This window comes from Triticum aestivum, chromosome 3D, assembly GCF_018294505.1.
Source record: "Triticum aestivum cultivar Chinese Spring chromosome 3D, IWGSC CS RefSeq v2.1, whole genome shotgun sequence".
Classification (NCBI taxonomy): Eukaryota; Viridiplantae; Streptophyta; class Magnoliopsida; order Poales; family Poaceae; genus Triticum; species Triticum aestivum.
In genome coordinates this window covers 482,968,979-483,041,067 of record NC_057802.1, presented here as the reverse complement: position 1 = coordinate 483,041,067, position 72,089 = coordinate 482,968,979, and the positions used below count along the sequence as shown (strand labels likewise).

The 72,089-nt window shown below is 43.2% G+C and overlaps 4 protein-coding genes across 5 annotated transcripts in view; 3 read left to right on the top strand and 1 right to left on the bottom strand.

Moving 5' to 3' along the window:
* Positions 1-37,807: 37,807 nt before the first annotated feature.
* LOC123079861 (putative UDP-rhamnose:rhamnosyltransferase 1) lies at positions 37,808-39,465 on the top strand. The gene has a single exon (XM_044502683.1). It carries the CDS (start codon positions 38,032-38,034, stop codon positions 39,463-39,465), a length of 1,434 nt encoding a protein of 477 aa, XP_044358618.1. The 5' UTR covers positions 37,808-38,031.
* On the bottom strand, positions 39,456-43,471 carry LOC123079862 (uncharacterized). Of its 2 annotated transcripts, none has more exons than XM_044502686.1 (5): positions 43,140-43,471; positions 41,084-41,375; positions 40,216-40,665; positions 39,778-40,036; positions 39,456-39,679 (listed from the first exon to the last, which is right to left on the bottom strand). In XM_044502686.1, the coding sequence occupies exons 3-5, from the start codon at positions 40,432-40,434 to the stop codon at positions 39,675-39,677; spliced, it is 483 nt and encodes a 160-aa protein (XP_044358621.1). In that variant the 5' UTR covers positions 40,435-40,665; positions 41,084-41,375; positions 43,140-43,471; the 3' UTR covers positions 39,456-39,674. The 2 variants fall into 2 exon arrangements, with proteins under 2 accessions (XP_044358621.1, XP_044358619.1); XM_044502684.1 differs by having other exon boundaries at positions 41,122-41,375.
* Positions 43,472-47,193: 3,722 nt separating this feature from the next.
* LOC123075028 (uncharacterized) lies at positions 47,194-50,953 on the top strand. The gene is made up of 9 exons (XM_044497721.1): positions 47,194-47,747; positions 47,888-47,998; positions 48,074-48,223; positions 48,319-48,417; positions 48,862-49,412; positions 49,652-49,708; positions 50,079-50,134; positions 50,518-50,548; positions 50,680-50,953. Exons 4-9 carry the CDS (start codon positions 48,382-48,384, stop codon positions 50,717-50,719), a joined length of 771 nt encoding a protein of 256 aa, XP_044353656.1. The 5' UTR covers positions 47,194-47,747; positions 47,888-47,998; positions 48,074-48,223; positions 48,319-48,381; the 3' UTR covers positions 50,720-50,953.
* An 18,149-nt stretch (positions 50,954-69,102) lies between these two features.
* LOC123079860 (uricase) overlaps positions 69,103-72,089 on the top strand; it is a 3,850-nt gene continuing 863 nt past the window's right edge. The window contains exons 1-5 of the mRNA XM_044502682.1: positions 69,103-69,449; positions 69,557-69,649; positions 69,733-69,808; positions 71,127-71,236; positions 71,653-71,744. Of these exons, the coding sequence (XP_044358617.1) occupies positions 69,249-69,449; positions 69,557-69,649; positions 69,733-69,808; positions 71,127-71,236; positions 71,653-71,744 (572 nt within the window). The 5' untranslated portion in view covers positions 69,103-69,248. The remainder of the gene's footprint in view (positions 69,450-69,556; positions 69,650-69,732; positions 69,809-71,126; positions 71,237-71,652; positions 71,745-72,089) is intronic.

The window sequence follows — 72,089 nt, the reverse complement described above, 5'->3', positions numbered from 1 at the left end:
TTGAAGCTAAACACTGCAATGACTTACAAAATTGGCACCAAGGCATTGAGTGCCATTCTAGATGCAATGAAACTCATACGCTCCCCACCTGTTGATTCTTGTTCAGAATATGATCCTAATGACTATTCTAACCTCTAGGAGTCAAAGGCAGATGGCATGTCCTGTTCACCCATCAAGGTGCCTGTTCTAATTTGGAAATGTTTTATTGATTGCGGGTATCTTGCATATGTTGTCTTGCATTTCTTCTACTTTGTTGCACCGCCATCTGCTTAGTTTACTCATCATATATGTCGAGATGCCATGCCCATCCATTATCAATACATATTCCATCTGTCATCATACCATGTTTTTCCACTCAAATGTTGTTCTTGTGCATCAGACATCAAAAAGGAAGAGGGTGATTGCCGAACCTGAAGGAGCACCAACAAAGTCCTTGAAAAACATGGTGGTGCCGGAGAAATCAGACAGCACCCCACTTATATTGGCTGTACAACCAGTGACACAAAACGTAGGACCGACTCCAGGAGACTGTACCCATACTTCACTGGCCACACCACTAGCCCCACCACACAGGACCTGCACTCCAGCAAAAGGTATACCGATTTCATTTGCCATAGCACCAGCTGTACCACAGAAAAATCCCACTCCAGCAAAAAGTACAGCAAGTCCACCGGCCGAAGACCTATCCCAACTGCAGAGACGGCCAATTCCTGTAGATTGGAACCCCATTCCATTTATTCCCAGTTTAAAAGACAATGCTTTCAATGTTGTTAGGGACTACGTGCATAGATTCCCATCATGGGAAGATTATTGTGAAGACAAACACCATTTTCACATCTTCCTGTCCAACTTACGTGTAAGTGCTATTATTCATGGTTATTATTTTCCTGTTTTCTGCTGATTGAACACATCAATGATTTACATTACATTGTTGTAACTAGGCGAGGGTCAATCTGGATAGTCATGACGAGCAAAGCTTGCTTGTGCTTTTCAAGGAAGCATTGCAGCAGTATCGGTGTTACCTGAGGAAATCACACTTTGATGGCAAGTCTATAAGCGAATTTCCGGTGAAGTCTCCTGTGCTAAATTTAGAAGACATTGAATGGAAAAACCTTGTTATGCACTGGTCTCGTTCCCAGGATGAGGTACTGTCTATGAAATCACATGACAATTTGAACTTCTACTTTTCCGCATGTGCCTTACGGAACTTTTTTGCAGGAAATCTGCTCGAAGAAGAATTCCGGTTTGACAAGAACGACAGGATATCGCAAATATGCTGCCCACTGCTTTGCTCTTGTTAGTACCTGTTGTCCTGTATCACTGTACTTGCATACATACCTGGTTCATTATGTGACAGCAGTATGCATGATAGCTTGCTTATCAATTGTTCGCTCCAAATTATCTGATCTGTATGAATGGTTACATTAGTGTAGAATATATCCAATGCCAATGTTTTTTTAGCTCTGCATTGTTCTTGTAAGTACATGCTGTCCTTTATCAGTGTACTTATAATGACAGGTAGTTGTTCATGTACCATCACTCTGCAGCTTATTTTCCTTTGCCCTCCATTTTCTACACATCAGATCTATATTTACTCTTACCATAAGGTTGGTACTGAAGAAGTTTAGCTGTGCATTGCTCTTGGCTGTACCTTTTGCCTGTATCGCTACACTTACATTTATAGCTGCTTGGTTATGTAGCATCACTCTTCATCTTATCTTAAATATTCTCCATTTTTCGTATATTATCACATCTATATTTACTCTTAACAAAATGTAGAATAAAGGCAATGCTTTTGAAGAAGATTATGTGGTAAACTTCTTGAATTGCCCCCCCCCCATCAGCATGGACAAGGCCTTTATAGAGCATGTCTTCACCAATAATGTAAGTTTGTCCATCTCAAGCCTTCAAACTTTGTTGTATATATTTGGTTAGGCATGATTGCAACAGCTGTTTATTTTTGGTGTTTGCATCAAATTGCTTGTTTAAAGTTTATTATGGAGTAGTTCATAAACAAAAGTTTGTCCTTTCTCAATTTAAGTTTTCAGTTGTACAACCAAGTTCCTTCTTCATACCATGTAAATTAAACTATACAGAGCAAGTGATCTTCTTTTGCACTGCATGTATGCTTCTGTTCTTCATCCGTAATCCAGTGGTGTGGTGAACCTACCCACTACAGCACAATGTCATATTCTGCAATGTCTTAACTATGAACAATGTCATATCATTCTACTATTATTTAAACCGTCTCTTTATTTGCCAATCTGAAATGGTATAAATTGACAGCACACTAACCATTGATACTTATGAGTTCTTGATCTGTAATCCAGTGGTGTCGTGAAGCTGCCAACTCCTTCACAATGTCATTTCCTGCCATGTCTTGACCTGAACAATACCATATTGTGTTAATGCAATTTTAAACTGTGTCACTTTATTCGTCAGTAAGAAATGTGATGAATTGTCAGCACTGATACTTTTATGTGCAAAACCTGTCATATGTCTGCTTGTTTATCTTTCAGAGTGAGGAAGATATAAGTGTTGAACAAGTGCAGTCTCATCATCTTGCTCAGCTGCTTGCGCTGCAGCTCCCCAGCAGGGCTAACCTTTCTTGAACTCTATTGAAGCGCTGTCGGTTTTGTATATTATTTTGTCGGCGTGTTTATTTGCACTGGTGGCGATCTTTGATGCCCAGTGTATGTAATCTGCTGTCTGCTTGTGCTTTATTATCATAGTGGCGAACTTTGATGCCCAGTGGATGTAATATGCCGTAATTTCTTTATTGTATAGTCTAGGTTTTTTCTTATTCACGAAGCTGCAGTTATTTTACTGTATATATATATATATATATATCCTATCTTCGCAGTAAACCGGCCAAACCGTAAAATTACGGTACATAATCGGGCCGTCATGCAATCACGATGTAGGTTGGGCCTGAAACGTGCCGAACAGCTCACGGGCCGGCAGCAGCCCGAAATGAACCCCGGCCCATGATTGTGCGAATCAAATCACGGGCTTTTAACAGGCCCAAATTGTCTCGGTCCGTGTTTGGCCCAATCAGATATCGGCTACGAGCAGGCCGGATGCAAACCGGGCCGTAGTTAGGCCCAACTATATGACGGGCTTTTAACAGGCCAAAATTAATATAGGGCCGAAATGTTAAATGGGCCCTTAACAGGCCAAAACTAATATCAGGCCGAATTACTAAGTGGGCCTTTAGCAAGTGGGCCCAAAAGCATAGTGTCCCGTTGACGGGCCGAATCTGATATGGGCCATAATTGAGCCCAAAGCCTCTTAAAGGGCCGGACCTGATCTGGGCCGTAATTTGGCCCAGAACGTGGTAGGCTTTTAACGGGCCGGATCTCATATGGGCCACTATTAGGCCCGGAGCGTGGCAGGCCATTAATGGACCGGATCAAATATGGGCCGGCATTTGGCCCAAAACATGGCAGCCAGTTAATGGGCCGGCCTACTAGGGTCCTCAAAATCATGTGGGCCTACAGCTGGGCCGGCCCATTAATGTCGGCGAAATCTCATGGGCCTTTAGCTGGGCCGGCCCATTATGATCCGCAAGAATCTTGTGGGCCTTTACCTGGGACGGCCCATTATGGCACACAAAAATCTTGTGGGCCTTTACCTGGGCCGGCCCATTATGGCCCGTAAAATCTTGTGGGCCTTTAGCTGGGCCAGCCCATTATGGTCCGCAAAATCTCGTGGGCCTTTAGCTGGGCAGGCCCATTATGGTCCGCAAAATCTTGTGGGCCTTCAGTTGGGCCGGCCCATTTAAACTTGATGGGCCGGTCCACGTGTCAACATATCATAGGCGCGTCTCGCACTACTAGAAAAAGCCCTATTAGTGGCGCACCTGTTTTCGTTAGTAATGCCATTCAGGATGCATAGTTCCCTGTCAGAAGAACTTAATTATTCAGTAAACACAGTCCTAAGCTTTTTACATGAGACAAAACATAAGGTACATGCTTGACGTAAGCTACGGCCACGCTAATCCTGCTAACAACACACATGCAACTAGCTAATCAAGATTACTACTAACATAATTCACCGAAAAGAGTAACAGGTGATGCATCAAAAGGAATCTGGCCAGATCCGATCACATTAGGCGAGCCTAGGTGTGTGGATCCAAAACAAAGTGTGCAGATCTTTGATAAATGAAAGTTAAGGTTAATAATCTAAACTTTAATATTCTGAACTTTGTTACAGTTTAGCCCAAGGAGACATGCTCTATTCCTAAGAAATTAACTATTTAGTGAAATAAACGTTGTGATTGATGTGACGATGAAGGAGTTTAAGTTCTGTACCTCATGCATTGCGCCACCATCCAGTGCGGCTCGCTGTGCCGTAGGGTCCTCATCTCGACAGTGTGTGCGTTTTGAAATGAGAATGTGATCTATTCTAGAACCATAACTGAATTCTTCAGCTCCAACGGTTTGATTAAAGCAAGTATAAGCTCCCTCCCTGCACAAAACAAATGAAGGAAGCATACGGTACATCGTTAAAATGTGATTATCATGAAGTACACTATAGTTGTAATAATCCTATATAACTATAAAGTCAATCCCCACTGAACATTTTTCCTGCCCTCACAGCCTACCACATCAGCAAATTACTAACTTCTTTTAGTTGTTCAAAGATGGAAACCAGCACTGATACGTGCAAAGTTCTGAGGACATTGTTTAACCAATAGTAAAATATGTACTTACATTGTTGGTTCTGAGGACATGGAGTAATAAGCTATAACAAAGTTGCAAAATTATGAGAAGAATAAGAGTAGCAAGTAAAAAACAGGAGCCGCGATACCTTTCAGGGTATTTTGATCTGAAAGCATCCAATAAGGGACCTCCATGTTCTCTCAACATGTATCTCAGCCACTCACGAAACCTTGAATCAGAAGTAAAATTCAGTAAAACACCTACACATGTTCTACTGCAACTAGGACATCCTAAGCACTACATAGATTCCTATATACCTAAGCAACTACTAAATCGATCTAAACATCTAAAAATTCAGAGCTTGAACCCTAGGCTAGTGACAGTTCAGTACAGAATGCAGAAGCAGAGCAGAGAGAGAAGAAGGAGGATTACCTAGAGATCTCGATGCAGAAGGAGCGTCGATGCAGTGAAGAGGCGAGGCAGTGAAGGCGTAGCACCATAGTACCATCCATGGCGGAACCCTCTGCTGCACCAGCAGATGACACCAGCCACGGTGGGCACCACAGCGCCGAACGGCGGCACCAGAGACGCCAGCACCACCAGTGTATACAAAAAAATGTTAGGGCTTGAGCAGCATGTCGGAGAGGTAACTGAAGATAAAATGGAGCTTATGGAAACAATATTCAGAGAGTAGGAGAATAGATCCTAAATTAAAAGGATCCACTAACAGCATATTATTTTTCGCAGATTAGCATGTAAAATTTTTTTGGCAGAACACAGAATGCACATCTGAATCAATCAAGACGGTCAGATCAAAGATTAATTATGATTGTGAAATTCCAAACAATATTAAGTCAATCACGGGCATCATTTAGCAAACAACTACGTAATGAAGCTTAGCAGAAAATAAGAAATGGGAACCAATTATTATGCTCCCTTGAGGCAGTCGATATACAATATATCAGTAGAAGTGTAGAACTACAAGCTTCAGGTTCAATATTATGCAAGGAAGTGCTTTAAAGTGTTACAGAAGAAAAATAATTGCTTTAGCATTAGCTTTATGGAAGCAAACAAATATCATCCCAGGTAGTAATTTCTTTAGCTAGTCAATCACAATCTCATCAGAAAATCGATTAGGAAAGTGCATGCACTGGGACTGTTGCATCTATAGAGCTGATTTCCATCGATGCACAGCAAAACGTGACAAGAAACTGCATTTCTTCTCCCCTAAAAAAATCCTGCAGCTACAAATCAATGCAGCAGATCGACGAATTCGTCTCACCTACGTCGTGCTACCACTGCATCCCGCGGGGGGAGAAGAGGATTGGGGGCTGCCTGTTGGGGTACGACTCATACCTTGACCAGAAGCTACGGTGGTCGACATCACGGCGCCGGTGACGCCGCTGGACGCCTCCACCAGCACGGACACGGCATCCAGATGCGAGGTCCCGGCTGGCCTAGGGTTTCGTGGCGGAACGCTTGAGGCTCGATTGGAGGCGTGTCCACGAGGGAATCTGCAGGGGGGCGGCGTCAGAGCTTCCCCAGACGATGGCGAGGTTCGGGAGGGATGGTAGGCAGCGGGGCGGAGGTGGGGCGAGGCTGGGTCTCGCGCGAGCTCGGGGACAAAGGGGGATTTGGGAGAGGACTGGGAGGCGGATGGGGTAGGAGAGGTCTAGGGCCGGCAGCGGAAGGAGTGCTGCGGTGGCCGGCCGGCGGCTGTTGGTGGAAGTGAGGAATCGTGAGATGGAGCTCGAGCTATGCGGTGGATAGGTGAGAGGAGAAAAGAAAAGAAAAAGGCGGGCCGGTCGGTGCAGCACATAGCAATGGTGCACCAGGGGCTGGTGCGCCATTGCTAGTCAAAAATGCCCACCTCCCCTGGCTTACCAATGGCGCCAGGTGCGCCATTGCTACCTAAAATAGCAATGGCGCACCTGGCAAAGGTGCGCCACTGGTAAGCCTGGGGAAGGGGGTGGACCCGGGGAAAAAATAGCAATGGCGCATTGGACTAAAGGTGCGCCACTACTAAAAAATAACAATGGCGCACCTTCTTCTGGTGCGCCACTGCTATATAGCAGTGGCGCACCACCACCATGGTGCGCCACTAATAGGGATATTGTCTATAGCCATTTTTCTAGTAGTGTCGCCCATTGGATGAGTGACACCTGTGCCAACGCGGTCCTGACACGTGTCTCCTCCAGCCAATGATGATTTTACACGTGGAAAATCCCCATTGGTCGGGGCTGTTAACGGGTTATCGGATCCAAAACCCGACCCGATAGCTTAACGGCGTTCCGTTACGGTGGATGCCACGTGTCGGTCACCCTTGATGAAAGCACTTCTGTGACGCGCGATTTATCGTCATGGAAGTGGACACTTCCGTGATGATAATTTTGGTAATGTCATGGAACACTTCTACGACAGCACAGGTATGACTATCTTGATTCTGTCATAAATTTGTCATGCATGTACATGCATGACAAAAAATGCGACCTACTGTGACAAACACGTATCATCACGGAAGTGTATTTTTTTTGTAGTGAAGCTTGTTGTGAAACGTAACATGCAATTTCAAAAAAATTCCTACACTCACACAAGATCTATCTAGGAGATGCATAGCAACGAGAGGGGGGGAGTGTGTCCACGTACCCTTGTAGAATGAAAGCGGAAGTGTTTGACAACGCGGTTGATGTAGTCGAACTTCTTCTCAATCTGACTAATCAAGCACCGAACGTACGACACCTCCGAGTTCTGCACACGTTCAGCTCGATGACGTCCCTCGGACTCTTGATCCAGCAAAGTGTCGAGGGAGAGCTCCGTTAGCATAGGGCGTGGTGACGGTGATGGTGAAGTGATGCGTGCACGACTTCGCCTAAGCACTACGTGAATATGAACGGAGGCGTAAACTATGGAGGGCGGCGCCGCACACGGCTAACAATGTTTGTTGTGTGTTCTAGCGGTGCCCCCCACTTATATATCGGTGGGATAGGGAGGGGAGCAGCAAGGGGCGCCCCAAGTAGGAGTAATCCTACTTGGGCGCCTCCCACAAGTCGGCCTCCCCCTTCCATAAGTGTCGGAGGGGGAAGGAAAGAGAGGGGGAGAGAAGGGAAGGGGGAGGCCGAATCCTCCCCTCTCCTTTCTCCCTTCCCCTCCTTCCTTTTCCTCCTATTCGTCCTATATGGGGGCACACCAGCCCACTATGGGCTGGTTGTCTCGCCCTTGTCCCAATAAGGCCCATATCTTTGTCGGGGTGGGGGTGCCCGGAACCCCTTCCGGTGACCCGATACGTACCCGGTACCCCCAGAACACTTCCGGTGTGCGAATACTATCGTCCTATATATAAATCTTTACCTCTCGACCATTTCGAGACTCCTCGTCATGTCTGTGATCTCATCCGGGACTCCGAACAACATTCGGTCACCAAATCGCATAACTCATATAATACAAAATCGTCATCGAACGTTAAGCGTGCGGACCCTATGGGTTCGAGAACTATGTAGACATGATCGAGACACCTCTCCGGTCAATAACCAATAGCGAAACCTGGATGCTCATATTTTTCCCACATATTCTATGAAGATCGTTATCGGTCGTACCGTAATGACAACATACATTATTCCCTTTGCCATTGGTATGTTACTTGTCCGAGATTCGATCGTCGATATCTTCAAACCTAATTCAATCTCGTTATCGGCAAGTCTCTTTACTCGTTCTGTAATACATCATCCCGTAACTAACTAATTAATCACACTGCTTGCAAGGCTTCTTATGATGTGTATTAGCGAGAGGGCCCAGAGATACCTCTCCGATACTCGGAGTGACAAATCCTAATCTCGATCTATGCCAACCCAACAAACACCTTTCGGAGATACCTGTTGAGCATCTTTATAATCACCCAGTTACGTTGTGACGTTTGATAGCACACAAGGTATTCCTCCGGTATTTGGGAGTTGCATAATCTCATAGTCAAAGTAATATGTATATGACATGAAGAAAGCTATAGAAATAAAACTGAACGGTCAATATGCTAAGCTAACGGATGGGTCATGTCCATCACATCATTCTCCTAATGATGTGATCCCGTTCATCAAATGACAACACACTACTGCAGGTTGCAGCTAACGCGACACTACAATCAGAGACCCTTCGACGAAACTGTGTGCGATGCATTAATCGCAAACGGTGGTGTAAAAACCCATCAAAAAAGGTGCAAAACAATTGCGATGGAGGATGCATCAAACATGGTTCAGATTATAGTTGTGTGTGCGATGCTGGGCATACGGTTCAGTTCAATTAACTGTTTGCGATGTGGCAACACAAAAGAAACGGGCAGCCAGATGAAGGCGTGTGCGATATACGGCTTACGGTTCACTCGGATGAACTGTTTGTGATTAGGCAACACAAAAAAAGGTCAGCCAGATCAAGGTGTGTGCGATATACGGCATGCGGTTCACTCGGATGAACTGTTTGCATTGAGACAAGAGAACAGAAACGGTTCAATATATCAAGATGTGTGTGATACGCGGCAAACAGGTCTGTAATCAGAAATATGTGCGAAGACCGATAATAACATAGACGATTGCTTCTAATAAGACGTATGTGATATGCTCTGTCTACACAACATCTATTGGCCATTGGGCAACGGGCGGTCATCCGGGTACGCTATAAGGATGCGAAGAGGGCATCCTATATCAGGAAGGACTAGTTGTTCCACCAATAGCTCATCTAAGAGAACTCTCAAGTTAAGTGTGCTTAGGCTAGAGCAGCGATCAGATGGGTGACTGGATAGGAAGTTGTCTTGATGTTAATTTAACTGATGGGATGGGTCATCCCGGTCAAATTAAATTACCTTTGTCCTGGATGATCCATCCCATGAGTTAATTTAGCCTCGAGGTCCTTGTTCTATATTTTTTATATTTTTTAACACATGTTAAAGAAGGTCTACCGCATTACTTTTTGACAATGTGTGATATGTGGCATACAGTTGATCCATCCGACCTGTTTGTGATGGAATAAGCCATGTGTGTTGTGGGCAAACGCTTGCTAGTATTCAACCGTTTGCGATGGATGAATTCATCACCGATGGGTTCCCTGGTGTGGTCCGTGTTCATCTGATCATCATTTACTTTTTGTGCTAGCTTGATGTTCCTTCTGTGCTAAGTTTCCATTAATTGATTGCATTTTATGAACACGCCACCGTTTCCCGCCATTTCCTCACCTGTTTCCCGCCACCCAGCGATATTGCGCATAAACCTAGGTGGCGCGCGACGCACGGAGGCGACAAGCACAGCCTGTAGCACATCCACCTTTTCCAAGCATGCCAACCCACCAAACTGCCGCCTCTGCCATCAACCTCATCCACGAGGAAAACGAGCAGGCGCCACGGCCAGTCGAGGCCGAGGCGCTCCCCTGCAACGCGATGGACGATGCCATGATGCGCGTCCGCGCCAATAGGCTGCGGCTCGCCGCACGACGAGACCGTTGGAGCGCCACAGAGCGAGAGGCGCGGCGCGGCGCACAGCAAGAGCGGATCCATCGGCGCTTGCCTGCTGTCGACACGGCGTCGCAGCTGGGTACATGTCCCGTCAGTACCCCCATTCCTCGCCAGGAGTGGTCAGAGATCCTCAGCGCCGTACATGCACCAGAGGCCGGCCGCGCCGTACTTGCACCGGACACCCACCACGCCATTCGCATGGGTGGCACCGTTCGCCTTGTCCGCGGCCCGTTGGATGCCAACGCGCTGGTTCGTAGGCTCGACCGCCTCCTTGGCCCAGGTGTCCACCTGGGCGTAGTAGAGGAACATGGCCGTCGCATCCTCAAGCTGGTGATCTCTGATGAAATAGCCAACTTGGAGCTCGAGATCGCGCTCCAGATGTACCGTGAGCGTGTCGACCACTTGGACGAACGCCTGCACGAGTTCAGGCAGAGCCAAGAGCTATCATAGGCAAGGGGTGCTGGTCATGGTCTCATGGACGCATTTTATTTTGTCGAGTCGTTTCGAAGTGGATAGCTATGTATTCACAACAATCATAGTATTGTTCTGTTTATTCCTCTGTTTCAATGTGTGTACTCTGTTTTCCGTTCTTATATGTTCTGTTTCAATGTGTGTATATACGCTTTCCATTTTGTATATGTGGATGATAACAGCTAGATTCAAATTAGTATACAAAAACAGATAGAAAATGGAATTCATAATATATATATATATATTAATTGTTCATTAGTTCATCACAGAATATAAATATATATATAATATCATCACATATGCGCGATGATACTTAACTACTAGGTACAATGCATAAAATTGAAAATGAACAATACTAAAACTAATAATCCCTCCTGGGGCCAGTATTCCGGCAGCCCCTCGCCAGCAGCTCCCTGGTGCGCGGCGTCTTCCCTGTGCGGAGGCAGTACTCCGCCTCCTCCGCCTCGCAGCGCTTGACGTACCGATCTGCCACTTGCTGGCGGACGCGCGAGAACGATCTTGCCATTTCGTTGGGCACCCACCAGAGCTCCTCGTCGGTGGCACGCTGGAGCTTATCGGCCCACCTCCACGCAGCGACGAGGCGCCCAGCACCTATGACCTTCCTCGCGAAGTACCCGTCTTCGTACACCTCCTCGGCACGACGACGCGCCCGCCCCCAAAGCTCCGCCACCTCCTTTTTCCAGGCGGCATCACAGGCTTCACAGGCCGCCTGGTACCTGGCTTCCTCCTCTACCATCTCCTTCTTGAACGCCACTTGCCTGGCTTTCTCAGCCGGCGGCAGCGACTTCCACAGACAAAGATTGTACTGGCCCCAAAACCAATCCAAAGTTGGGGGGTCCGGCACAACCTCGTCCGGCGGCGCGTAGGGGTCCTCGTCGCTGCTATTCGAGTGAGCGTCCTCGGGGGGCGGCGACTCCTCGTCGGCGTGTGCACAGACCGGCGGCGCCATGGCAGAGATTTGAGAGAGAGAGGGCGAGCGAGGGGAGGATGTAGATGAGAATGCACGCGGGACGACGTGAGCATGGTGTGGAGAGAGAGTGCCAATCGTGTGGGGGCCGGTTATCTTGCCAGATCTTTACATTTTCTTTTTTGAACACCAGATATTTACATCGTCTGATGATTTTTTATTTCGCACACAAGTACACAAAAATATGATTTTTCAAACCGTTATGGTTAGGCGTTGCATGTAGATGTAGTTCAAATTTGAATTACGGTCATTAACTGGCTAGAAAATCACTTAAATGCCTTTAAAAGGCCAAATGACCCCTGAAATTTTCCAAATTTTCAAATGACAGTTGTATTAGTGCATGTTAAACGTAGAAAAAAATTGAAGGCCGTAAGAGGAAGCTATCTCCCGTTGGTCATCAAACATGCATTGTTCCCTCTCAGAACCACGAACCTTCTAGTGAGTTGCTCCGGTTTGTCAGGGGTGTGTGTCCAAATTTTTGTCAAACAGGCCAATTTTTTAACCACATCATCTTGGTGGCATGACATTAAATCAAGCAAGGTTTCATGTTTTTCTGATCATTTTTTAATTTTTTGGAATTAAAATGCCATGGCACTCCATGCATGTGCCCATGCCGTGAGACCAATATGTTTGAAAATTCCTTCTAATTTATTGCACATGGAATTATCTTGCACACAAGTACACAAATATGATGTTTCAAACCGTCATGGTTAGGCGTTGCATGTAGATGTAGTTAAAATTTGAATTACGGTCATTAAATGGCTAGAAAATCACTTAAATGTCTTTAAAAGGTCAAATAATGGCTAGAATTTTCCAAATTTTCACAGTACAGTTGTCGTACTGCACGTTAAATGTAGAATAAATTTTGAAGGCCGTAAGAGGAAGCTATCTCCTGTTCGTCATCAAACATGCATTGTTCCCTCTCGGAACCACGAGCCTTCTAGTGAGTTGCTCCGGTTTGTGAGGGGTGTGTGTCCAAACTTTCGTCACACATACCAATTTTTTACCACATCATCTTGGTGGCATGACATTACATCAAGCAAGGTTTCATATTTTTCTGATCATTTTTTAATTTTTTTGGAATTAAAATGCCATGGCACTCAATGCATACGTATGCATGTATCCATGTCGTGAGACCAATATGTTTGAAAATTCCTTCTAATTTACTGCACATGGAATTAACTCACACACAAGTACACAAATATGATTTTTCAAACCGTTATGGTTAGGCGTTGCATGTAAATGTAGTTCAAATATGAATTCGGTCATTAAATGGCTACAAAATCACTTAAATGACTTTAAAAGGTCAAATGACCCCTAGAAATTTCCAAATTTTCACATTATAGTTGTAGTAGTGCACGTTAGACATAGAAAAAAATTGAAGGCCGTAAGAGGAAGCTATCTCCCGTTCGTCATCAAACATGCATTGTTCCCTCTCGGAACCACGAGCCTTCTAGTGAGTTGCTCCGGTTTGTGAGGGGTGTGTGTCCAAACTTTCGTCAATCATGCCAATTTTTTTACCACATCATCTTGGTGGCATGACATTACATCAAGCAAGGTTTCATGTGTTTCTGATTTTTTTTTAATTTTTTGGAATTAAAATGCCATGTCACCCCATGCATACATATGCATGTGTCCATGTCGTGAGACAAATATGTTTGAAAATTCCTTCTAATTTACTGCACATGAAATTAACTTGCACATAAGTACACAAATATAATTTTTCAAACCGTTATGGTTAGGCATTGCATGTAGATGTAGTTCAAATTTGAATTAGGGTCATTAAATGGCTAAAAAATCACTTAAATGTCTTTAAAAGGTCAAATGATCCCTTGAATTTTCCAGATTTTCACATTACAGTGTAGTAGTGCATGTTAAACGTAGAAAAAAATTGAAGGCTGTAAGAGAAGCTATCTCCCGTTCTTCATCAAACATGCATTGTTCCCTCTCGGAACCACGAGCCTTCTAGTGAGTTGCTCTGGTTTGTGAGGGGTGTGTGTCCAAACTTTTGTCAAACATGCTAATTTTTTTACCACGTCATCTTGGTGGCATGACATTATATCAACCAAGCTTTCATGTATTTCAGATATTTTTTTATTTTTTTGGAATTAAAATGCCATGTCACTCCACGCATACATATGCATGTGTCCATGTCGTGAGACAAATATGTTTGAAAATTCCTTCTAATTTACTGCACATGGAATTATCTCGCACACAAGTACACAAATATGATTTTTCAAACCGTTATGGTTAGCCGTTGCATGTAGATGTAGTTCAAATTTGAATTACGGTCATTAAATGGCTAGAAAATCACTTAAATGTCTTTAAAAGGTCAAATGACCCCTAGAATTTTCCAAAAATTCACATTATAGTTGTAGTAGTGCACGTTAAACATAGAAAAAATTGAAGGCCGTAAGAGGAAGTTATCTCTCGTTCGTCATCAAACATGCATTGTTCCCTCTCGGAACCACGAGCCTTCTAGTGAGTTGCTCTGGTTTGTGAGGGGTGTGTGTCCAAACTTTTGTCAAACATGCTAATTTTTTTACCACGTCATCTTGGTGGCATGACATTACATCAACCAAGCTTTCATGTATTTCAGATATTTTTTTATTATTTTGAAATTAAAATGCCATGTCACTCCACGCATACATATGCATGTGTCCATGTCGTGAGACAAATATGTTTGAAAATTCCTTCTAATTTACTGCACATGGAATTATCTCGCACACAAGTACACAAATATGATTTTTCAAACCGTTATGGTTAGCCGTTGCATGTAGATGTAGTTCAAATTTGAATTACGGTCATTAAATGGCTAGAAAATCACTTAAATGTCTTTAAAAGGTCAAATGACCCCTAGAATTTTCCAAAATTTCACATTATAGTTGTAGTAGTGCACGTTAAACGTAGAAAAAAATTGAAGGCCGTAAGAGGAAGTTATCTCTCGTTCGTCATCAAACATGCATTGTTCCCTCTCGGAACCACGAGACTTCTAGTGAGTTGCTCCGGTTTGTGAGGAGTGTGTGTCCAAACTTTCGTCAAACATGCCAAATTTTTGACCACATCATCTTCGTGGCATGACATGACATCAAGCAAGGTTTCATGTGTTTCTGATATTTTTTAAATTTTTTGGAATTAAAATGCCATGTCACTCCATGCATACATATGCATGTGTCCATGTCGTGAGACAAATATGTTCGAAAATTCCTTCTAATTTACTGCACATGGAATTAACTCACACACAAGTACACAAATATGATTTTTCAAACCGTTATGGTGAGGCGTTGCATGTAGATGTAGTTCAAATTTGAATTACGGTTATTAAGTGGCTCGAAAATCACTTAAATGTCTTTAAAAGGTCAAATGACCCCTAGAATTTTCCAAAATTTCACATTACAGTTGTAGTAATGCACGTTAAACGTAGAAAAAAATTGAAGCCCGTAAGAGGAAGCTATCTCCCGTTCGTCATCAAACATGCATTGTTCCCTCTCGTAAACCACGAGCCTTCTAGTGAGTTGCTCCGGTTTGTGAGGGGTGTGTGTCCAAACTTTCGTCAAACATGCAAATTTGTTTACCACATCATCTTGGTGGCATGACATTACATCAACCAAGTTTCATGTGTTTCTGATTTTTTTTAATTTTTTGGAATTAAAATGCCATGTCACTCCATGCTTAATTGTGTCATAGCCGTTAGACCAATATGTTTGAAAATCCCTTCCAATTTACTGCACATGGAATTAAATCACACACAAGTACACAAAATATGAGTTTTCAAACTGTTATGGTTAGCTGTTGCATGTACATGTAGTTCAAATTTCAGTTACGGTCATTAAATGGCTAGAAAATCACTTAAATGTCTTAAAAGGTCAAATGACCCCTGAAATTTTCCAAATTTTGGCATGACAATTTTATTAGTACTACAAAATTTCTCGTACATTTAAAATACCATCTGTTGCCACTTTACTCCAAATTTGTCTTTCACAGCTAATAAAAAATATCTACAGCATCACACACAATTGTTTTCTAGGAACCGTTTGCGATGAAAATATCTGGGTCTATTTAAGTGTCCCTCCTTAAGCTTCGCCGGCTCGTCAGCTCCAGTGCCGGCAACCCTCGAATCCACGAATCCCGATCCCCATTCCCGCACCCCCTTCTTGCAAAGATGACGCCGTGGAAACGCTTCGTGAAGGCCCGTACAATGCCCCCCCCTGAGCGCGGCCGCCTATGCCGAGAGTGCCACCGCATCCGCATTGAGCGCGTCCGCTTCCGCCGAGAGGGCGTCTGCGGCAGTCGACAGGGCAGCTGCTGCAACCGAGACGGCTGCAGCTACTGCTGCGACGGCGGCTGCAAACGCCGAGAGCGCTCGAGCTGCCATCCGTGCCACCGATGTCGCCCTGGCCCCGGTCGAGGCCATCCACGCCAAGATCGAGGATGCACATGCTAAGATATTCCAGGCCACCTCGGACTCCAGCATGCAACCCACGTCCAAAAAGGCGGCGGTGGCCATGGAGCACCTGCTTCCTCATGAGGTCGCCGAGCAGGAGCTGGAGATGCAGGAGGCGGCGGAGATCGAGGAGCGCCAGGAGGAGGAGTTGCGCGTGGCCGAGGTCGAGGTAGAGAAGAGTCTGGGCGTCGAGGAATCGGTGATGGAGTACCAACGCGAGCTCTGGCACAGCCACTACTACGAGTACTAAAACCTTGAGGGCGGCGTCGAGGATGAGGACGCGGTCGACTTCAGCAGGGGGGACGCGGAGTCCACCAACGGTGGCATGTCGCCAGGACAAGTCATCGACGTCTCATCTCACACCGGCGATGCATAGGCCGGCGCGGCGGCTGATTTGTTAAAATTATGCGTACTTAGGCTTTGTTTTTAATGCTGGTCTTTTGTTAGAGCAATGTTTAGGTCAACTGGCTCTGTTTAATTACTAAAATTGCTCGATTCAGTAAGTGTGGTTTGTCTGCTGTACGCTCTTTTGTGTGCCCAAATTAGCAAGCGATGTTAAATTATGAATGACGTACCCGGGGAAATTTCCACCAAAATTTGAATTATCAAACTCATCCCATGCGCGTAAAGCAGAAGAATCGTTTGCGATGCACACAATCGTTCAAAGTGAATGGTCCGGCGGCACCGCGCGCAAAGTTTCCCTCCACATTTCCAAAATTTTGGCCTACCGCCAAAATATCTACCCCACCCCATTTTCTCCCTGACCACAAGTCACATTCCCCTGTTTCCTCCTTCCTAAGCTATAGCCGCTTCCTCGCTCTCGCCGTCTCCAGTGGTTCCTTCTCCGGCGACGACTCCTTCACCACCCGGGTATGCCTCTCTTCTCTCTCTCGGGCTATGACTTGGAATGAAGGATTTTTACCCGGTGGTCGATTTGAGTCATTTCTTCCTCTTGTAGCTCCCTAGGACCATCAGTGGCAACGAATGGAGCGGGGTGGCTGAAGATCTATCTGCTCGTTGTCACCATCAATCTCCATGAGTGAAGCTAGTTGCGTTTGAATCTGTGGACAGTGGGAGGAAGTTTCTGGCATGTGCAGAGAAGGTTAGACCATCTTTCGTTGTTACAAATCATTTGTTAGATGTGATTCAGACACTGTCACAGTCCCAACCCATTCATACCACACCTTCAACCAAACGCATCCTAAGAGAGTGTCACAGTTTGTACCTAGTATCTTAAATTGTTGCCATCTCATCGGCGGTGCCATTAGAAAATTATTTGGCACCGCTTCAGCAGTTTGTGCAGCCAACTTTGGTCCACACATCTGAGCAGCCAAGCAGTAAAATACTAAATCTTTATGGCACGAAGGAACTGGGCATCGGAGCAACTACGTGCTCCGGAGTCCGGGTCCCTGATTTTTTTTCCACTGCATCGGCTCGCCAGTGCAGGGCACCGGTGCGAGATGTAGCAACAGTTGTCTTTACCCTAGTTTTGGCATACATAGTGGACGGCGTTAGTGCTATTAGTTCTATGTTACTAAATTTGTGCATGGACACACCTGTTAGTATCAATTTCTGTCATCCAAACACTGTCGCTATGTTGTTGCAGTTATATTTACCCTCCTCATAAAATGTTAAATTCGTTATTTATTGTACATGAGTAAGAACTTGTAGCGTTGTTTTAGTTAATTATAGCTTCTAATGTTCCAGAATTTGGTTGTTGTCTCAGTAGCAATTAATTCATTTGCACATTGATCTTTTTGAGAAGATATGTCATAATTAACATCTTTCTTCAGTTTTTCAAAATAAGCATTGGTGATTTTCTATGTTGCTATAAACCCATTTCCCCTACAATTGTTATTGATCTAGTTTTAAATATTATAGGATGAACGGAAGTGTTCTTACTTGGAGTGGGTTGATCAAGAGTGGCCACAGTCTTTGAAGATGTACCTAGCGAAGCTCTAGAGCATGTATGAGGAAGAGAACGGACGTAGGCTTAGAGAAACTATTGTCAACGCTGAAGAATATTTGAAGATGCGGGATAAAAAGTGGAAGGTGGAGAATGAGCTCAGATTTTTTAAATAAGACTTTGCTAAGATGGTGTTGGAGAAGGAGGAGGCACTTTCCCAGTTGGCCCATGCAAAACAGGTTCTTACTGAACTGAAAGCAGAGGTGGATAAGACGAGCCTGGATGATCTCGATTAGGGAAATGAATATATTGTTCTAATATTGTTCTTATGAAGTTGAACTAGCTATATGTTGTACTATGATGTTTTCATGTAGCTATTGTACTGTGATGTTATAATATATTTATGTGCCTGATATGAAATTGGAAAACAGCTGTTCGATATGAAATGTGAATTTGCATAGTACTGGAATTATTAATTGTAAACTAATAAACCTGCTAAATGTGTCATGGAACTTGCAAACGGCTCTAGCAATAAAAGCGCTTGTGATGGATAGCCCAATGCCACACAGTTTTCTTCATCAAATCGTGTGTGATGTAGTTGATAAAAGAAAATAGTTAACCAAGGCAGAGCGTGTGTGATAGTTACACCTTTCACACACGAGCCTACATGTAAAACTATGTGGGATGTACATACGAACGGAAACGTTTTCCCTGGATTGACTGTGTGGGATGTACATAAGAACGAAAACGTATTCCTTGGATTGACTGTGTGTGATATACATACGAACGGAAATGTTTTCCCTGGATTGACTATGTGGGATGTACATAAGAACGGAAATGTATTCCTTGGATTGACTATGTGTGATATACATACCTACGGAAATGTCTTTCTGGTATTCACCGTGTGGGATGTACATACCTATGGAAATGTTTTTCTGGGATTCACCATGTGGGATGTACATACCTACGGAAATGATTGGGGTTCGATGCCTCGCCCGATTGCACACGAGCTCATTTGCTGTCCCAGGAGGGCCTATCCCCGACGATTTCTAGGTCGTGTGGGAAGGACCCCCTATCACCCACACTGACTTGGCGACGGTTCCAAATGCCGTCGCAGAAAAGGTTTAAAAACCGTTTGTATAGCACCGACGCATACTAGTGACACATGTCTATGGTTAGGAAACTTAACCATCTTTGATTAATGAGCTAGTCTAGTAGAGGCTTACTAGGGACTCTATGTTTTGTCTATGTATCCACACATGTATCAAGTTTCCGGTTAATACAATTCTAGCATGAATAATAAACATTTATCATGATATAAGGAAATATAAAATAACAACTTTATTATTGTCTCTAGGGCATATTTCCTTCAGTCTCCCACTTGCACTAGAGTCAATAATCTAGTTCACATCGCCATGTGATTTAACACCAATAGTTCACATCTTTATGTGGTTAACACCCATAGTTCACATCGCCATGTGACCAACACCCAAAGGGTTTACTAGAGTCAATAATCTAGTTCACATCGCTATGTGATTAACACCCAAAGAGTACTAAGGTGTGATCATATTTTGCTTGTGAGAGAAGTTTAGTCAATGGTTCTGCCACATTCAGATCCGTATGTATTTTGCAAATTTCTATGTCTACAATGCTCTGCACAGAGCTACTCTAGCTAATTGCTCCCACTTTCGATATGTATCCAGATTGAGACTCAGAGTCATCCAGATCGGTGTCAAAGCTTGCATCAACGTAAACGACGAACTCTTTATCACCTCCATAACCGAGAAATATTTCCTTAGTCTTCTAAGGATAATTTTGACCGTTGTCCAGTGATCTACTCCTGGATCACTATTGTACCCCTTTGCCAAACTCATGGCAAGGTACACAATAGGTCTGGTATACAGTATGGCATACTTTATAGAACCTATGGCTGAGGCATAGGGAATGACTTTCATTCTCTCTCTATCTTCTGCCGTGGTCGGGTTTTGAGTCTTACTCAAATTCATACCTTACAACTCAGGCAAGAACTCCTTCTTTGACTAATCCATTTTTAACTCCTTCAAAATCTTATCAAGGTATGTACTCATCGAAAGTCTTATCAAGAGTCTTGATCTATCTCTATAGATCTTGATGCCCAATATGTAAGCAGCTTCACCGAGGTCTTTCTTTGAAAAACTCCTTTTAAACACTCCTTTATGCTTTCCAGAAAATTCTACATCATTTCCGATCAACAATATGTCATTCACATATACTTATCAGAAAGGTTGTAGTGCTCATACTCACTTTCTTGTAAATACATGCTTCAATACAAGTCTGTATAAACCATATGCTTTGATCACCTTATCAAAGTGTATATTCCAACTCTGTCCATAGATGGATCGTTGCAGTTTGCACACTTTGTTATCACCTTTAGGATCGACAAAACCTTTTGGTTGCATCATATACAACTCTTCTTTAAAAATCCATTAAGGATTGCAGTTTTGACATCCATTTGCCATATTTCATAAAATGTGGCGATTGCCAACATGATTCGGACAGACTTAAGCATTGCTACGAGTGAGAAAATCTCATCGTAGTCAACACCTTTGAACTTGTCAAAAACCTTTTTCGACAAGTCTAGCTTTGTAGATAGTAACACTACTATCTGAAAAGACATGCGGTGCCCCCATGTGTGGTTTTGGTACTTGATGACATTCTCTATGGACTAATGGTTGCATTGAGTTATATTTGAAGGATTTGTCCATAGGCATTTCTTGAAGTCCATGTGTTGGTTTCAAGGAGTTTATGTCTTGACCAAGGTGCTATTAAGGAATTATCCAAAGATTGATCATGTGAGTGTTGAGCTTATTGCAAGCATGTCTTGAAGAAGAAAATTGTGTGATCATTCATGTCCACCTTCAAGACATCATCCAAACGAAGAGAGTTGGAAAGATTCAAGGTTGATCAAGACTAAGTCAGGAGTGAATCAAGTTGATCAGCTCACAAAGCATAAAAGATGTACCGAGAGGGATCAAGTGATCCCATGGTATGGTAAGCATTGTCCATTGCACTTTGTGTACTAACCCATGGTCTATGTGAGAGTTCTATGTGGGGTTAGGTACGTATCCATGGGCTTGCGTCAAGAGGAAGATATCACTCAACCAATGGAGAGGATGACATCAAGTGGTGATCGTCATCAAGAATTCCGTGCGCAAGTTCAAGTGGAGCATCACGAAGAGATCAAGTGCTTGATGCTTGCCGTCCATTGTGGAGTCAATGGACTTGTGAAGATGTGCCGAAGAGTGGCTCACCCATAGGGGAGTATGGGGGAGCAATCATCTAGTCTTCATTGACCCAACGCAATCAAGAAAGGTGGTCCAACTTGAGGGAGTCAAGATCGTCATCATCTAGCTCAAGTGGACTTCATGCAAGGCAAAGGTTTGCCCTTGATAGGTTTATATTTTACCGGTCTCATGGTGATAGTTTGGAGACCGGGTTATAGGATCGATAGCCGTACTATCAAGGGGGGCTCTCAAGTGAGTAGCGTGATCGTATCGTTTGTTAAGAGCTCAAACCATTGCATCCTTGCATCATCTTTCTTGATTCTTATTTGTATTTTATTTTGAGGTTTTAGAGCTTGTGGTTATCTTCGTGACAAGCTCTAGTACATCAAAAACGGAGTTCACATGCCTCTTCTATTGCGTTTTCGGTGTTGTAGTTTTTACCGGTCTTATTTGAGGAAGGGTTCTCACCATTTTCTCTTGGGCCTTTTCTAATTTGCTTCTTATTGTTATTTCTATCAAGATTCTGTTATCCCTTGTCTCTAGCTTTCCAACAAACTTGGTTTCGTCGATTCGGAGTCCGTTTGCAGAAGTTGTGGTAGTTTCGGTGTTCTGAAAAGGCTGCAGCGGTACTACCACGGATAGGAGCGGATGTAATTTTTTACTACCGCTCTTGGGAGCGGTACTACCGCGGCTACTTCCGTGGCTACTTCCGCTCCGGACCAAAAACTCGTCACAAGTCCAGCGGTGGTAGGCACGGATGTATTTTTTTAGTACCGCTCGCAAGCAGTAGTACCGCTACCCTTAGCGGTAGTACCTCTACCCCTAGCCATAGTACCGTGAGGACGAGCGGTAGTACCGCTCTGTGCGGGCTGTGAGCATAACGGTTGGATTTTTTCCCACCTATAAAAGGGGGTCTTCTTCCCCAATGAACCTTATCCTTTGAGCTCGTGTTCTTCCCCTATTGTTGACCTTCTTCGAGCTTGCTAACTCTCAATCCCTCCATAGATTCTTGCTAGTTTTTTAGGGAAAAGAGAGAGGAGATCTAGATCCACATTTCCACCAATCACTTTCTCCTCTATGTGAGGGGAACCTCTTGAATCTAGATCTTGGAGTTCTTGGTGTTCTCCTTCTTGTTCTTCCTCTCATTTTCCTCCCTAGCATTAGTTGCTTCGGCGGGATTTGAGAGAGAAGGACTTGGGCACTCCGTGTGCCCTTGCCATTGCATTTGGTGCATCGGTTTGAGTTCTCCACGGTGATACGTGGAAGTTACAAGTTGAGAAGCTTATTACTCTTGGGTGCTTGGTACCCTTGAGCTTGTTCCTCTTGGGTGCTTGGGCGCCCTAGACGGTTGGTGGTGTTCGGAGCTCAATCATTGTGGTGTAAAGCTCCGGGCAAGCGTCGGGGTCTCCAATTAGGTTGTGGAGATCGCCCCGAGCAATTTGACGGGTACCGGTGACCGCCCCCAAGGGTTGCCAAAGTGTACGGGTTCGGTGACCGCCCCCAAGGGTTGCCATTTGTACGGGTTCGGTGACCGCCCTCAAGGGTCCCTTAGTGGAATCACGGCATCTTGCATTGTGCGAGGGCGTGAGGAGATTACGGTGGCCCTAGTGGCTTCTTGGGGAGCATTGTGCCTCCACACCGCTCCAAACGGAGATTAGCATCCGCAAGGGTGTGAACTTCGGGATACATCGTCGTCTCCGCGTGCCTCGGTTATCTCTTACCCGAGCCCTTTACTTATGCACTTTACTTTGTGATAGCCATATTGTTTCTTGTCATATATCTTGCTATCACTTAGTTGTTTATCTTGCTTAGCATAAGTTGTTGGTGCACATAGGTGAGCCTAGTTGTTGTAGGTTTTGTGCTTGACAAATTAACCGTTAGGTTTATTCCGCATTTGTTCAAGCCTAAACCATAATTATTTTAAAGCGCCTATTCACCCCCCCCCCCTCTAGGCGACATCCACGATCTTTCAATTGGTATCAGAGCCTCGTCTCTCTTTGATAGGCTTAACCGCCTAGATATTAAAGATGTCGACTGGGGGATTAGGATTCTCTGACACTCTTAGTTTCGATGGCACAAATTTTGATGTTTGGGTAATTCGCATGCTTAATCTCTTTAGAGTCATGGACCCAAATTTAGAGCGAATTGTAGATATGGGTTTTTCTCCTCCAAAGGATCCTCAACGACTATCTTTAGAGGATGAGAAAAACTCTTATCTCAATGCTCAAGCTTCTAATGTGCTTTTTGATGCTTTGAGCATTGTAGTTATATTTCAACTCATGCCTTTCCGGGATGCTCATGAGTTGTTGACAAAGCTTCAAGATAAATATGGCGTGTCCAAGAATTGTGGGAATGATTGTTCTCCCTCCACCTCCGGTCGTGTTGTGTTCTCAACTTCTTCTACTTCACCTACATGCGGTTTGCCACAAGGTAATGACATGGTGAGTAGTGGTGTTCATTGCAATGATGATAGTGGGCTTATTGTTGATAATCCTTCATCACTTTCTTATTGCAATGCTTCATCTTTGGACTTTAGCACTTCGAGCACTCCAAATGTTTCACATGCTTGTGTTGATAGTCCTTGCATATCATGTCGAAATTGCTTGACTAAATCTCATGATGATATGCTTACTATGTCTTGTTGCCATGATAAAAATGCATATATTTCCTCGAATTGTTGTGCTAACAATGTAGAGGAAACCCAACACTCCATGGAACAAGATGTGGTCTTGAATGGTGCTTCAAGGGATCCTACATCATCATCTATTGCATTTTGCCTTATGGCCAAGGCTTCAAAGGTATCTCCCACTTTGAATCCCAATATATCTTGTGATGATATTGATGATGGCAAGAGTGATGATGATGTTGATTATGATGAAGAGAATGATGATGTTGCATCCTTCAAAATTAAGGGGGAAATGATTTTTAAAGCTCTTCTTAAGAATAAAATTGCTCGTTCCAACTTCATGGAAATCATGTCTATTGCTATTGAGGGCAAGAAATATATTGATGAGTTGGAATCTCGTCTTGAGGAGCATGAGGTCACCATTGATAAAATGGAAGGTCGTGAGCGTGATTACGCTAATGAGATTGCGGACCTCTCTCAAGCTCTTGAACTTGAACAGACCACCAAGGAATCTCTTGAGGAGACTTTTGCTCTAGAATTATCTAGAGTGAAGGAATCTCATGATAGAGCTCTTGAGGTGGCTAATGTTTTTGAAACTAAAAATGCTAAGCTTGAAGTTGCTCATGCTAGACTCCTTGAGGATTTTGAGCACCTCGAAAATGGCTCAAGGGTCATCAAGGGTGAGCTCATCAAACTCACCGAGTCTCATGCACAACTTAAAGCCTCATATTCAAAAGAGCTTGTAAAGTTGCCTTCTCCTCTTGCTATTATTAATGATGCTTGTGCTACTAACTCTATTATATGTGAAGCATCCATTTTGAAGGAAAATGTTGAGCTACGGGCTCAACTTGAGTTGCTATCTAGCAATTATGGGAAATTGGAAGAAAGCCATGAAAAGCTCTCAAGCTCTCATGATGATCTTCTAGTATCCCATAATGTGCTAAAGATAGCTCATGAGGCCATGCTTGCTAAGGTAACATATAATGAGCCTCATGTGGATACTAGCGCTACTTCTAGTCAAAATGCTATATTGCCATGTGCTAGTCCTTGTAATTCATCTACTCATAATGTTGGTGCATCTTGTGATGAATTGCTTTCCTTGCCTTGTTGCTCTAACGATGAAGCTTATACTTCCTCTAGTACTTGTGTTGAGACTAACCATGTAGAGGAAATCAAAGAGCTCAAGGCCCAAGTCACTTCTTTGACGAAAGACTTGGAAAAGAGTCATGAAGGGAAATCCACACTCAACAATATCTTGAGTGTGCAAAAATCCCCCAATGACAAAGGTGGACTTGGATTCAACTCCAATAATAAGAAGAAGTCCAAGATGAACAAAAAGAAGGGCCAAGAACAAGTCAATAATTTGGCCAAGATTGTTTGCTTCAAGTGCAAAGTAGAAGGGCATCATGTTAGATCTTGCCCATTGAAGAAGAAGCCCATTAGTGACAAGCAACAAGGGAAGCGGCCACAAGTTCACTCTCATGCTCAACCTCAAGTTGAAGAAAGGCCTCTTCCCAAGAAAACTCAAGCTAATGCCTCTCAAGTTGAGAAATCAAGTGAGAAGAAAGTGAAGATTAGACATTGCTACCTATGTCGTGAGAAAGGTCACCTCGCTTCTTCATGCACTAGTGGTAACTTATCCAACACAATTATTATTGATGATATCTATTCTCTTGGGAAGGATAAGGTTGGCAATGTGTTTGCCAAAGTTGTTGGTACTCAAAGTGGTGTCAAGAAAAGAACCATTTGGGTAGCCAAGCCTATTGTGACTAATCTCTTAGGACCCAACTTGGTTGGGGACCAACTAGCTCATACTTGATCAATAGGTGTCGTTGGAGGTCATTGGAGATTTGGCTACATTATGAAGAATTAAGGGGACTTCATCATTCTTATTGTCTCAAGCCAAGTCAATTGGGTTATCAAGTTTCTATCTTATATCCAATGTGCCTCCTTGTGGTAACTTGTACATAAATTGCTTACATCGAAAGTTACTTGCCCCTTGCATGTTTTGGTTTTGTTCCTTGCATGTGTTTGTATATGATGTGTCTCCAAATTGCTTATGTGTATGTTGGTTTGCACATCATGTGCATGTGTGTCGTTCGTTGAGCCTCTGTGCATCTTGGTTGTATCTTAGTTGGCTCTTGTGAGAGATTAATGGAATATCCCATTGTGGGGGAGTGATGTGCTTTGTGCACTTCGCAATCCTATAAAGGTGGGTACATGTGGAATACCACTTAGTATTGATATTACAAGATTATCTAGTCGCTATGTGGTATGTCTACTCATGAGAAATTCAAATTCTAAATTGTCCATTAATTATCTCTTGTTGGATCTTTATTTTGCCTCTTGTTTTTCTTTAATTGGTATCACATTATGGGGGAGTAATATGCTATGTGTATATTACTAGCCTAGAAAATGTGTACATTTGAGATATTGTCACCTAGAGTTGATATTGTAAATTATCTTGTTCCTAGGTGGCATGTTAGCTCTACAAGTTGCAAGTTTCTTATGGGTTTGGTGTGAAGATGATGTCGGATATCCTTGCTATCTACCACCGGGAATTATTTTCATTTACTTCTTGTCTTTTGACAATTGGTACTCACTTATGTGTGGTAGAAATTATTGATCATCTTCACATTGGCGTTTGCTTTTTATTTGCCTTATCTCTTGCCAAGTTTGTGTCAACTCCCATTGCCTTCCGTGCCACTTGAGGATCTTGTTGTTTTCTTGATCGTGTCTAGTGTTTTCCTTGATATAGCGAACGTGATGATCCTACCTTGTGCATTTTGTATTCAAATGCAAATTCTCTATAATGCACAACTCGTGGGGGAGCTACCCTATTTTCTATAAAACACTAAACTTGTGATCCATTTTAAGTGTGTGTTGGTGGACGGCAAGCCGTTTCTTTTTTGTACTTGTGCCATCATGAAACTTTGTAGAGAGCTCGGTTTGTTTGGAACCATCCTCTCTTTTGGGAGTTTGATATCATTTTGTGGGTTCCAATGGATATCTCATTCCTTGATGTATCTTTTAATGATATCTTCCAAGTGATGATTTCTCCATTTGGTATTCTTTTCACTTGGTATTTCCTTGTACTTTGGTATCAGTTCTTGAAAGTCTTGAGCATGCATATTAACTTCATGTAGTTTCCTTGGCATGCTTTCTCTCTTTGACCCAATATATAGGGGAAACTCCACCAAGTCTCAAATTGGATGAGATGTGCATGAATTTCATTTCCATATCTATATGCACATATTTATGTGGAGTTTGTCCTATGTATTGTTGGTGTTTCTAACTCTTTGGTCCCAATGAGTTTGGGTACCATTTTGTTTGTGTTGTTGTTCTAGGAAAAATTGGAGATGCATTGGATGCTCAGCTCACTCACAAGGAAGGTGGTGTCATCACGTGCTTATTGGAGTCAAGCTAGAATGCTCAATGAACTACTATCTATTACCTTCAATTGGTTTCTTCTACATCCTTCCAGTAATATCTCGGTAACAAGTATCTATTCATGCATTCTTTTCTTGCATTCAACCTTGTGTAGGTTGCATCTTGGCATGATAGTCATTCCATCTTGTGATACTTGTTTCCTTTCTCAAAGCATCTCAACGATGATCTCATGTTGCTAGTTCTGATGACTTTGATGGTTGTGTGGTAGGAATTCATCTATATACAATAAGACCATATCTAGCCATGTGCTATGCTTCCAAGAAAATATCTTATTGGTATATCTATGACTTCCTTTCGGATATCTTGTTCCTTCGTGTTGTAACTATTACGGGTGTACATCCTTCTTTGTAGATATATATCATCATGATTTCGTCTACCTAGAATCTTATACACCTGAGAGAAGTTGCATATCTAGATGATATCCTTTCTTTCATGTCCACCTTGTCTTTCTTTTTATTTTTTTTCTTTGGTGGCTCCGTGAAAGCTTTTGCCTTGAGTGTGTGTCTTATCTCGTTGCATCTTGATGCACTCTTGAGTGGTGAAGTTTATTTTCTTCATGCTTATCTCTAAGAGTCTTTTGCCATCTTAATTGGTATCCCTCGTCTTGATGAGGCTTTCATCTTATATCTTCACCATGGGTTGTAACAAGTGTTGGTTATTCATTTTGCATTTTTAGTGTGCTTGTGAACCCTTTTGCTTGGTGTGTGTGGGGAGGACATGTCATCCACCTTGTATCTCCACTATCCAAGACTATGTTGATGCTTAATGCTCATCCGTACATTAGTCTTCTCAAGTGCTTTGGCATGACTCACACACATCATTTTGGTTGAGCCTACTCTTAAGTTGCCTCTTATATGTTGCTCAACCATTTGTTTGTTGCAAGTGATAGGCTTTGTTTCCTACATGCTCACTTGCACTTGTTGTGAGTTTATATTGATTTTCGGGGAGTGATGATCCTATTTTGTGCACTTGGTATCCTAATGCAAATATTGTAAGGAGTGCACAAATCATGGAGAGCTTCACTAGTGTCTTTAGAACACTCTATTTCTCTCTTGCACTTGTCGTGAGGTTCTATTGATCTTGGGGAGTGACGATCCTATTTTGTGCTCGTTGTATCCAATTACAAAACTAAATTGTGCACAAATCATGGGGAGCTTCTCTAGTTTCTCTAGAACACTCCTTTGCTCATATCATAATTTATTTCATTCATGTGGCACGTAGGATCATTGGTCTAGTTGGCTCAATTGATATCCGTTGATTGCTTGCTTCAATTGGTATCTTTTGATTGCTTGATTACTTGTTTCTCTCTTTGTTATGTCTTTGTGGCATATCATTCTTTTGCAATCTTTGGGCCTCAATATAGTTTGTCTTCCTCCAAGTATTTACCGTTGGACATGTGTATTGCATTCCACTCTCTTGTTGAGAAATACACAATTTATGGAGGAAAACTTTTTACATTGACCTTCTAAGCTTTTCACCCATTTTGGCAATCGATGCCAATGGGGGAGAAGTTTTAGAGAGTTTTGTGGAGAAGTTTAGAGAGTTGTCTCATCTGGCTTTGGTTTATTCGTAAGCATACGCATCTCCCACGCATGCATTATTGGTTGTTGCATGGCATGGTGATGCATAATTCCTTATATAAACTCTCTTGAAAGTGATTGTCATCAATTACCAAAATGGGGGAGATTGAAAGGACATGCGGTGCCCCCATGTGTGGTTTTGGTAATTGATGACATTCTCTATGGACTAATGGTTGCATTGAGTTATATTTGAAGGATTTGTCCATAGGCATTTCTTGAAGTCCATGTGTTGGTTTCAAGGAGTTTATGTGTTGACCAAGGTGCTATTAAGGAATTATCCAAAGATTGGTCATGTGAGTGTTGAGCTTATTGCAAGCATGTCTTGAAGAAGAAGATTGTGGGATCATTCATGTTCACCTTCAAGACATCATCCAAACAAAGAGAGTTGGAAAGATTCAAGGTTGATCAAGACTAAGTCAAGAGTGAATCAAGTTGATCAACTCACAAAGCGTAAAAGATGTACCGAGAGGGATCAAGTGATCCCATGGTATGGTAAGCATTGTCCATTGCACTTTGTGTACTAACCCATGGTCTATGTGAGAGTTCTATGTGGGGTTAGATACGTGTCCATGGGCTTGCGTCAAGAGGAAGATATCACTCAACCAATGGAGAGGATGACATCAAGTGGTGATCGTCATCAAGAATTCCGTGCGCAAGTTCAAGTGGAGCATCACGAAGAGATCAAGTGCTTGATGCTTGCCGTCCATTGTGGAGTCAATGGACTTGTGAAGATGTGCCGAAGAGTGGCTCACCCATAGTGGAGTATGGGGGAGCAATCATCTAGTCTTCATCGACCCAACGCAATCAAGAAAGGTGGTCCAACTTGAGGGAGTCAAGATCGTCATCATCTAGCTCAAGTGGACTTCATGCAAGGCAAAGGTTTGCCCTTGGTAGGTTTATATTTTACCGGTCTCATGGTGATAGTTTGGAGACCGGGTTATAGGATCGATAGCCGTACTATCAAGGGGGGCTCTCAAGTGAGTAGCGTGATCATATCGTTTGTCGAGAGCTCAAACCATTGCATCCTTGCATCATCTTTCTTGATTCTTATTTGTATTTTATTTTGAGGTTTTAGAGCTTGTGGTTATCTTCGTGACAAGCTCTAGTACATCGAAAACGGAATTCACATGCCTCTTCTATTGCGTTTTCGGTGTTGTAGTTTTTAACGGTCTTATTCGAGGAAGGGTTCTCACCATTTTCTCTTGGGCCTTTTCTAATTTTCTTCTTATTGTTATTTCTATCAAGATTGTGTTAGCCCTTGTCGCTAGCTTTCCAATAAACTTGGTTTCGTCGAATTCGGAGTCCGTTTGCAGAAGTTGTGGTAGTTTTGGTGTTCTGAAAAGGCTGCAACGGTACTACCGCGGACAGGAGCGGATGTAATTTTTTACTACCGCTCTTGGGAGCGGTACTACCGCGGCTACTTCCGTGGCTACTTCCGCTCCGGACCAAAAACTCGTCACAAGTCCAGCGGTGGTAGGCACGGATGTATTTTTTTAGTACCGCTACCCTTAGCGGTAGTACCGCTACCCCTAGCGGTAGTACCGTGAGGACGAGCGGTAGTACCGCTCTATGCAGGCTGTGAGCATAACGGTTGGATTTTTTTCCCACCTATAAAAGGGGGTCTTCTTCCCCAATGAACCTTATCCTTTGAGCTCGTGTTCTTCCCCCATTGTTGACCTTCTTCGAGCTTGCTAACTCTCAATCCCTCCATAGATTCTTGCTAGTTTTTTAGGGAAAAGAGAGAGGAGATCTAGATCCACATTTCCACCAATCACATTCTCCTCTATGTGAGGGGAACCTCTTGGATCTAGATCTTGGAGTTCTTGGTGTTCTCCTTCTTGTTCTTCCTCTCATTTTCCTTCCTAGCATTAGTTGCTTCGGCGGGATTTGAGAGAGAAGGACTTGGGCACTCCGTGTGCCCTTGCCATTGCATTTGGTGCATCGGTTTGAGTTCTCCATGGTGATACGTGGAAGTTACAAGTTGAGAAGCTTATTACTCTTGGGTGCTTGGTACCCTTGAGCTTGTTCCTCTTGGGTGCTTGGGCGCCCTAGACGGTTGGTGGTGTTCGGAGCTCAATCATTGTGGTGTAAAGCTCCGGGCAAGCGTCGGGGTCTCCAATTAGGTTGTGGAGATCGCCCCGAGCAATTTGACGGGTACCGGTGACCGCCCCCAAGGGTTGCCAAAGTGTACGGGTTCGGTGACCACCCCCAAGGGTTGCCATTTGTACGGGTTCGGTGACCGCCCTCAAGGGTCCCTTAGTGGAATCACGTCATCTTGCATTGTGCGAGGGCGTGAGGATATTACGGTGGCCCTAGTGGCTTCTTGGGGAGCATTGTGCCTCCACACCGCTCCAAACGGAGATTAGCATCCGCAAGGGTGTGAACTTCGGGATAAATCGTCGTCTCCGCGTGCCTCGGTTATCTCTTACCCGAGCCTTTTACTTATGCACTTTACTTTGTGATAGCCATAGTGTTTCATGTTATATATCTTGCTATCACATAGTTGTTTATCTTGCTTAGCATAAGTTGTTGGTGCACATAGGTGAGCCTAGTTGTTTTAGGTTTTGTGCTTGTCAAATTAACCGTTAGGTTTATTCCGCATTTGTTCAAGCCTAAACCGTAATTATTTTAAAGCGCCTATTCACCCCCCCCCCTCTAGGCGACATCCACGATCTTTCACTATCAGCGTCAGTCTTCCTCTTGAAGATCAATTCATTCTCTATGGCTTGTCGATCATCGGGTGAGTCAACCAAAGTCCGTACTTTGTTCTCATACATAGATCCTATCTCAGATTTCATGGCCTCAAGCCATTTTGCGGAATCTGGGCTCATCATCGCTTCCTCATAGTTCTTAGGTTCATCATGGTCTAGTAACATGACTTCCAGAACAGGATTACCGTACCACTCTGGTGCGGAACGTGCTATGGTTGACCTACGAGGTTTGGTAGTAACTTGATCTGAAGTTTCATGATCATTATCGTTAGCTTCCTCTCTTGTTGGTGTAGGCATCATGGGAACGGTTTTCTGTGATGAGCTACTTTCCAACTCGAGAGAAGGTACAATTACCTCATCAAGTTCTACTTTCCTTCCACTCACTTCTTTCGAGAGAAACTCCTTCTCTAGAAAGGATCCATTCTTAGCAACAAAAATCTTGCCTTCGGATCTTTGATGGAAGGTGTACCCAATAGTTTTTTTGAGTATCCTATTAAGACACACTTCTCCAATTTGGGTTCGAGCTTATCAGGCTGAAGCTTTTTCACATAAGCATCGCAACCCCAAATTTTATGAAACAACGGCTTAGGTTTCTTGCCAAACCACAGTTCATACGGTGTCGTCTCAACGGATTTAGACGGTGCCCTATTTAACGTGAATGCAGCTGTCTCTAATGCATAACCCCAAAACAATAGTGGTAAATCGGTAAGAGACATCATAGATCACACCATATCCAATAAAGTGCGGTTACAATGTTCGGACACACCATTACGCTGTGGTGTTCTAGGTGGCGTGATTTGTGAAACTATTCCACATTGTTTTAAATGAAGGCCAAACTCGTAACTCAAATATTCGCCTCCGCGATCAGATCGTAGAAACTTTATTTTCTTGTTAGGATAATTCTTCACTTCATTCTGAAATTCTTTGAACTTTCAATTGTTTCTGACTTGTGTTCCATTAAGTAGATATACCCATATCTGCTCAAATCATCTGTGAAGGTTAGAAAATAACGATACCCGCCGCGAGCCTCAACACTCATCGGACCGCATACATCGGTATGTATTATTTCCAATAAGTCATTAGCTCGCTCCATTGTTCCGGAGAACGGAGTTTTAGTCATCTTAACCATGAGGTATGGTTCGCAAGTATCAAATGATTCATAATCAAGTGATTCCAATATCCCATCTACATGGAGTTTCTTCATGCGCTTTACACCAATATGACCTAAACGGCAGTGCCACAAATATGTTGCACTATCATTATCAACTTTGCATCTTTTGGCATCAATATTATGAATATGTGTATCACTACGATCGAGATTCAATAAACCATTCACATTGGGTGTGTGACCATAGAAGGTTTTATTCATGTAAACAGAACAACAATTATTCTCTGACTTAAATGAATAACCATTTTGCAATAAACATGATCTAATCATATTAATGCTCAACGCAAACACCAAATAACATTTATTTAGGTTCAATTCTAATACCGAAGGTAGAGGGAGTGTGCGATGGTGATCGTATCAACCTTGGAATTACTTCCAACACACATCGTCACCTCGTCCTTAACCAGTCTCTGTTTATTTTGCAACTCCTGTTTCGAACCACTACTCTTAGCAACTGAACCAGTATCAAATACCGAAGGGTTACTATAAACACTAGTAAAGTACACATAAATAACATGTATATCAAATATACCTTTCTTCACTTTGACATCCTTCTTATCCGCCAAGTATCTAGGGCAGTTCCACTTCCAGTGACCATTTGCTTTGAAGTAGAAGCACTCAGTTTCAGGCTTGGGTCTAGCTTTGGGCTTCTTCATGGGAGTGGCAACTTTCTTCCATTCTTTTTGAAGTTTCCCTTTCTTTCCCTTGCCTTTTTTCTTGAAACTAGTGGTCTTGTTAACCATCAACACTTGATGCTATTTCTTGATTTCTACCTCCGCTGATTTCAGTACCGCGAAGAGCTTGGGAATCGTTTTCGTCATCCCTTGCATATTATAGTTCATCACGAAGTTCTAGTAACTTGGTGACAGTGACTAGAGAACTCTGTCAATCACTATCTTATCTGGAAGATTAACTCCCACTTGATTCAAGCGATTGTAGTACCCAGACATTATGAGCACGTGCTCACTAGCTAAGCTAATCTCCTCCATCTTGTAGGCAAAGTACTTGTCAGAGGTCTCATACCTCTTAACACGGGCATGAGTCCGAAATATTGTTTTCAGCTTCTTGGAACATCTCATATGCTCCATGGCGTTCAAAACATTTCTGAAGTCCCGGTTCTAAGACGTAAAGCATGGTGCACTAAACTATCAAGTAGTCATCATACCGAGCTTGCAAAATGTTCATAACGTCTGCATGTGCTCCTGCAACAGGTTCGTCGCCTAGTGGTGCATCAAGGACATAATTCTTCTGTGCAGCAATGAGGATAATCCTCAGATCACGGACCCAATCCGCATCATTGCTACTATCATCTTTCAACTTAGTTTTCTCTAGGAACAAATCAAAAAATAAAACAAGGGAGCTATACGCGAGCTATTGATCTACAACATAGATATGAAAATACTATCAGGACTAAGTTCAAGATAAATTAAGTTCAATTAATCATATTACTTAAGAACTCCCACTTAGATAGACATCCCTCAAGTCATCTGAATGATCACGTGATCCATATCAACTAAACCATGTATGATCATCACGTGAGATGGAGTAATTTTCAATGGTGAACATCTCTATGTTGATCATATCTACTAAATGGTTCACGTTCGACCTTTCGGTCTCCGGTGTTCCGAGGCCATGTCTATACTTGCTAGGCTCGTTAAGTTTAACCCGAGTAATTCCGCATGTGCAAAACTGTCTTGCACCCGTTGTATGTGAACGTAGAGCTTATCACACCCGATCATCACGTGGTGTCTCGGCACGACGAACTGTCGCAACGGTGCATACTCAGGGAGAACACTTATAACTTAAATTTTAGTGAGGGATCATCTTATAATGCTACCGTCGTACTAAGCAAAATAAGATGCATAAAAGATAAACATCACATGCAGTCAAAATATGTGACATGATATGGCCAACATCATCTTGAGCCTTTGATCTCCATCTCCAAAGCACCGTCATGATTTCCATCATCACTGGCTTGACACCTTGATCTCCATCATAGCGTCGTTGTCGTCTCGCCAACTATTGCTTCAACAACTATCGCTAACGCATAGTGATAAAGTAAAGAAATTACATGGCGTTTGCATTTCATACAATAAAGCGACAACCATAAGGCTCCTGCCAGTTGCCGATAACTTTTACAAAACATGATCATCTCATACAATAACGTATATCACATCATGTCTTGACCATATCACATCACAACATGCCATGCAAAAACAAGTTAGACGTCCTCTACTTTGTTGTTGCAAATTTTACGTGGCTGCTACGGGCTTCTAGTAAGAATCGTTCTTACCTACGCATCAAAACCACAACGGTGTTTTGTCAAGTTTGTTGTTTTAACCTTCAACAAGGACCGGCCATAGTCAAATTCGATTCAACTAAAGTGGAGAAACAGACACCCGCCAGCCACCTTTATGCAAAAGTAGTTGCATGTCTATCGGTGGAACCGGTCTCATGAACGTGGTCATGTAAGGTTGGTCCGGGCCGCTTCATCCGACAATACCGCCGAATCAAAATAAGACATTGGTGGTAAGCAGTTTGACTATCACCGCCCACAACTCTTTGTGTTCTACTCGTGCATATCATCTACGCATAGACCTGGCTTGGATGCCACTGTTGGGAAACGTAGCATGCAATTTCAAAAAAATTCCTATGCTCACGCAAGATCTATCTAGGAGATGCATAGCAACGAGAGGGGGAGACTGTGTCCACGTACCCTCGTAGACCGAAAGCGGAAGCGTTTGATAACGCGGTTGATGTAGTCTAACTTCTTCTCGATCTGACCGATCAAGCACCGAACGTACGACACCTCCGGGTTCTGCACACGTTCAGCTCGATGACTTCCCTCGAACTCTTGATTCAGCAAAGTGTCGAGGGAGAGTTCCGTCAGCACGACGGCATGATGACAGCGATGGTGAAGTGATCCGCGCAGGGCTTCGCCTAAGTACTACGTGAATATGACCGGAGGCGTAAACTATGCAGGGGGCGCTGCACACGACTAACAATGTTTGTTGTGTGTTCTAGCGGTGTCCCCCCCACATATATATAGGTGGGATAGGGAGGGGAGCAACAAGGGGCGCCCCAAGTAGGAGTAATCCTACTTGGGCGCCTCCCACAAGTCGGCCTCCCCCCTTCCATAAGTGTCGGAGGGGGAAGGAAAGAGAGGGGGAGAGAAGGGAAGGGGAGGCCGAATCCTTCCCTTTCCTTTCTCCCTTCCTCTCCATCCTTTTCCTCCTATTCGGTCTATATGGGGGCGCACCAGCCCACTAGGGGCTAGTCTGTCCCGCCCTTGGCCCAATAAGGCCCATATCTTTGTCGGGGTGGGGGTGCCCGGAACCCCTTCCGGTGACCCGATACGTACCCGGTACCCCCAGAACACTTCCGGTGTGCGAATACTATCGTCCTATATATGAATCTTTACCTCTCGACCATTTTGAGACTCCTCGTCATGTCCGTGATCTCATCCGGAACATTCAGCCACCAAATCACATAACTCATATAATACAAAATCGTCATCGAACGTTAAGCGTGCGGACCCTACGGGTTCGAGAACTATGTAGACATGACCGAGACACCTCTCCGGTTAATAACCAATAGCGGAACCTGGATGCTCATATTGGTTCCCACATATTCTACGAAGATCTTTATCGGTTGTACCGTAATGACAACATACATTATTCCCTTTGTTATCGGTATGTTACTTGTCCGAGATTCGATAGTCGGTATCTTCATACCTAGTTCAATCTCGTTATCAGCAAGTCTCTTTACTCGTTCCGTAATACATCATCTCGTAACTAACTCATTAGTCACATTGCTTGCAAGGCTTCTTATGATGTGTATTACTGAGAGGGCCCAGAGATACCTCTCCGATACTCTGAGTGGAGCTACTGTCGCTGGAGTCCCGAGGTGGAGCGGATGGCGCTGGAGCAGGAAAAGGAAACCCCCGCGGCGGGAACGTCAAAATCCTCAAAGTCGCACGGCGGTTGGCTGACAACCGCAATCGAAGCCCCCCTTCCCAGCACTGCAACTGAAGTACCCGCCGTCAGAGGTGCCGTAGTGGAGGTATTGTCCTCTGATGGTCGGTCGATACAGGCTGACCGAAACTTCATGTAGATGGGGGGAGGATCCTTGAGCATCCTCTACAACTGCCCGGGGTTGTAGCCTCCCGTCGTAACGGCCGCGAGCCACCGGTCGTGAGCACTACCACCGACGGGATAAGGAATCGGGCAGCGTGGTGGTAGAGTGTCAACGCCCATCAATGGCAACAAAGGGTGGTGAGAGAGGCGTGTGAATGGGGTTTGGGCGATTAGGGGAGTGGAGTGGGGAGTAATGGTCAATACATTCCACCTCACATGCTTCCCAAGGTGTGCAGACGAAAAGGCAGATTCAATCATTCCTCCTCAGCCGGACCCAAAACTGCTTTGAGCTTCATGCAGACCATAAATTCGATGTAGCCTGGACTAGACCGAATTTGCATCCATAGGATTTGTAATGGCTGCATCTGACCTACTAAACACGTGTGCATCCGAGATGCTCTAACACTGTGTTGCACACCCGTGCGCCCTAACGGCATCTCCATCGTGAACCGTCAAACAATCTGCAATTGTAAAAAATCATCCAATTTGCATGAAAATTTATCTGGTTTATTCAAATTTCATTTGAAATATGTCCAAACGTTTGATCGATAGGGTTGGATGGCCGGCTCCCGTATCAATGTCATGTCCGCGAACGGATCGTTTTAGGGGATAGGGCTGGAGATGGCCTAACCTTCTTTCGATTTTGATCTGCATACTCATCTTAACGGGGAAACTCTGACTTCTGACTTCCTTAATCGCGGGGTCCAGGCGTCGTTCCTGCTAAATAATGGAGCCCACTCACTCTAAGGATAACGGAAGGCCACTGTACGTAGCCGTCGATGTAACAGGAGCCCGGTACAGCCTGCACCTGCACGCTCCATCTCGCTGTCATGTTACGCAGATTTACCTACAAGTAGTATTATAATCTATCATGTTCACATGTACCGCGAATGGCGGCACACTGACAAACGATCATCCGTGACGCAGCCAAAACTGACTTGTTGATCTGGTCCCATTTTTATATCTTCATTGCCCGCCATATTTGGCCCTCCGACCACGTTCAGAAAACGGAGCGAGATCCAAGTTCAAACGCGAGAATCCGCAAAATCTGTGAACTCCACGGAAAGGATCAACAGCGAGCATCTAGCAGCTGGGAAATCCTGCCCTCCGTTGCCAAAGCTTAATTTCCTGGGATGGAGGCCACGGCCGGCGGCAAGATGCACGTCGTGATGCTGCCATGGCTGGCCTTCGGCCACGTGCTCCCGTTCACGGAGTTCGCCAAGCGGGTGGCCCGGCAGGGCCACCGGGTCACCCTCCTCTCCACGCCGAGGAACACCCGCCGGCTCATCGACATCCCGCCGGGCCTCGCCGGCCTCATCCGCGTCGTGGACGTCCCGCTGCCGCGTGTCGACCGCCTGCCGGAGCACGCCGAGGCGACCATCGACCTCCCCTCCGACGACCTCCGCCCGTACCTGCGCCGCGCCTACGACGCTGCCTTCGAGCGCGAGCTCTCGCGGCTGCTCCAGGAGGAGGAGGCGGCGGGATCGAGGCCGGACTGGATCCTCGTCGACTACGCGTCGTACTGGGCGCCGGCGGCCGTGGCGAGGCATGGCGTGCCGTGCGCGTTCATCAGCCTGTTCGGCGCCGCGGCGCTCAGCTTCTTCGGGACCCCTGAGACGCTCCTTGGCCTCGGGAGGCACGCCAAGACGGAGCCGGCGCACTTGACAGTCGTCCCCGAGTACGTCCCGTTCCCGACCACCGTGGCGTACCGCGGCTACGAGGCGCGCGAGCTGTTCGAGCCGGGCTTGGTCCCGGACGACTCCGGCGTGTCGGAGGGCTACCGGTTCGCCAAGACCATCGAAGGGTGCCGGCTCGTGGGCATCAGGAGCAGCTCGGAGTTCGAGCCGGAGTGGCTGCGGCTGCTCGGCGAGCTCTACGAGAAGCCGGTGATCCCGGTCGGCCTGTTCCCTCCGGCGCCGCAGCAAGACGTGGCCGGCCACGAGGCGACGCTGCGCTGGCTGGACGGACAGGCTCCGAGCTCCGTCGTGTACGCGGCCTTCGGCAGCGAGGTGAAGCTGACGAGCGCGCAGCTGCAACGGATCGCGCTCGGCTTGGAGGCGGCCGGGCTGCCTTTCCTCTGGGCGTTCAGGGCGCCGACGGACTCCACCTCGGGCGGCCTGCCCGAGGGCTTCGAGGAGCGGCTCGCCGTCGCCGGCCGGGGAGTCCTGTGCCGAGGCTGGGTGCCGCAGGTGAGGTTGCTGGCCCATGCATCAGTGGGGGGGTTCCTGACGCACGCCGGCTGGAACTCGATCGCCGAGGGCCTGGCGCACGGCGTGAGGCTGGTGCTGCTGCCGCTGGTGTTCGAGCAGGGCCTCAACGCCAGGAACCTGGTGGACAAGAAGGTCGGCGTGGAGGTGGCGCGGGACGAGCAGGACGGGTCGTTTGCCGCCGCCGACATCGCGGCGGCTCTGAGGAGGGTCATGGTGGAAGACGAAGGCGAGGGTTTCGGGGCCAAGGTGAAGGAGCTGGCCAAAGTGTTTGGGGACGACGAGGTGAATGATCAGTGTGTGCGAGATTTTCTCCGGCACTTGTCGGAGCACACCAAAAAGAACCAAGATCAGGACTGAAAATTTCAAATATCATCGACTATCTTTCAGTGAAGTGAAGCATGCTACATGTGATTTCCATAATAAGTGGTCGCCGTTACAAATTTACAACCCCATAAACCGTGCTACTCCTTTGACAGGAAATTTCAACAAGGGGGGTGTGTAGTGGGTACAACCAAAAGGTCAAAATTAGCGGCACATAACCGGTCCCTTCCAGCCAAATTTGTCTGTCACACTGCACCAAAATCCACCAGATCATCGTCACTCGCCGTCACAGGTGGCTGAGTTCACCAAATATGTTGAAAACATAGTAAGGGCGAGGATAAAGTTTACCTTTCACCGTGGAAGCCCCAGCAGAGTCCTTGTTCTGTGCACGAACAAGTCCCGGGATTTCCACATCGCAGGAAGGTGCCCTGGACCGTGGCGAAGGATAGCTGCGCCACGGCATCCTTCTACCGAGTGAGACCATCGGCATTGCTGTCGAATGTTTATATTTCAATAGCTTGCTTTCTTTAGCCCCATGCATCAAAAGCTTTATGTTTTTGGAGACTATCATGGCATGTCTCCGCACGAAATATCCTTGCTCGAGCTCCTATGACAAAGCATGTTCGCTTGACAGGTCAGAACTTTCTAAAACCACATGTGCAGTAGTATATCGACCAAAAGGTACTGTATAAACCAACCTTCTGTTAGATAATGGAAATTGGTAAATGATATGAACGCATCAACTGGAACTTCAACAGCAGAAATGGAAGTACAGTATGAACATACCGGAATGTCAATGATATCACCAGCAGCAAAAATATTAACCTGGCCTTTCACTCTTAGATTTGCATCAACCATCAATCTTCCATCATTGTCCAAGCAATCTTCCAGCTCAGAACCTCTAATCCATGAAGAACTCAGTGGTCTGTCGAGGCACGAGAAGTAGCAATCAGCTGTTATCTCTATCCCCGACGACGTCCTGTAGAGCCTATCTCCCTCTGACATGAACTCTAGATCGATCAACTGCTCCAAATAAACTTCAACATTCTTCGATCTCAGCCAAAGCAGTGCCTTACCACCAGCTTTTTGATCAACAGATTCCAACAATCTTGGTCTGTCATGAACCAGTGTCACCTTGTTGTCTGGATAATTCACAGCTCTTTCAGCAGCAAGCTCAACGCCTGATGGCTCACCCAACAATAAGAATCGAATCGGAATATTTTATCTTCACGTCATCTGGAAATGTAGACGAGATCAGATACTCAAGAGCTAACAATACCCATCACAAGAACAAGTCATACCCAGGAAACATTCACTGTGTCGTATGCAATAGTAAATTTTTACATTTTGAAAGGGTATACAATAGCCTAGATTGATTGTAGGCTTGTGTCTAAGCACTGAGTTATGACATTTGTTTGATATGTGCTAGAGTAGACACGTCCATTGGAAAATAAGGAAGTCATAATTGTTTTGTAGAAATAAGGAAGTCATAGTTGTTTTGTAAAAACATTTTTGTCGCTACATATAAAATATCAAACGATATGGGTTTCACTTTTCCAACGAATAAGGTGTAGATATAGTTTTATATGGTTTGTCTAAGTAACTATCAGTGCATCAAAATGATAGACAAGCCGATACAAATAAAAACACTTACGAAAAGAAAGCAACAATTGGATGAGCATGGTGGCTTGCCTTCTTGAAACTGTTCCAGCCTGTCTCTCCTTGTTCGTGGACACTAATTTGTGTGACCTGTGGCTATGACAAGGTATGTGTACTCCACCAAACGACCCTCTGCTGTGATCACAGCCTCTCCACTTACATCAGTAGCAGAGGCTGAAATGACTTCACCACTCAAGTAATCACTGTGGTTAATTAATGATTTCTCAACAACAGATGGCTCCACCTTTGATCTCATGTTAGTCCATGGAATTTCAAGGTACTCTTTCCTAAAATCAAGAAAAAGAAAGGTGTTCAATTATATTTTGGTTAAGATGAAGAGAGTACAACTTGGGGTTATGGGGAAGGTATCAGGTACTCCCATCCTTGGGGTACTCCCGGTGCTTCAAGTTTAAAAAAACATTCAGAAATATTTCAAAAATTTCCGAAAAAAGGTGAATGTTCGCAAGGAATGTAACTACAACCCCTAAAAATTTCAGGTCCAAACTCGAAATGTACATCAAGAAACAAAAATGTGAAATCTGGCATGAATAGTGTAAGAAAAAGACAAAATCAACATTGACACTATTCACATCTGGATTTCACATTTTTGTTTCTCAATGTACATTTCGAGTTTGGACCTGAATTTTCTAGGGGATGTAGTCACATTCCTTGCGAACATTCCCATTTTTTTCGAAAATTTTGAAAACATTTAAGATTTGTTTTTGAACTTGGAGCACCGGGAGTACCCCATGGATGGGAGTACCAGATATTTTCCCTGGGGTTATGCACTTATGCTAGCATTCTCCAAATATTGTTCTCGAGAAAAAGCATTCTCCAAATATGTTAAGTAAGATTAGGGGCTTGCCAGCATTCCTTCATTGGAAATTACGACTAGTGAGTTTAAAGCACGCATGATGCAAAGCTGACGAGTAACGACGAACATAGACCATTTTTTGGAGACTACATAACATAAGCACTACAATTATAAGTAGTTAAGGTTCACTGCTATTTTTTTACCCAATCAAGTCACATGCACCGAAGGGTGATGGTAGACAAATCCGTCGGCGTTAATTTTGTACGGACATCTCAAGCAGGATGTTGGATTAAAAAATCGGGCTGTTGAAACAAAATCTGGATGTAGATGTATTTTAAAGGGACTATTTTTGTTACAAATTTTCCCCTACTAACTACTAATGTGTCTGCCTTTAAGGTTCACAAACATCTTCTTTATAAGGAGTATATCAACCAAGGACCCCAAGGTGGTGCCTAATGTGGTAACTGAAAAATGTTCCATACATAACAGGTAACCAAAGTCTATTCACACCTCTGTTTTAAAGCATCACACCTCTTTTTTGACTCATTCATTTTGTTTTGGATTCAAAATAACTATTTTTCTATATATTGTGAGCACCCAATGTACAAAGTAACACAGCCTTGGAAACAGTGACGGATATTCCGATTCATTAGGTTCTGTTTCAACGTGGAAGTAGTGGAATAACTGAATATCTGCATCGAGTCGATCAAGACTTCACCCCAAAAAAGTAAAAATGATAGCATATGCAGATATACAGGTCACATCCTCCCGACACCATAGAAATGTTAACCAGTGAGATTTTGGATATTTATTAGTGAAAAAAAAAAACTGGTGAGGGTTCTGATTTGCAAACCAATTCTTTTTTTTTAATAGTCCAGCAAATCGATTCTTATTTAACAAGTGAAAGATCAATCCAGCAAATGACAACCAATTCTTGTTTAGCAAATCAATATCTCGTATTCTCAACGATCTAGCAGGGACTATATTTGGGCGTAACTAATGTTAGCGACTTAGCGTGGCATCTGAATCATGGGGTTAATCAATGGATTTATCTGGATGATGCGCGAAAAAGTAATCAGCAATGCGCACAGTTACATCAAGCACGCCACAGTTTCGGCACCAGCTTATCAACAATCTCACGATGTAACTCATCGTTTAGCCATAGTTTTGGGGATAAATTGTGGCACCGGCAAATCCAGTAACAGGTGTAAAGAAGATATGTGTAGAGAGCACTTACGGGTCGATTATGACGACGTCGGCATAGCTCTGGAGGGAGCTGGCGATGAGCGCGCCGGCGACGCCGCCACCGACAACCACCACGGCCGCCCGCCGGCTCCCGTAAGGATGGATCCATCCGGCACCGCCGGCCGGCGAGCGGAGGAGCGGAAGGAGTAGGGGCCGTTAGGCAGCAGCGGCTCCCGGTGGTGGCGAGTGGTGCCCCGGACGGGTGGTCGGGGTCGCCATTCTTAGGAACAGGGCAGGCAGTGGGGGTTCCGGTGCCATTGCCGGGGACTGCCGATGGCTCCCGCGACCACGAGGATTATTGTTTTTTTCACAACGGGGCCCCTATTTTCCCGGTGAAACAGAGGCGAAGGTTCGCGTGTCCTGTTGCTGCGACATCTCTCGGGGCCCCTTTGATTAAACGAAACTTGTATTTTCCAAATGTTCTGATTTTGTTTTCAGATCCGAACGCATTCAATCCCGTCCGATCTGAATCCGACGTTTCACAGCCTCCCGTGCGATAACCGCTCGATCTAATCACGAGCCAGATGATACCCGTTTCCCGTTCTCTCTATGGTAAGTGGCCCCGCGCCGTTTCTTTCTCCAATGGCCGGCCTCCTCGCGCACGATCCCCTCTCCTCTTCTTCCCCCGAACTGCTCGCTCACTTGTAACGGCAATTGGCCCCACTCCTCCCCACTCCGCGATTACTTCCCCTCTTCCGCTTCCTCCCAGTGAACCGAGGCGGAATCGCGGATCCCCTTCTTCCACGGCGAATCGAGACCGGGGGGGGGGGGGGGGGGGGGGGGGGGCGCTGGTTGCTTCTACGGCGGTCGGCGACCGATTTGTTCCGGTGAGATTTCCTATCCCCCCCCCCTCCCCCTCCCCCGCCTTGTGTTTGCGTCGTGGGGTGAACCCGGGGTTCCGCGGGCGATTTTTGGAGGGTGTAGATGCTTTTTTGATGGTGCAGCGAGTCGTTTTGTTCGGGTGTTAGTTTGCTTGAGATTGGTGTGCAGAAGGGAGTTGGATGTGTTTGTGGGTTCATTCCAATTAGGTCAAACGCGGTTGTGGTGTTGTAGTTTAGGCGTAGATTTGTACGAAACCTTGTGGTTCAAGATCGATTTGGTTGCGGGTGGTGGTATGTGTCTGATTTCCCCGGGATTCCATCTTGTTTTGGTGAATTTTTTAATGTGGAAATGAACTCTATACCCAATCCCTCCCTTATGTGTTTCAGATGCAGATGTGTGATGATGTGTTGCGCAAGGTCCAAGTGTAAATTCGTATTGCGACAATAATCTATGGGTAATGCATATCTACCGGGACTTGTTGATTGAAATTACCACTAAATTTGTTATTTGTTACCATGAAATTGCATGCTAGGTCACATGCTTCAGATCCAGCATAATGCTTAATGTTTTTTACTAGGTCCTTTTTGCTTGTCAATACCACTGTATTTGTTAGTGGTTACCTTGAAATCTCACTCTAGTTCAGTCGTTTCATATCTAGCATAATGCTTGATTCTTGCCATAGCTTATTGCTTCATATTACCACTAGATTTGTTAGTTGTTACCATGCAATTCCTCTCTTGTTTTCAAATTACCAGTGGTTAAAGTAACATTCATATATAACGAACGTTCTGATTTTAGTAGACAGAACTGAACGATGCTAATAACCATGCATGTGTACTTCTCACCTTTTTCTCATATTAGCAACTTCAAGTACGTACTTTCCTCCACCGTTCCCTCATTCCTCACCTTTTATTAGAGCAAATTAATTGCATGCGAAAAAGACAAAAAAGATAATGTCATCATATACTCTCTCAGTTTTGAACTTCAAAAAGTTTGTAGCTCAAATCGTTACTCCATCAAAAAAATGTTTTCACATAAAAAACTCGTCGCGGCGAGGCCTTCAAAACTAGGTCCTATATTGGTATGTTCTGACAAATTTTTTAGGGGTAAAAAGTTACCACGCCAGTGCTACACAAGTTATCATGACAGTTGAGCATAAGTTATCATGTTGTTTATAAATAAATTACCAGGCATAAAAAAAGTCCCTCCAACCTTCTCTTACATGCACATGTGTGTGTGCATACATTAGAGGGGAAATATCTGATGTCATCCTATATTCTCCCCTCTTTTGAAACATCGAAATGTTTTATAGCTCAAACCGTTGGCCCGATTGAAAAATTGTTTTCACATAAAAAATTATAATGAGACCTAAGAAATTAGATTTCATGTTGATATGTTCTGATGATTTTTTTTGTTGAAATAGTTACCAGGCCAGGGCTAAGTAAGTTATCATCTCTGATATGTATATATTATCATGCTATTTACACATGAGTTACCGTGGTACATATTGAACAACATTTTCTCCAGGATAAAGTTATCGCGGTGTTTGTGCGTGACTTACCACGCTTGCGGTCCGTATATTACCACACTATTTACACATTAGTTATCGAGAGTATCTTTTCAAACAACCCCCCCCCCCCCCGGGTCAAAGTTATCACGGCGTTTGTATACCTGAGTGATCAAGTCTACAATTTGTATATTACTGTGCTACTTACATGAAAGTTGTCGGGAGGGGATATGTTTTCGAACAACTTCAGCCCCTGACCCAACCTCCATCAAAGTTACGGTGGTGTTTTGTGCGTGACTTATCAAATATATGGTGCGTATAGTATTATGCTACTTACACGGAAGTTATCAGGGGAATGTTTTTAAACAACCCCCGATGGTCAAAGTTATCATGGTGTTTGTGCGTGAGTTATCAGCTCTATTGTGTGTATGTTACCATCTATTTATAAAGAATTTTACCGTGGGTACATTTGAAAAAAATTGCCCCGGTCAAAAGTTATCATGGAGTTTGTGTCTAAGTCAGGTCTGCGATTTGTATATTATCATGCTATTTACATAGAATTTACTGTGAGTATGCTTTCAATAAAAAACTTCCCCGGTAAAAGTTACCACGATGTTTGTACCTGAGTTATCAGGTCTACGGTGTATGTGTTATCATACTATTTCCACATAAGTTAGCAGGGGTATGGTTTCAACAACTATTTTCTTCGGTTCAGAGTTACCATGATGTTTGTACGTAAGTTATCATGCCCGTAGTGTGTATATTATCATTATTTACACAGGAGTGGCCGGGGTAAGTTTTCAATAATTTTTTTCCCTCGGTTCAAAGTTATTGCAATGTTTGTACCTAAGTTATCAGTTATTCGGTGCATATATTATCATGTTATTTTTACAGAAGTTATCGGAGTATGTGTCAACAACTATTTCTTCAAGTCAAAGTTACAGTTGTGTCTGTACGCAAGTAATCAGGTCTACGGTGTATAAATTACCATGCTATTTACATGAAAGTTACTGGGAGATGTTTTAAAAAACTTTTTGATCTATGTGAAGCGGTATGGAATGTGCAAGAAAATGATGGAACTTGGATGCACAAATTCAAGTAACTGGAACCGATGATAATGTTGGTTCAATTCTTTTTAAAACTCGTAATAAGAAGGTATAAGTAGTGTGTACCTTGTGACAAACCAGCAAATTAGCCTAGTTGGTTGTTATCGTGGGATTAACATATGAGGTCGTGGGTTCGATTCCCTGCTACAACAACAAATTTTGCATAATTATAAGAGGCTGCGCACCACAAAAAATCCCCTATAAAATCGGATCTCATTAAAGTGTCATCAATTCCACGGCGCATGATTGGAAAGTCATTAATCATGACCGCAGAAAATTAGGCATGGGATCAAAAAGTCATTAATATCATTAAAGGTGTTAATTGTTTTCATAAAAAGGATCTCATTAAAACAAGAACGATTCTGCGCCATGAGATCGCGATCGGACGACAACAAGATCGTTCGGATCTGATCACAAAATCTGAATGCTCGGAAATTAGATTGTCAACTAAGAAAGTTATCACGGCTGATAAGTTCTGATTACCAGTCTCATGCATACAAATTACCAGTGGTTTTGTTGAGTTGTTGGTTGTTGTGTCTTTCAATTCACCTTTCTCAACTCTTTGATTGTCAGTCCTTAATTGTTTTGTTTCTTTGTACTTGGCAGGGGCACGATGCCAAGGAAGCGCAACGGATATGGTGATGGCCATGAGGGAGTTCCTTCAAAGAAGCCGAAGCGCCCTCCACCTCATAACAGGGCTTCCCCTAACTCACTTTTGACTGCCTGTAAAGGTTTGTCTGATGGTAGGAAAAATGCTATCGACGAAATGGACTTCAAAAGCCTTCGGGAGATCAAGTGCGGCCACCCATTCAGTTTCCTTAGTGAATGGCTTGCCAGGTTATACGAGCCAAAATCTCGTGAAGTGGTTGTTCCAGGGCGTGGCAGGATCCCTGTTAATGAAGAGTCGGTTCATCGTGTGATGGGTGTGCCCCGTGGTAGGGAGGATGTCCCTTACAATCTACCTACAGAAGCTGATATTGAGTTAGGTATTGAGATGTTTGGTGAGCTTGGACATACGCCGAAGATGACAGATGTCCTTGATCTTATAACAAGTTCTGTCAATATTGATGAGAAGTTCAAGCCAATGTGGCTTATGCTTGCCGGCAATATTGTCATTGCGCCTACTACATCCAACAAGATTAGTCCTAGGTGGTATGGTGTGTTGGTAAGTATTTCCATACTTGCTCATTTTGTATGGTGATAACTTTACGTCTTGTGGCTGATAACTTGCATCATGCTTATATGGAAACTGCAATGCTTTCTAGCATGTTAATTTTTTGTTTATTTTCTTCCTTGTTTTTTCAGCAAAACATTAATAGAGTTAAAGATCTAAACTAGTCCAAGTTCATTGCTGATGAGCTCCACAAGGCACTGTCAAAGGGAAAGCCTACAAAGGGATGCCTTCTTTTCTACAATGTAAGTTTTGCTGCTTTTTTTCTTTTTTGCTTTTGTTTTGATTGTGTATTCTGACGACATTCACCTTTTTACCAGCTTTTGTACATTGACGCGATTGATCTTACTGGTCTTGGTATCGCATTGCCCGATGGTGCTTTTGCTATTAATGTTTGGACGAAAGAGAAGATATCTGAAGTGCTTAGTAGGGATGTCCAAGCGGACGAAATTTCTTATGGGAAACTACCGGTAACTTGTTTTTTCTGATCAGTTCATGTACTTACTGCAAATGCATTTGTTTTCATACTTTTCCTTACTCATTTCCGTTCTCAATAATTCGCCAGTTGAAACCCCAGTTTGGCGCCGATTTTTGCTTGTTTGGCGGTTTACAAGGTCTTGGGAAATTCATGCGTGTGCATGTCCCACCAAACTGCAGTGATGAGGTATGCTGGGTTTTTTTATTTTGTTTGGAGGTATTCTAGTAATTGTAGCTCCTTTTGTTCTTTTCTTGCATTTACATGGTAACTTATGACTGTACACCCTCATAACTATTTTGTATTACACATCTGAAAGTTTTACACACTGTTAACATATGTTGTGTTTATGATGGTAACTTTTGTTGCATTCACATGGTACTTTGTGGTTGTTCTCCCTGACAACCCATGTTTTACCTATCTGAATTTATTACTGTCGATAACTTGTGTTGCACTTGGATGGTATCTTCTGTTGCACTCACATGACAACTTCTGTATGCATATCCTGATTATTCTTTATTTATGATCTTGGTTTGTGTGTTTTGTGTACTTCATGATCCTTTTTCGCATCTGAAAATCATGTCTAGTAACTAAAAGTGTTCCTTGTGTTCTTTGTTTCTTACTAATGAGCAGAAACTTGCAAAGGCTTCTGAGCTTGTCGGTCGGTTTTCGTCTGCCTTGGTTGGCCTGCTTGGCGATCTTGTGCAAGGGTTCATCTCCCTTGATGATGAAGGCAGTTCACATGTGTCTCATCGACTAGACACGGATCTTAGGGGAATTTCTTTTGGTACTCACAATATGGCAAAGCCCCCTCCTGCACGCCGTACCTGTCAAATAGACAACCTTGGAAAGAATATTATTGATGAATCGGATACTGACAATGAGACGCAGGATAACGACGATGACGACTCTGATGATGATGATGATGATACAGACTTTCAAGTTTTTTACCATGGTGAAAAAGGCCATACTGGTTCTTCTTCCTGTAGCGGGGCAGTGAACGTGGCTTCTGGCAGCGGGGTAGCAAATGTGGACGCGCCACCCAAGCCTGCCCAACTATCAGATAGGGATATTCATCTTTCTGTCATGAAATTGGTCATCCAAGAGCTTGGGATCCGTGTGGCTGACAAGGGCGCTGGTGAGGTCATTCCACCCTCAACTCAGATTAAGCAGGTTCCACGCAGGTGAACTATCCTTTGTATTTTTCTACTACTTATATTTCTTCAGTTTCTCTTCTTTTGTCAATTTCTTTATTTTGTTACTGTATTTTTGACACTGCATGGTAGTTTCAACTGTTGGTATGTGATAATTTCAGTAGCATTTCTCTGATAACTTGCAACTATTATGTTCTTATATACATCTTCGCTTTTTGTTTCTAAACTACTGGTCCAACCATTTTGTTCACTACTTTATTTTTATTCAGGTCACCCAGCAAACAAATTGGTACACTTGAGGCGTCATCTAGTATCCCACGATCAAGGTAATCTGTTTTTTATTTCTAGTCTTTCCTTTTGTATTTTTTTATTCATTTTGTGTTGCATAATAGATGAATTCCAAGTTTGTTTTCTTCAGGTTTCATAATGCTACTTCTTATAATTAGCTAACCTTTTTATATAGTATATACATCTGTATAATATATGTTTACCTGGTTGATTATTCGTCGTGATTACCTTTGTTAAAAATATGCTGGTAACTTCATATTGCATGATAGTTTTGAACTGTTTGTCTGGTAATTTCAGTAGTATTACCCTGATAACTTGCAACTATCTCCTCATTTCTATACATCTACATTATTTGTTAATAAAATACTACTCTAATTATTTTTGTTTACTACTTGTATTTATATTCAGTGCACCCGACAAACAAGTCTGTTCACTTGAGGCGTCATCTACTATCCCGAGATCAGGTAATCCCCTTTTTGTTGTGGTCTATATTTTTTGTATTTTTATTCATTTTTTGTTGCATAATAGATGAATTTCCAAGCTTCTTTTATTTTAGATTTTATAATGCTACTTCTATAATTAGCTAGCCTTTTTATATGCTATATACATCCGTATAATCTATTCTTACCTGGTTAATTATTCGTCGTGGTCATTTTTGTTAATATATGCTGGTAACTTTTTGTTATTAGCATGCTTTAACTTACTTTTATGTCATAAGTTTAACTTAGTAAAGATAGCATATGTCCTTGTGACACAATCAACGCATGATAACTTTGTCTGTTCATTTTAACACTACATCTCACTTCTTATCATCCTCCCCCCATTCTTTGGCTTTTATTTTTTGCAGCCAGTCAAATCAAAAGAAGGCTGCTACAAAGGTGCGGTTTCTCAAGACTAGATCTTCTCCTCGACTAAGAGCAACATCTTCACAGCCGGTAGAAGTTGTGGATCTTGACGGTGACGTCTCCTGTTGCCGTTTCACAATCTGATGTGATGGCCTCTTTGCCAGCCTTCGTCGAAGCAGCGGCTACTTGCGAAGTTGCATCTGATGTTGTTGAATCTGTAAAACAACTTGCTGGAGTGGCCACCATCACTTCTGTTGTTGAAGAGCTCGCCTCTGCAGCTGTTAATGATGAATTGCATGCTGAGGAAATTCCTGCTGCAGACATTGGTATGCATGGAGGATCACTACTCTGATGTTAAACATACATACCTGGTTTGTGGATTTTTTATGCGATTCTTTTTTCAATGTGATAAAATATGTTTTTTGTCCTCTCATATGACACAACCCAAAATGTTAATGAAGTCGTCACTGAAGCTGCCCAAGTGTCTGTGCCCCCTGATGTGGGAGCGGCTGTTGCAGCAACTGGTGTTCATGCAGAAAAAACAGCTCCAGGTAATCATGCACTGTTCTGATAGTAACTATAGAATAGTCTGATGGTAACTTCACATAGTTATGTTGGTAAGTTACATATTGTGGTCCCTGGTAACTTGAGTTGCTATATACTGATAAGATCTCTTCTTATTCCCTGATAACCTGTGCCACTATCCTCTCATGCCACAATATGTTCTATGTCCATGGTAACTAACCAGTATGTTGCATGACAACTTCTGCATTTTTTGTGCCCCTGATCAATACCATTTTTTTGTTATTTTTTTGGCCTGAACCAGTGATGTTCTGGTAAGTGTCATTGTTTGGCCTGATAACTTTGACTCTAACCAAATATTATCTTACCCAATACAGTCTTCACAACACCCCTTTATCCCAACATTCATTGTTTGGCCTAATAACTACCACTCTATCCCAACATTATCTTACCCAATACGGCCTTGGCAACACCCCTTTTCTATTGTGGTGATAAGTCATTATTATTGTGCTGGTAACTTTCATTGTTCTAGCTTGATAACTTTCACTATATCCTAATATTTAGTTTACCCAATACGGTAGTGACAACACCCCTTCTGTTATTATTTGATGGTACTTCCCCGTGAAGTTCACCAATGTTATTACTATATATTTTTTAATTTGTTTGTTTATTGTGTATATCCCTTTTCTCATGTCCCATCTTACCTTTTGATTTTCGTTTTTTTTATATAATAATGAAATATCGTTGTGTTCGGGTGTATGATGTAGAACTTGATGATGACGAAGTACTTATGTGGTGGGAAGAATTTGAACATGATAACCCAGCAGCCAAAGGAAAAGCTGTTGCCCAAGGAGGTAATCATTTTTTGTTACTTTGACAATGCCAAAGTTGTGATGCACTATATAAATGTCACCTGGTAACTTTTGCCCCCATTGTTGATAAGTTACTTACAAACTGATTGATAACTTCTGATTTCCCACTTCGTTGAACCCTTCAGATTGTTTAACCTCTGTTTATCATCACCAATCCTTTTTCTAAACCCTTCAGAATGTTTCGCAGAGCATTGTCAAAGCCCCACATTTTCTACACCACACTTACCCCAACCCAAAGAGTATATGCAGCGCAGTGCCATGCCTAGATCTTTAATTCGGAAAGTTATTGTTACCCGCCCATCACAATACTAGTTGCTGCCATATTCGGCACTCATCCCCATCAAAGAGGATGAGGCTGTTTATGATGAAGTTATCAAGCACACAACTGATTCGAACTCCAAGATTAAGGGGTAACAAACGAGCTTTCTTAGTTTTTCATACCTTTATTGCAAAAAAAATTGCCATTCCATTTGTTGAGTTGCTTTCCCCCTAGTATCATAGTTTTAGGGTAGTCGACATCGATGGAAGGTGGGTCACACTCGGCGAGCTTGCTGATTGTGTGAGAAAACGGGGCAGGTTTCAACCAGTATTATTGAGTTGCATGTCCGTGTTCTTCAACATTTGGAAATGCCAAACAAGATTATCTTCCCTTGGTCGCTGTCCATATATCTTCTTGTTGGAGACTTCAAATGTAAATCCGTAATGCATCATTTCCGACGGGACCAACATTACATTCCGAGCCACCAATATGAGGTACTTTCCAGTTTGTTGTCATTCTTACATGTTAATATCCATTGCCTACATTTTTATTGCCAATTTAGCGTTGATATATAATTAGTTTTCTTTCACCCATAATCATGATAATTTTGCACTACCAATCATGGTAAATTTTCTGTTTTCCTACTATTCTCATAATTTCCCAGTGCTTTATTTCATGATAACTTCAGTATACATAGTCCGGTATCTTTGTATTTTTCTGGTATGGTAAATTGAGCATCCAAGGTCTAATAATATTTCTATCTTTTGTGTTTTCATGGTGGCTCCAGCATCCCTATTCTTGTATTTTTTATCTTCAATCGTATGATAACTTGATTGCTTTGCATGGTAATTTAGCATCTAACTTCTGGTAGTTTTTATCTTCTCCCATGATAACTTTTTTATGTGCCTTGTATTTAAGCATGCCTTCCTTTTTCTGTTCATGTTACCATTATTGTAGCTACTATTCCCTGCTCTACAAAAGTTGGGAGCGGCACCACATGACAGTCATTGGTATGTATTATCGCTGAATCTTAAGGCGAAACGATTTGAGGTGCTAGATTCACTTCATGAAGAAGATAGTCCATCTTTAATTGAGCACGCAACAAGGTATATGAACGCTATAAAGAAGGCTTGGTTGATTGCATACAAGGACTCACATAAGCAAATTCAAGACTATGAACTCGTGTACATTGATGTTCTTAAACAGGAGAACGGGTTAGTTGTGTATTTGTTTTTACTTTACTTTTTTGTTGGAGCTCAATTTTTTGTTAGATATCATGCTTACTGTTCTCACTTTGACACTCTGTTTCAGCATTGATTGTGGCTTCTTCACTCTCATGTTTCTGGAGTTATGGAATGGGAAAAATAATCCTGCTTTCACCCATGACCAAGTACCAGCACTCAAAAAAATATTGACATTGAGATGGCTAAATCACACTCATAACAAATGCAAACAGTGGAGCCATCATTTGTTTGGCAACAATTCATGAAGTATCAACTGACATATTTTTTTCCGTTTGTGAGAGTAATTCCAGTGCTGGTCTTAAATTGATGTTAAATACTCGAAAGAAGTAGTTTAACATTTGCTTTGTTGTCACAATGCTATTTTTTTTGGGTTTTCTCACCACACAGAGAAAATCAAGGACCATTTGATAACTTATAGCATTTATGGCTAATATTTTGTACAAAAATGGTCTGATAACTAGTTGTTTTATCATTTTTTTGACATGAAATAATCTGATCACAATTTGTCTAGTAACTTGCAGATTATTTTGCTGATAACTAGCATGTATAAATGCTGATAGGTTACAAAAATGTAGGTATAATAACTTTTTTGATTGCATATAGTGCCGATAACTCACGGTAGTGAAATGACATAGATAAAACATCTAGATACCTGATGATGTCCCACAGTATCAAAGTGCTGACAACTTACACAATATGTTTATGATAACTTCCACCACAAAGTACTTAAAACCTCATCCCACCAAAGTGTTGATAACTTACATAAATATAGGTACGATAATTTGGATTACATTTGCTATTATAATGATCGGCAAACAAATGGAGATAAGTTGTGTCCATTCATTTGTAGTGACGATCTTCCTTTTTCTTTCATTCATATTGGTAGAGGTAACGTGCAGTTGCGCTTGTCATGGTCCAGGCTGCCGTAGACCCTGCACTTCCTTTGTTTTGTTGTGCAATGTAAAATGGATGTTGAACCTTTTTTTTGACCGCCCTTTCGTGGCAGTCTTCGAGGAATGGGATGTGGCGCCATGTGGTTGCTTGAATGTGGCGGCTGGCACGTTGACGCTAGCTTGTATTGTCACATGGATGCTTGTTTGTCCAGTGTTTGGGTTGTCCACTTGTTGTGTGTTAGGTATGTTTGTTTGCTGTTCAAAATGGATGGCTTCACTCGTTGCGACCACTGGATTAGAACATGGATCTTGTTGTGATTGGAACGATCCTCTATCTTCTTCCATGTCCCTTCTGGCCTTCTTATGCATGCATTTTGTTAGCGCATCCATTTCTTACTTGAAAGCATATAGGTGTTTTCTAGCCACCCTGGCATCATCATATGTGAGGCAAGTGTCCTTGGTTGTTGCCTTGAAATCCTTCAGCATTGACGTATATCGCATGACGCTTTTGCCCCCCTCTGGCATGCTCTTACTAACTGTTGGTTGTTCAAAATTAGGCTTGATTAGTTCTGCTTCCTGATCCCAAATCCATCTCTTTAGAATATACTTCTTAGGTATCTCATACACCCCGATCTGGTCCATCACTCGTATCACGTGTGCGCACAGTATACCATCTCGCTCAAACTTGCCGCAAGTGCATGAATATGTCCCTTAATCCTTGTTTGCTTGCACATGGTAATCCCTCTCCCCATATTTTGGTATGATTCCTCTGACTGAGCCGACCTTGAATGACACATTTTGCAATGTGTCACATCTGTAGTCAGTTTTCACCTTCATCTCCATCTGGAATTTGGAGAAAAGATTATCCGTGTAGAGGCCCCACACCTGTAACTCGAGTGGGTTGAACGAGTATGTTTCCACCTCTTTGTACACTATTTCCAATTGCTCTTTTGCCACGCTCACCATCACCTTCTCCTGGACCACAGTGTACTGTTTTGCAAATTCAACCAGTGAGTTATTTGGGTTGACGTACTTCTTCAACACAACGTTGAATCCCTCGCTCCTTGTCGTGGTCTGCAAGAACGGGAAGAAGTCGTGCATGTAGTACAACGGGACCCAGCATTCCCTGTTTTCCCACAGGCCACAGCCAATGGAATGTTCGTTGTCCATCACGATCATCCACCATTTTTCCTCAAACTCTTCCACTGCATTAAAAAACCAAGGAGATGGTAACTTAAGTGAGATCATGATAACTTTAATGTACTTAACATGATAACTTCCTTCAGGCAACACTAGGTGGTTCTAGTTCATGCAGAATGGGGAACTTTCCTAATGCACATAGATATGATAACTTGAACAAACAACTCTTGGTGACTCTAGCTCAGATAACTCTTCCACTGCATTCAAAAATCAAGGAGATGGTAACTCAAGTGCATAGATCATGATAATTTTGATGTACTTAACATGATAATTTCATTCAGGCAACACTTAGTGGTTCTAGTTTATGCAGAATGGGAACTAGAACAACATGGTAAATATGCTCAAGTGGTCATGATCACTTTCGAACATGAGTGCTGGTAACTTTTTCTGGGTACCATAACAGTCCAGTTTTTACATGAAACCTCTTTTTAAATGTGGAGAAAATTGGTATAATTGGTGATGATTTATTATGATTCAGCATGGTAACTTTGGATGTCGTGACACAATAGCTAGTTTGCGGTTATAGGAGTGAAGTGTGTTGTGTGGAAATACATTACCAGTCAAGCTGTTGTCAACACAATCTTTGAATGCTTTGTTCAGTGGTTGATCATCAGCCATTAGCCTCCCAAGCTTCTCCTGTGCTTTCTTCATAATGTGCCATCTGCAATTTCTGTGTACTATCCTGATGAACACCTCATCAATAGCATTCCTCATGGCAAAGTCCTGATCTATGATTATGTTCTTTGGCGCAACCCCACCCATCGCATGCAATAATGTGTTAAACAACCACACAAAGTTGTTAGTCGGTTTGTTTCGAATGAAACCACAACCAAATTGGATTGATTGCCCATGGTTGTTAATGACAATGAAGGGCGCACACGACATCTTGTATATATTAGTCATGTACGTTGTGTCGAACGACACAATGTCGTTGTTGTGTATGCTCTGCGCGACACGCCATCTATCCAGAACACGTTTTCCACCCTGTCTTTGTCATCAAGTTTCATTCTCTAATAGAAATCTGGATCGTTTGCCCTCAGCTCCTCAAAGTATGTAATCGTGCTCCCCACGTCCGCATTACGGTACTCCTTACGAAATTTGGCTCGTTGATTCGCAAGGTCCTGCGTTGTGTATGGTACATTCTCAGCAGCACCATAGAACCATGAAACTAGTTGCATTTGCCTCGCGGTCTATATGTTGCATTCGTGCAGAATCCATAAGAAGTCCTTCTCGTCTTTGAGAATGTTCCAATGTGATGCTAGAAATTTTGTCAGGGAAGGCTTTCTGATCAGTGGGTGGTTGTGGTTGTCGTCGAAGCATTCAACTCTCCACCACGCATCCTTGTGTGTAAGATAAAGGTGGGCTGGACACTCAGTCATCACAATCTTCGACCTTTTTATCTTCTTCATGATGCCTTTTGGGTTCTGCACATCCTACACCTCCTCCTCCTTCTTCTTTGGCTTGCCGCCTTTCCCACACACCAGGAGTCCTCTGCTCACTGTGTTGTCCTTCAGTGTTCTTGTGTACTCTATCCTTGTCCCAAATTCATGCATGAGTGCATATAGCTCCTCAAAAAGTGTCAAACTTTATTGTTGTATCAGGAGCCTTAGGCGTGGAGTATGCCTCAGTGTTAACCCCTCCTTGATCATCGTTCAACGCTCATGTTTCTAGACTTGCCTGCTCGCTGACCGACACATAAAAAACTTTTCTTCCCCCCAATGCTAGAACTTGCTTCCTTGTTTGGTTCATGGATCCTTGGGTTAGATGTAGGTGGAGCACCTGCATGTTTTTCACATGAGACGGTCTGTCAAAACATGATTTATCATTTGGTGGTAACTTGTATTGAACATGTGTGGTAAGCTGCAGTATGTTGGCATGGTAGCACCTGATGAAGCATTTTCTTTCTTACTTTTGTTTATTTCAGTAAGTCAAGAAAAACATGACTTTTGTTGTTCTTTGTTTTATATTTGCATGCTCAACATTCATTTTTTTGCAAACCCTAAAAGCAGTGCTAGCCAATTGACATAAAATGGAGTAAAAGATGTTTTGCAAATACATCATGGTGTGAAGGAAATATGCCCTAGAGGCAGTAATAAAGTTATTATTTATTTCCTTATATCATGATAAATGTTTATTATTCATGCTAGAATTGTATTAACCGGAAACGTAATACATGTGTGAATACATAGACAAACAGAGTGTCACTAGTATGCCTCTACTTGACTAGCTCGTTAATTAAAGATGGTTATGTTTCCTAACCATAGACATGAGTTGTCATTTGATTAACGGGATCACATCATTAGGAGAATGATGTGATTGACTTGACCCATTCCGTTAGCTTAGCACTTGATCGTTTAGTATGTTGCTATTGCTTTCTTCATGACTTATACATGTTCCTATGACTATGAGATTATGCAACTCCCGTTTACCGGAGGAACACTTTGTGTGCTACCAAACGTCACAACGTAACTGGGTGATTATAAAGGTGCTCTACGGGTGTCTCCGAAGGTATTTGTTGGGTTGGCGTATTTCAAGATTACGATTTGTCACTCCGATTGTCGGAGAGGTATCTCTGGGCCCACTCGGTAATGCACATCACTATAAGCCTTGCAAACATTGCAACTAATGAGTTAGTTGTGGGATGATGTATTACAGAACGAGTAAAGAGACTTGCCGGTAACGAGATTGAACTAGGTATTGAGATACCGACGATCGAATCTCGGCAAGTAACATACCGATGACAAAGGGAACAACGTATGTTGTTATGCGGTTTGACCGATAAAGAACTTCGTAGAATATGTGGGAGCCAATATGAGCATCCAGGTTCCGCTATTGGTTATTGACCGGAGACGTGTCTCGGTCATGTCTACATTGTTCTCGAACCCGTAGGGTCCGCACGCTTAAAGTTCGATGACGGTTATATTATGAGTTTATGTGTTTTGATGTACCGAAGGTAGTTCGGAGTCCCGGATGAGATCGCAGACATGACGAGGAGTCTTGAAATGGTCGAGACGTAAAGATCGATATATTGGACGACTATATTCGGACATCAGAAAGGTTTCGAGTGATTCGGGTATTTTTTTTGAGTACCGGAGAGTTACGGGAATTCGTCGGGGAGTATATGGGCCTTATTGGGCTTTAGGGGAAAGAGAGAGGAGAGGCTGGGTGCCCCCCCAAGGCCTAGTCCGAATTGGACTAGGGGGAGGGGCTGCGCCCCCTCCTTCCTTCTCTTCTCTCTCCCCTTTCCTTGACTCCTACTCCTACTACTTGGAAGGGGGGCGAATCCTACTCCCGGTGGGAGTAGGACTCCTCCCAGGGCGCGCCATAGAGAGGGCCGGCCCTCCCCCTCCTCCACTCCTTTATATACGGGGAGGGGGGCACCCCTTGGAGACACAACAATTGATCGTTTGATCTTTTAGCCGTGTGCGGTGCCCCCCTCCACCATAGTCCACCTCGATAATACTGTAGCGGTGCTTAGGCGAAGCCCTGCGTCGGTAGAACATCATCATCGTCACCACGCCGTCGTGCTGATGAAACTCTTCCTCAACACTCGACTGGATCGGAGTTCGAGGGACGTCATCGAGCTGAACGTGTGCTGAACTCGGAGGTGTCATGCGTTCGGTACTTGATCGGTCGGATCGTGAAGACGTACAACTACATCAACTGCGTTGTGCTAACGCTTCCGCTTTCGGTCTACGAGGGTACATGGACAACACTCTCCCCTCTCGTTGCTATGCATCACCATGATCTTGCGTGTGCGTAGGAATTTTTTTGAAATTACTACGTTCCCCAACAGTGGTATCCGTGCCTGGTTTTATGCGTTGATGTTATATGCACGAGTAGAACACAAGTGAGTTGTGGGTGATACAAGTCATATTGCTTACCAGCATGTCATACTTTGGTTCGGCGGTATTGTTGGATGAAGCGGCCCGGACCGACATTACGCGTACGCTTACGCGAGACTGGTTCTACCGACGTGCTTCGCACACAGGTGGCTGGCGGGTGTCAGTTTCTCCAACTTTAGTTGAACCGAGTGTGGCTACGCCCGGTCCTTGAGAAGGTTAAAACAGCACTAACTTGAGGAACTATCGTTGTGGTTTTGATGCGTAGGTAAGAACGGTTCTTGCTCAGCCCGTAGCAGCCACGTAAAACTTGCAACAACAAAGTAGAGGACGTCTAACTTGTTTTCGCAGGGCATGTTGTGATGTGATATGGTCAAGACGTGATGAGATATAAGTTGTTGTATAAGATGATCATGTTTTGTTGAAATTATCGGCAACTGGCAGAAGCCTTATGATTGTCTCTTTATTGCATAAGATGCACGCACCAAATAATTGCTTTACTTCATCGCTATGCGATAGCAATAGTTGCAAGAGCAATAGTTGGCGAGACGACCATGTGACGACACATTGATATAGATAAAGATGATGGAGATCATGGTGTCATGCCGGTGACGATGGAAATCATGACGATGCTTTGGAGATGGAGATCAAAGGCACAAGATGATGATGGCCATATCATGTCACATATTTTGATTGCATGTATTGTTTATCTTTTATACATCTTATTTTGCTTAGTTCGGCGGTAGCTTTATAAGATGATCCCTTACTAAATTTCAAGATAAAAGTGTTCTCCCTGAGTATGCACCGTTGCCAAAGTTCGTCGTGCCGAGACACCACGTGATGATCGGGTGTGATAAGCTCTACGTCCATCTACAACGGGTACAAGCCAGTTTTGCACACACAGAATACTCAGGTTAAATTTGACGAGCCTAGCATATGCAGATATGGCCTCGGAACACCGGAAACCGAAAGGTCGAGCGTGAATCATATAGTAGATATGATCAACATAGTGATGTTCACCATTGAAAACTACTCCATCTCACGTGATGATCGGACATGGTTTAGTTGATTTGGATCACGTGATCATTTAGATGACTAGAGGGATGTCTATCTAAGTGGGAGTTCTTAAGTAATATGATTAATTGAACTTTAATTTATCATGAACTTAGTCCTGATAGTATTTCCATAACTATGTTGTAGATCAATAGCTCGCGATGTTGCTCCCCGTTTATTTTTTATATGTTCCTAGAGAAAAACTATGTTGAAAAATGTTAGTAGCAATGATGCGGACTAGGTCCGTAATCTGAGGTTTATCCTCCTTGCTGCACAGAAGAATTATGTCCTTGATGCACCGCTAGGTGACAGACCTACTGCAGGAGCAGATGCAGACGTTTGAACGTTTGGCTAGCTCAATATGATGACTACTTGATAGTTTAGTGCACCATGCTTAATGTCTTAGAATCAGGACTTCAAAGACGTTTTGAACGTCATGGACCACATGAGATGTTCCAGGAGTTGAAGTTAATATTTCAAGCAAATACCCAAGTTGAGAGATATGAAATCTCCAACAAGTTCTATAGCTAAAAGATGGAGGAGAATAGCTCAAGCAGTGAGCATGTGCTCAGATTGTCTGGGTACTACAATCGCTTGAATCAAGTGGGAGTTAATCTTCCAGATAAAATAGTGATTGACAGAATTCTCTAGTCACCATCACCAAGTTAGTAGAACTTCGTGATGAACTATAATATGCAAGGGATAATGGAAACGATTCCCAAGCTCTTCGTGATGCTGAAATCGACGGAGGTAGAAATCAAGAAAGAGTATCAAGTGTTGATGGTTAACAAGATCACTAGTTTCAAGAAAAGGGCAAAGGGATAGAAGGGGAACTTCAAGAAGAACATCAAGCAAGTTGCTGCTCAAGTGAAGAAGCCCAAGTCCGGACCTAAGCCTGAGACTAAGTGCTTCTACTGCAAAGGGACTGGTCACTAGAAGCGGAAACACCCCAAGTATTTGGCGGATCAGAAGGATGGCAAAGTGAACAAGCTATATTTGATATACATGTTATTGATGTGTACCTTACTAGTGTTTATAGTAGCCCCTGGGTATTTGATACTTGTTCGGTTGCTAAAAATTAGTAACTCGAAATAGGAGTTACAGAATGAACAAAGACTAGTTAAGGGTGAAGTGGCGATGTGTGTTGGAAGTGGTTCCAAGATTGATATGATCATCATCGCACACTCCCTATACTTTCGGGATTAGTGTTGAACCTAAATAATTGTTATTTGGTGTTTGCGTTGAGCATGAATATGATTTGATCATGTTTATTGCAATACGGTTATTCATTTAAGTTAGAGAATAATTGTTGTTCTGTTTACATGAATAAAACCTTATATGGTTACACACCCAATGAAAATGGTTCGTTGGATCTCGATCGTAGTAATAGACATATTCATAATTTTGAAGCCAAAAGATGCAAAGTTAATAATGATAGTGCAACTTATTTGTGGCACTGCCGTTTAAGTCATATTGGTGTAAAGCGCATGAAGAAACTCCATGCTGATGGGCTTTTGGAATCACTTGATTACGAATCACTTGATGCTTGCGAACCATGCCTCTTGGGCAAGATGACTAAAACACCGTTCTCCGGAACAATGGAGCGAGCAACAGATTTGTTGGAAATCATACATACTGATGTATGTGGTCCGATGAATATTGAGGCTTGCGGCAGGTATCATTATTTTCTGACATTCACAGATGATTTGAGCAGATATGGGTATATCTACTTGATGAAACATAAAGTCTGAAATATTTGAAAAGTTCATATAATTTCAGAGTGAAGTGGAAAATCATCATAACAAGAAAATAAAGTTTCCACGATCTGATCGTGGAGGAGAATATTTGAGTTACGAGTTTGGTCTTCAATTAAAACAATGTGGAATAGTTTCACAAACTCATGCCGCCTGGAACACCACAGCGTAATGGTGTGTCCGAACGTCATAACCGTACTTTATTGAATATAGTGCAATCTATGATGTCTCTTACCGATTTACCACTATCGTTTTGGGGTTATGCATTAGAGACAACTGCATTCACATTAAAAAGGGCACCATCTAAATCCATTGAGACGACACCGTATGAACTGTGGTTTAGCAAGAAACCTAAGCTGTCGTTTCTTAAAGTTTGGAGTTGCCATGCTTATGTGAAAAAGTTTCATCTTGATAAGCTCAAACCCAAGTCGGAGAAATGCGTCTTCATAGGATACCCAAAGGATACATTTGGGTACACCTTCTATCACAGATCCAAAGGCAAGACATTCGTTGCTAAGAATGGATCCTTTCTAGAGAAGGAGTTTCTCTCGAAAGAAGTGAGTTGGAGGAAAGTAGAACTTGATGAGGTAACTGTACCTGCTCCCTTATTGGAAAGTAGTTTATCACAGAAAACTGTTCGTGTGACTCCTACACCAATTAGTGAGGAAGCTAATCATGATGATCATGTAACTTCAGATCAAGTTACTACCGAACCTCGTAGGTCAACCAGAATAAGATCTGCACTAGAGTGGTACGGTAATCCTGTTCTGGAGGTCATGTTACTTGACCATGATGAACCTGCGAACTATGAGGAAGCGATGATGAGCCCAGATTCCGTGAAATGGCTTGAGGCCATGAAATCTGAGATGGGATCCATGTATGAGAACAAAGTGTGGACTTTGGTTGACTTGCCCGATGATCGGCAAGCCATAGAAAATAAATGGATCTTCAAGAGGAAGACGGACGCTGATTAGTGTTACTATCTACAAAGCTAGAATTGTCGCAAAAGGTTTTCAACAAGTTCAAGGTGTTGACTACGATGAGAGTTTCTCACTCATATCTATGCTTAAGTCTGTCCAAATCATGTTAGCAATTGCCGCATTTTATGAAATCTGGCAAATGGATAACAAAACTGTATTTCTTAATGGATTTATTAAAGAAGAGTTGTATATGATGCAACCAGAATGTTTGTCAATCCTAAAGGTGTTAACAAAATGTGCAAGCTCCAGCGATCCATCTATGGACTGGTGCAAGCATCTCGGAGTTGGAATATACGCTTTGATAAGTTGATCAAAGCATATAGTTTTATACAGACTTGCGGTGAAGCCTATATTTACAAGAAAGTGAGTGGGAGCACTACAGCATTTCTGATAAGTATATGTGAATGACATATTGTTGATCAGAGATAATGTAGAATTATTCTGCAAAGCATAAAGGAGTGTTTGCAAGGAGTTTTTCAAAGAAAGACCTCGGTGAAGCTGCTTACATATTGAGCATCAAGATCTATAGAGATAGATCAAGACGCTTGATAAGTTTTTTTTTCAATGAGTACATACCTTGACAAGATTTTGAAGTAGATCAAAATGGAACAGTCAAAGAAAGAGTTCTTGCCTGTGTTACAAGGTGTGAAATTGAGTAAGACTCAAAACCCGACCACGGTAGAAGATAGAAAGAGAATGAAAGTCATTCCCTATGCCTCAGCCATAGGTTCTATGAAGTATGCCATGCTGTGTACCAGATCTATTGTATACCCTACACTGAGTTTGACAAGGGAGTACAATAGTCATCTAGGAGTAGATCACTGGACAGCGTTCAAAATTATCCTTAGTGGAATAAGGACATGTTTCTCGATTATGGAGGTGACAAAAAGGTTCGTCGTAAAGGGTTACGTCGATGCAAGTTTTGACACTGATCTAGATGACTCTAAGTCTCAATCTGGATACATATTGAAAGTGGGAGCAATTAGCTAGAGTAGCTCCGTGCAGAGCATTGTTGACATAAAAATTTGCAAAATACATACGGATCTGAATGTGGCAAACCCGTTGACTAAACTTCTCTCACAAGCAAAACATGATCACACCTTACTACTCTTTGGGTGTTAATCACATAGCGATGTGAACTAGATTATTGACTCTAGTAAACCCTTTGGGTGTTGGTCACATGACAATGTGAACTATGGGTGTTAATCACATGGTAATGTGAACTATTGGTATTAAATCACATGGTGATGTGAACTAGATTATTAACTCTAGTGCAAGTGGGAGACTGAAGGAAATATGCCCCAGAGGCAATAATAAAGTTATTATTTATTTCCTTATATCATGATAAATGTTTATTATTCATGCTAGAATTGTATTAACCGGAAACATAATACATGTGTGAATAAATAGACAAACAGAGTGTCACTAGTATGCCTCTACTTGACTAGCTCGTTAATTAAAGATGGTCATGTTTCCTAACCATAGACATGAGTTGTCATTTGATTAACGGGATCACATCATTAGGAGAATGATGTGATTGACTTGACCCATTCCGTTAGCTTAGCACTTGATCATTTAGTATGTTGCTATTGCTTTCTTCATGACTTATACATGTTCCTATGACTATGAGATTATGCAACTCCCGTTTACCGGAGGAACACTTTGTGTGCTACCAAACGTCACAACGTAACTGGGTGATTATAAAGGTGCTCTACAGGTGTCTCCGAAGGTATTTGTCGGGTTGGCGTATTTCGAGATTAGGATTTGTCACTCCGATTGTCGGAGAGGTATCTCTGGGCCCACTCGGTAATGCACATCACTATAAGCCTTGCAAGCATTGCAACTAATGAGTTAGTTGCGGGATGATGTATTACATAACGAGTAAAGAGACTTGCCAATAACGAGATTGAACTAGGTATTGAGATACCGACGATCGAATCTCGGGCAAGTAATATACCGATGACAAAGGGAACAACGTATGTTGTTATGCGGTTTGACCGATAAAGATCTTCGTAGAATATGTGGGAGCCAATATGAGCATCCAGGTTCCGCTATTGGTTATTGACCGGAGACGTGTCTCGGTCATGTCTACATTGTTCTCGAACCCGTAGGGTCCGCACGCTTAAAGTTCGATGACGGTTATATTATGAGTTTATGTGTTTTGATGTACCGAAGGTAGTTCGGAGTCCCGGATGAGATCGCAGACATGACAAGGAGTCTCGAAATGGTCGAGACGTAAAGATCGATATATTGGACGACTATATTCGGACATCGGAAAGGTTCCGAGTGATTCGGGTATTTTTCGGAGTACCGGAGAGTTACGGGAATTCGTCGGGGAGTATATGGGCCTTATTGGGCTTTAGGGGAAAGAGAGAGGAGAGGCTCGGCGCCCCCCAAGGCCTAGTCCGAATTGGACTAGGGGGAGGGGCTGCGCCCCCTCCTTCCTTCTCTTCTCTCTCCCCTTTCCTTGACTCCTACTCCTACTACTTGGAAGGGGGGAATCCTACTCCCGGTGGGAGTAGGACTCCTCCCAGGGCGCGCCATAGAGAGGGCCGGCCCTCCCCCTCCTCCACTCCTTTATATACGGGGAGGGGGGCACCCCTTGGAGACACAACAATTGATCGTTTGATCTTTTAGCCGTGTGCGGTGCCCCCCTCCACCATAGTCCACCTCGATAATACTGTAGCGGTGCTTAGGCGAAGCCCTGCGTCGGTAGAACATCATCATCGTCACCACGCCGTCGTGCTGACGAAATTCTCCCTCAACACTCGGCTGGATCGGAGTTCGAGGGACGTCATCGAGCTGAACGTGTGCTGAACTCGGAGGTGCCGTGCGTTCGGTACTTGATCGGTCGGATCGTGAAGACGTACGACTACATCAACCGCGTTGTGCTAACGCTTCTGCTTTCGGTCTATGAGGGTACGTGGACAACACTCTCCCCTCTCGTTGCTATGCATCATCATGATCTTGCGTGTGCGTAGGATTTTTTTTAAAATTACTACGTTCCCCAACATGGTGTTCTACTTGTAGGAAGCCTGGTAGTTTACAAGATGTAGCATGGTAATTACTATGCATTTATGATGGTAATTGCTCAGATGTGGAGCTGATAATAGTATAACATTTTTGGCGCTTCATGGACAGAGAGTTAACATTTTTGTGTGTGAATTGTCTCTTACCTGCAACTTGGCGGTTGATGTTGGCAGAACCAAAGCTAGTCGTACGTGCATCATCATCATGCCGGTTCTCTTGCCCACCATGCTCTTTGACATTCATGTTATCTCTGTGGATTTCCGCCATCCTACAACACCTGCATACAAATTTATGAGGATTGGTCACACTATTGAACATTAATTTTTCATACATCAATAGTATTTTTTCTTGTATTATTTTTTGTGATTTTTGAACTGATTTTGATATTATCATTTTTTATAGGTTACAAAGTGATAGTCATTTGGCAGTCTATTCCACTTGGCAACATTAGTGACTGCTGCAACTCTCTGTTCTACTTTCTGGTGGTAGCATATATTCGGAATGTGTGGCAACCTGCACCATGTTGGTATGGTAACACATGATAAATCATTCTTTTCTATTCCACTGATGATAACTTTGTATGAAACAAGATGGCAGCTTTGTTGTTGCTCTTCATCCCTATACAATAGTGGAATAATTGAAACAAGTATGGATCTAGTTGGGGATTTGTAACCTTTTCTATTTTTGATACAATAAGTGTTTTGTAGAAGAATTACATGGTTTTGTGAAATAAGTTGAAAAGGAGTTGCTTTTTTTCAAAAAAATCGTATATGCCCTGATAATTCTTCTATTGTACACATTATTATTTCCCCTGGTAACTCATTTGAATCAGGTTGGTAGCTTATATGCACACAATATGGTAAAAACGGGGAAAATGGCCCCCTTTTCTTCACTTATTTTTCCGTGTGTTTCTTTTTTCGTGGGGGCCTTGAGTTTGGACTGAATTGAAATATATGTCTTGTAGGAGTACCTTATTCTTCTGGTTTCTTGCTGGATCCCAAACGCCTGGTAAGATATGGTGTCCCTGGTGGTAGTTTCAGGCAAGATCTCGTGGTAACTTCAGCACCTCAGGTGCCCTTGCATGGTTTGTGGATCAAATCGGGTGGGGTGGTGGTGGTGGTGGTAGGGGGACAGAGATGAGTGTGTTGTCGCCGGCTTGAGGGCATCGCTAGGGAGATAGAAAGAGGAAGAGGGGTTTGATGGAGATCGTGGGGTGCCTTTTCTTGCTCCGGAGGTAAGAAAGTTGGGTTAGGGAGGTGGTGGCGCGTGGGGGGGGGCAAGGTCACGTGCTGCATCGCTCGGGGATGGGGGGGGAGTTAGCTAGTCGAGCCTCGTCGCGATGGCTCGGAGTACTATGGAGGTTTGATCGTTCGGAGCTATCCTATAGGTACGAACGTTGGGAACATACCGTTGTCCTTGATTAAAATAACAATGATTTCTAAAAGAAATTTAAGATGATTTAAATCTTCTGGATTTTTCTACATGCCCCGGTTGATTTATAGAATTGCAGATCATATTTTTTTCCCCTAGGATTCATTTGTATTTGATTTTGTACGAAATTTCACATCCATTTCAATCTCATGTGAAGAAACCTTTATTTTTCCTGCACCATCAGACTACATGCAATAGTTAGTATTGAATGGTTTCTAGGCTCGGACGACGCTTGGACGGATGGCTGCACTTCATCTTTGAGTTGGTTTTTTAGGCTCCGATCCTTTTCGAGTTCGTTCATTTGAACGGATTAAACAGAGCTCATGTGTAGATTCCTATCGGCTCCTCGGGGTGGCGAGGTTATGGTTTCTCACCGTTTGTCGCGATGCCACGATTTGGCATCAAAGTCTTCAAATCAATTCTAGAGTTCAATGATGACAACTGCAGCTCCCGGACGTTGATCCTTTGGGGCACATGCATGAGGAATTCCTAGTTGTCATCGGTAGGGTTAGACCGTCTTCAATGTGGGAACCAGGGACGGAGCTGGCATGTAGGTATTGGGGTCAATTGACCCCCATGAAATTACTAAATCCTTCATTAACTTAGTACTAATCATTGTTGATTTATAAAAGATGACCCCGTTGCCATGGATATGGCCCCATCAAGCTTTTTTTCTAGCTTCGTCCCTGGTGGGGACGGCGACAACAACGCATCGACGTCTTGACAACGACAATGTCGTTCGATGGTTTAGGGGGCTTGATGTAATTTTTATTATATTTAAGATGCTTCATACTTTTGCTGATCTTTTATTGTTATAAAGATCAAAGTTTTCACATGTTTATAAGAATCGTCTGAATCAGAGAGGCCCTAAAACATCTAAGCGTCATCCGGGGTAGTGCCTGGTGGCTTCTCTCTCCATAATCTCGGGAGCCTGGCATCATCCACGTATCGGACAAAGGCACACATACAATCTACGACTGAGATCGCGTCATGCTAGTATGCGACGAATCTAAAAACATATTTGCTATGACATGAGCACAACGCATTTTTTCTTACTATAATCAATCAAAGACCTGAAAATCAATGCCCGATTTGTATTCTCAAGAGGGAGTACTTGTGTTTTGGTTCAGCCTCATCCCACGCAGTCAAATGGATCCACACACAACACATGAACACAACGCTCACGCTCACGTTATCAGCGACCGGGCTGGTACAAGCAACCGAAAGAAGAAGAAAAAGACAAGCATCATCGCCCGCGGCACGAGGGAGAGCGCAAAACGATGTGCTGCAGCTGCTACACGGAAACAGTGTGCAGGGCAGCGGTTTATCCTTGGCATGCTACGTGCATACCAGCAACGTGGACCGGGCAATGAATGACGAAGCGGCCCATTTGCATAGCATAGCAAAACCTCGACGGCGTCAGAGGCGGCGACCTGCGCAACACACGGCCGACGAACGAGAGTGACACCACGACGGGCATCTCGCCGACTGCGCGCGGTCCCCACATGGCCACACATCCCCTCCCTCCCTCTACAAAAGAAGCAGTAGCACTCCCGTGCGCGTCACTTCCGCCAGCGACCGATCCATTCCCACTTCGCACAGACGCATCCGCATCCGCATCCACCCCCGGTAGTACAGATCGGATCCCCACCCATGGCCGGGCACTTCGACCTCCAGGGCAGGCATGGCAAGTCCCGCGTCCGCGTCTCCCGCGTCTGGCGCCGCCCCGCCGATGCCGGCGGCCACCTCTTCGTCGAGTGGAGCGTCGCCGTCAGCGTCGTCTCCGACTGCCTCCCATCCTACACCTCCGACGACAACTCCGCCATCGTCGCCACCGACTCCATCAAGAACACCGTACGCCCCTCTTCCCTTTCTCTCTGTGCCCGGCGCGGCGATGCTCCCCAGTACTCCCGGTCCTAGTTCCTTGATTGATTCGCCGCGGCTTTTGTTTGCTTGATCAGGTGTATGTGAAGGCCAAGGAGTGCACGGAGGTGGTGTCCATGGAGGAATTCGCGGTCATCCTCGGGAGGCATTTCACCTCACTGTACCCGCAGGTAGGGAATGGTGCAGTGGATTTTTTTAAAAAGAAATTTAGAGTGGAGCCCAGCCATTTATGGTGTATTCTTTGTTCGAGCAGGTCTCAGAGGCTGCAGTGACAATCGTGGAGCGCCCATGGGAGCGTGTGGCTGTGGACGGGAAGCCCCATTCGCATGGTGAGAAGAGTTTCATTGCTTACGCTTGCTGTTTACTTGTGCCGTCGTAAGCAAAATGTGCTTTCATGATGCCATAATAAGTTTCATTCAAATGGAAGCCCAAGTCAGGATGGCCAAACCACCCAGCTTTACTTAGCAATATGAGAGTACAGCTGAGTATGTAGAAGCAGAGATCAGACGCCAGGGATTATACATCCCCGAATGGCCAAACTTGTGTACAATCTGTATTGAAGAAGTGGCATAAAACAATTTCACATATGCTCCATCCTCCAGTCTTGTTTCAGTGGTCACCTGCCATAGAAGTTCTGAACCCCTTTAAAGGAAATGCTGATCTGACTCTTTTAGTAGATCAGCACGGTATCCGATCCATGTGCAAATAGGATGAATTGCAGCTGTTCTGGGCCATTAAGATTTTATGACAAAAAGTATGTTATGTGTGTTTCTTCCACATTTCTGAACACTCTGTCGTTCATTATGAACAGTTTTTAGCGACAGTCTATGCATTGAAAAACATTGTAAAGATCAACAAGCAGTAGCAATTGAAGTAAAGCTAGAGAAAAGGGATGCTAGATACTGAAAGCCTTTGGCAATGTATATTTATCAACAACTCAGCCAACAAGGTAGAATATGTTGTCAAGTGCCAACAAACATCATGTTGCTTTATCTAGCATGAGGATGCACAATCATCATTTAACTGTTTTTTACTGAACATATACTCTACTTGATACTTAATTGGCAAGTGAATATTTAAGTAGTGTAATGCACAAATTTGTTTGCTGTTTGGAATCCCTCTTCTAAGTAGTGAAATGTATTCCATTATTATTAGAGAACAGAACCAAATGGGGCTTAACCAATAAGTTAAATACCAGAGCCACTCATCTTTAATCATGTACTCCCTCTGTAAACTTCTATAAGATGATCTTATAAAAGTTTACAGAGGGAGTAGTTACTATTGGCCAATAATAATTTTCCTATGGAGCTCTCAAATAATTTCACATCATTATCATTGTGATTGCAAGTTGGATAGTGCGGTGCATAAATAGTACCCTTACCTGTATGTCTTCCATTTTCTCCTTGAAACTTAGATTCCTGGTAGATCCACTGATAGTCAAAAAGGAGGATTATGATAATCGAGCACACTGTTTCTTACCAACTACTTGCTGATTATTTTTTAACGAATAACTTTCTCACATTTATTGTGGTAAATATTCACATTTATACAGCTTCCTTGCAAAATGTCCTGGTAAAGGAAAACAGTCCCTCCCTGACGATTCATTTCAGAGTTATTTGATAACTTATATAATGGACTTCTTTGCAGGGTTCAAACTTGGTTCTGAAAAGCACACCACAGAGGTCACGGTGAAGAAGTCTGGAAGCCTGCTTATAAATTCTGGGATACAAGGATACTCCCTGCTAAAGACAACTCAGGTGCTTATTTCACTCATTTGTCTTGGTCCTCTCCATATTTCTCCAACTCTGGTTGAGTTTGCTAGTCACAGTACATAGTTGAATAAGTTATAGTTCTGATATGACAGAGATTTATAGGAGATTATTAAGTAGGAAGATATATTTAGTCTTATCAGAAGTTTTTCCCATGGTTGATGGGATATGAGACAAGTCCTTGTAGAAGACCGTTGAAATAGGAATGGACATGCTACAGCTATGTCAATATGTCTGTATTCATGCTTTTGGAGTCAAATGCAGCATGTCATCAGGCAGGAATTTTGTTAGATGTAGTGTCACCTAAGCAAAATAATTTACTCAGAACTGTTTAGTTTAGCATTACAGAAATAGGCTGCAGGTGCAAGTAATAAATGCTAAATTCTTATCACTGTCTATCTCAGTCTGGATTTGAAGGATTCATGAGGGACCGCTACACTCTTCTTCCTGAAACAAGAGAAAGAATTGTAGCAACAGAAGTAACTGCTTGGTGGAGGTTTGCGCACTCTTCCCCATCTGCCTGAAATGTTCTCTTTTCCACGATGCTGATAGTCATTCTACCCTTTTATTATTGTCTATAGTAATTCTTAAATTCAAGGCGATAAATCAAGTGTCAGTATTACTATAGTATTTTAAAGTTGAACTGTCGCTTGTTTGTCTAGTGGAGTAGCACTTCTATTGCTGATGGTCTTGGACAAGCATAGTTCTTTACAAATACGGAAATACTGTTGCCAGTATCTTTTGGGTTTTAAAGCTAATATGAGCTCATGTTACAAGTCACAATTCACGATTTCCTAGTCTTTTAAATAACAAAACATGCCAGAATCCATCCAATTGATTA

Bases quoted from the DNA above. Each gene is read 5' to 3' on its own strand.
- LOC123079862 (XM_044502686.1), bottom strand. From the start codon at position 40,434: ATGTCAGAGGGAGATAGGCTCTACAGGACGTCGTCGGGGATAGAGATA. The intron at 40,037-40,215 runs GTATGTTCATAC...GCTTTGTCATAG, and splicing joins GTGATATCATTGACATTCCG to GAGCTCGAGCAAGGATATTT.
- LOC123075028 (XM_044497721.1), top strand. From the start codon at position 48,382: ATGCGTGTGCATGTCCCACCAAACTGCAGTGATGAG. The intron at 50,135-50,517 runs GTAATCCCCTTT...TATTTTTTGCAG, and splicing joins ATCTACTATCCCGAGATCAG to CCAGTCAAATCAAAAGAAGG. The intron at 50,549-50,679 runs GTGCGGTTTCTC...CCTCTTTGCCAG, and splicing joins AAAAGAAGGCTGCTACAAAG to CCTTCGTCGAAGCAGCGGCT.
- LOC123079861 (XM_044502683.1), top strand. From the start codon at position 38,032: ATGGAGGCCACGGCCGGCGGCAAGATGCACGTCGTGATGCTGCCATGG.